The sequence below is a fragment of the Lactuca virosa genome, chromosome 2 (genome assembly GCF_052849685.1).
Source record: "Lactuca virosa cultivar CGN04683 chromosome 2, Lactuca_virosa_CGN04683_v6, whole genome shotgun sequence".
Classification (NCBI taxonomy): domain Eukaryota; kingdom Viridiplantae; phylum Streptophyta; class Magnoliopsida; order Asterales; family Asteraceae; genus Lactuca; species Lactuca virosa.
The window spans coordinates 18,159,932-18,232,020 of NC_136427.1; the positions used below are offsets into that span (position 1 = coordinate 18,159,932).

Genomic DNA, 72,089 nt, shown 5'->3' on the forward strand with positions numbered 1-72,089 from the left:
TCACCAAGATAGGAGTTTATTCCTTAGTGCTAAATAGTGGGTTTACATTAGATTTGAATAAATGTTATTATTCGCCAGAAATGGCAAGAAATGTTATTTCCTTTCATGCATTGTATAAACAAGGTTTTACCTTTTATTTTGATAATAATAATGGTAGTATTGATGCTTTCTTTAATAATGTTCTTTATTTTAAAGCATTACCTTGTGATGGTGTGTATGAAACTGTATCTGTTGTAGATGACCGAGGAAATAATGTATTGTGTATTGACTTTTCCACTAGCTTAGATAAAGCATCTTTATGGCGTTGTCGTCTTGGACATGTAAGCAAGAAACGCATAGGCCAACTCCAAAAGGATGGAGTCTTGGAGTCATTTGACCTAAAGTCGGATGATAGTTGTGAATCTTGTTTGCTTGGTAAAATGACAAAGTCACCTTTTACTGGCACTTGTGCTAGGGGTGATGGTTTGTTGGACCTCATACACACAGATGTGTGTGGACCCTTCATAACCGCCACAAGAGATGCTAATCGCTTCTATGTGACTTTTACTGATGATTTTAGTAGATATGGATATGTCTACTTAATCAAGCATAAGTCAGAAACCTTTGAAAAATTCAAAGAGTTTAAGCAAGAAGTGAGAATCAGTTGGGCAGGAACATTAAGATGCTTCGATCCGATCGAGGTGGTGAGTATCTTAGTTCAGAGTTCCTCGACTATCTAAAGGAATGTGGGATTATCTCACAATTGACACCTCCTAGGACACCTCAGTTGAATGGTGTAGCTGAGAGGCCCAATCGGACCTTGTTGGACATGGTTCGTTCCATGATGAGTCGAGCTTCGCTACCAATCTCATTTTGGGGGTATGCCTTAGAGACTGCCGCCCATATCCTTAATCTAGTCCCTACAAAGAAGGTTGCCAAAACACCTCACGAGGTGTGGACTGGAAAAGTTCCCAATCTAGACCACATCAAGATTTGGGGTTGCGAGGCTTTCGTGAGACGCGAGACTCACGATAAGCTCGAACCCCGAAGCGAAAGGCGTATTTTCATCGGCTACCCACAAAAATCCTTTGGTTACATCTTCTACAGACCCAGTGATAATGTGGTCTTTGTAGCAAGAAGAGGATTCTTTCGAGAGAGAGAATTCATGAGCCAAGGAGACAGTAGGAGGAAAATTGACCTTGAGTAAATTCAAGAGTCAAGTGGTGAAGGAACCTCAACCCCTAGCCCTCAACTTGAGGAGAAAACTCCTGTTGAGCCGACTGAAGAATCTATACCTCTGAGGCGTTCCACCAGAGTTAGGAATGCACCTGAGCATTATTATGGTTTCCATATTACTGCTGAAGGTGAGACACTTATCAGTGATAACAAACTGGTAAATCTGGATGGGCCTAACAGCTACACGGAAGCCATGGCAGGCCCTGAGGCTGCCAAATGGAAAGATGCTATGGACAACGAGATACAGTCCATGTATGACAATCAAGTTTGGAACTTGGTTGACAATGTACCTGGTCGTAAGATAGTTGGGTGCAAATGGATCTTCAAGAAGAAGACCGACATGGACGGAAATGTACACACTTACAAGGCACGACTGGTTGCAAAGGGTTATTCTCAAACTCCGGGAGTTGATTATGATGAGACCTTTTCACCAGTGGCCAAGATTAAGTCTATTAGGGTTCTGTTAGCCATTGATGCATTTCATGACTATGAAATATGGCAAATGGATGTCAAAACCGCTTTCCTTAATGGAAAGTTGGCTGAAGATGTTTACATGGTTCAGCCAGAGGGTTTTGTCAGTACAGAGTACCCCAATAGAGTGTGTAAGCTCGAGAAATCCATTTATGGATTGAAACAGGCACCTCGCAGATGGAATCTTTGCTTCGATGAGAAAGTCAAAGAATTTGGCTTTTCAAGGAGTGAAGATGAATCTTGTGTCTATGTCAAGGCTAGTGGGAGTATAGTCAACTTTTTGGTACTGTATGTGGATGACATACTACTCATAGGAAATGACATCCCAACCCTGCAGGAAGTAAAGTCCTGGCTTGGGAAGTGTTTCGCTATGAAGGACCTTGGAGAAGCTGCCTATATCCTAAGGATAAGGATTTTGAGAAACAGGAGTAAAAGACTAATTGGACTTAGTCAAAGCACCTATGTGGACAAAGTGTTGAAAAGGTTCAACATGCAGAACTCCAAGAAAGGTGAGTTACCTATCCAGTGTAATGCCAGACTGAGTAAAACTCAGAGTCCGAGTACAGAGGCTGAGATAGTTGAGATGAGTCGAGTACCATATGCTTCCGTTGTAGGCTCGATCATGTATGCTATGACTTGTACTCGTCCTGATGTTGCCTTTGCTTTGAGCATGGTCAGAAGATATCAGGGGAATCCTGGCAAGGCTCACTGGACAGCGGTAAAGAATATTCTCAAGTACCTGCGAAGGACTAAGGACTGGGTCCTTACCCTTGGTGGGAGTGATGACTTGAGAGTTGTAGGGTATAGTGATGCTAGCTTTCAGACTGACAGGGATAATTTCCGCTCTCAGTCGGGCTGAGTCTTTACCCTAAATGGAGGGGCAATTACTTGGAAAAGTTCCAAGCAAGATACAGTGGCGGATTCCACTTGTGAATCAGAGTATATAGCAGCAAGCGAGGCAGCAAAGGAGGCTATATGGCTGAAGAACTTCATCGCAGACCTTGGAGTTGTACCAGCTATAAAGGAGCCAATGGAGATTTTCTGTGACAGCAATAGTGCGGTTGCCTTAGCCAAGGAACCAAGAGATCATGGGAGATCCAGACACATTGATATAAAATATCACTTCATCAGACATCGAATAGAAGAAGGAATCCTCGTGGCAAAGAGGGTATCATCGGATGAGAACCCAACAGATCCCCTCACGAAGGGACTGACTCGGGTTAAGCATCTCCAGCATGCTCGGAGCATAGGGCTGAAGGATGATATTAGTTTTAGTAGTTAGATAATCTTGAAATTTGTAAATTGTAATTGACATTTGATGATAAATAAAAGCTGTTATTTATAAGTAAAGTGATGCTATCTCTTGTCAATCGTTTACTATTATTTCTTTTTGCATGTTTTGACTTCCAGAATAATTATGTTATGGTATATATCATATTATTCAAACTCTCCACAGTCGGTCATATGTTGGAAGTAGATATGAATCAAGACTGTCATGGGTTGGCTTGTAGAGGTCTAAGATGTTAGACAACGCGGGGCTACATCACTCATGAGTGCTCATAAGTTCTGAGTATTGGATTCAACCCACGCTCACTTGTATCACTTCATGGAATTTATCTCGAGTGATCGTGAGACGGTAATATCATATAAGTCTTCAAACCTAGAGATATGATTTGTTGCCTATGAGTTGGTTATGCATTGATTGCACGAAAACGCATTAGTAACTCGATGTTATAAACCGTGCTTTTGTGTGTAATTCAACAAGTAGTAGAGCAAACATATAAGTCGAAGTTTATCTGTTCTTCTAGGATTAGAAGCAATATCTGGGCCCCTCGATGATTTTGTTTTGACCTATGTACCGGGCCCGGTCAGAACTAAATTGATGTGTTCAGTTAAGTTCTATGTCAAACAAATCAGAAATCGGGAAACAAATGTTGGACAATAAGCAAGACCATGTTCCATGTATTTGTCCGGCTGATATCTAGAACAGAGGATTATATGATCACTTATCTAAAATGGCGCTTCATAGTTCAACAGAGTTTAAAGAGCTACGATTGATGATCGGTTCCTGAAGTCATACTTGCAACTATAGTTATTAGACTTATCCAAGTGGGAGACTGTTGGATATAGTGTCTAAGTCCATAACTATATTTGGTATGTACTTGACCCGACCCGGCATGGTCCATTTGGGTTGCACTTCACCCGAACAATTTATGGATAATCTTTTGAGAATAGTATGAGTTATGATTTATTAATATATTATAAGTTCTAATATATTAATATAAAATCATATTATTTAATTAGTGTTGATCTATAATTAATTTAGGATTAATTTAGAGATCAAAAGTATGACTAATTAAATATGGGCTCTTGTATTTATATAGTGTGGGCTAATGCTTATTTGGAATGGGCTAGGCTTGCATGGAAAGTCCATGGATACTCCATGGAGCTTTAACTCATGGATCTCATGGAAATGAAAAGACATGGGTATTAGGGTTTACATGGATGTAACCCTAATCCACCACACTATATAAAGGAGGCTTTAGTTCTTGAAATCACACTAGTTGTGGTGAGTAAACTAAGAGGGCCGATTTCAAGAAGGTTGTGACTATTCTCTCAAGGTTCCAAAGTTTGTGGTGATTTGTGACTTCCATTTGAGGCATCCACACTATTGGTGCTAGGCTCTCAAACTCCAAGCAATCAACTACTACTACAAGGTAAGTAATTCTACTAGCTTTATTTGATTCAAGTTCCCCATGCCATGCTAGATAGGATAAGAACCTTGGAAAAATAATTATTTGCATGTATCTTAGTCAAACATAAATCCAAGGTTTCTAGGGTTGCATGTACACCTTAGGAGTGTTAGAATGCTCAAAACCCATCATAAACTTGTATGGGTAATTTGGAAGTACTTACTTGAGCTCAGCTGATTGCATGCACCACACCCTTTTTCTCTTTTCAAAGTTATTTTTTTCTAAAAATTCTTTTCGCTTTTCTAAAACTCTTTTCTTTAAAAAAAAACTTTATACCACTTCCTTAGTTTGAGTTCAGACACACCCAAAAGTGTGCCCGAATCCCTCAAACCAAGGCTCTAATACCAACTTGAAACATCCCAAAAATACAGTCCAAAAATTTCGTTTGAAACATATTATCAAAACTATAATCATACATAATCAAAAGAAAACCAAGTGTCATGTATCTCAAAATCTCATATCAAATACTATATCAAAACCAAATGAGAAAATATCAGAGTCTCAATCAATCCCAGGCTGAACAAATGGTGTGTGCACTGCAATCTTCCCGAGCTCCTCTTTTGAAAACTGAGTACCTGAAACCAAAACTGAAAACTGTAAGCACGAAGCTTAGTGAGTCTCCCCAAACTACCACATACCATAAAATAACACATACTGGGCCTTGCACACCGCATCCGGCCCCGCCCGACATCGGACCGAAATCCGGACTAACTTGGGCCCCGCCCACTGCATCGGGCCCCGCCCGGCATCGGACCGAAGTCCGGAATAACTTGGGCCCCGTCCACTGCATCGGGCCCCGCCCGGCATCGGACCGAAGTCCGGAATAACTTGGGCCCCGCCCACTGCATCGGACCGAAGTCCAGAACACATAACATATAACATGTAAGCTAAATCACTACATCGGGCCACGCCCGGCATCGGACCGAAGTCTGGTACTACTAACATCTAACATGTAAGCTAAATCACTGCATCGGGCCCCGCCCGGCATCGGACCGAAGTCCGATACTACTAACATCTAAACGGGTCGGCATTGTGGCCTTAGACCCGTTCCTACTGGAAGAGGACTCACCTCACACTGTTGAAGTCCTGCTGACAAAACCCTAGCTGCTGGATGACAGAGTCCCGAATCTGTAAACATCAAAATAACACCCAATTAATAATTGGGTTCTAACGCATATCCATAAATCCATGCTTGGGGTAAATGACTACTTTACCCCTAACTTAGCTTCACTCAAGCCCAAGGCCCAATCTAATGGCCCAAAAGTCCAACTATGGCTCAAAGCCCAACATATGGCCCAACCTCCACATGGTCTTGCCTTAAGGCCCAATCATTCATTCTTGGTCCAACATCTCATAATCATCAAGGCCCAAACTATAAGCCTTTCTATGGCCCAATTTTCCAAATTGGGCCCAAACCCTCACATGGGTCTTACCCTAGGCCCATTAAATTATTCTAGCACAATTGCTTGTTCTTGGATGGCCCATTATCATCCCAATTACCAAAGCCCAATAGGAAAGCCCAACTCAAGGTCCAAGTGAAATTAGGGTTTCACATAAAATGACAATTAAGGTTAAGTGTTTCTCACTTAACCCATTAAGGATTTAATCCATTAAGTCCTTTACTCTACTAGATAATGATATGGAGTAGTTTGGGCTTAATACACAATCCAGTCCCAATGGCCCAAAAGTGGGTCCCAATAAGTCTAAGGCCCACGTATCTAAAATTAGGGTTTTCTAAACCCTAATTAGGGTTTCCACCCAAACATGGCCCAATAGGCCCAAAACTAATCTTTAAGCCCATTAGGGTTTGTTAGGTCCATTAGGGTTTTGCTAGTGGGGCACCACCCACTACCACCTCGGGTAGTGGTGGTCAACGGCGACTCGCGGCGGCGGCCACCACCTCACGGTGGTGGTTATGGTTCTTTTCATTACATCTTTTGCTAATTACAATTACAAGCTCTTAATCCACAATTAAACACACACACACTAACTACTCTAATACACACACAGCCACCCTAGTGGTGGTCGGTGGTGGCATGTGGTGGCGGTGGCTTTCTTGGTTTTCCGGCTAGACAAAACACACACATCCCACACACTAACTATGGAAATACAGCCCCACACACGTTTCTTATTTGCACTAAGCATCCAGCCACCCACCTGGTGGCTCACGGCGGTCCGACAGCAGCAGCAACAAGGCATCCAACAGCAACAACAACTGCACGGCGGCGGTCATGGCGTTTGGCAGCCGCCCATGTCGGTTCGTGAATCCTCACCAGCAAATGCACACGCCATCAAGTCTTTGCTTGGAAAACGAACCCAAACTCACCTGAAACAAACATAACACGTTCATTATCGTGGTGACAGTCGGGTGGTCGGAAACTACAGCGAGAGGGAATAGCCGCATGGCGGCGGATGCAATACATGGGACGATAGAAGAACGAGAGAGAGAAGAAGAACTCGTCATTACCGGAGAATGGTAGAGGCAACAGCCTCCCCAACGTCGGCTGGTGGCGTTTCGGTGTCATTGGAGCAACGAACACGGCTACAGCCACCGGATTCGGTGGCTCTTCCTGCGACCCACGATGTCCGATAGCATGATAGCAATGGTGATGTTGCGATGACGACTCAGTAAGTGAAAAGGTGGCAGTTAGCTCGGTCTCATAATCCTTGACATCGCCGGCAAGGAGAACGGCGGCGGCTAAAGGGGGGGTGGCGGCTGGAGAGTATCATTTAGGGTTAGGGTTTGGCTTGGGTTTGCATCGCTTAAATATGGTCACTGCTCAAGAGGGTGACGAGAGGGAAGGATGGTACCGGGTCTAAACCCGTGTCCATCCAAAAATCCAACTTCCTCCCCTCCTCACCAAATTCATTTCCAATTAAATCCGAAACTTACCTATTATCCCCCATTACTTCAAAATCTTTACAATTTAAATCCAAATAATTACCAAGCAGTCCTTGCCTCCAAAAATCTTTACAATTTGAGTCCAGAATTTACCATTTAGCCCTTCCTTTAATAATACTTACAAATTAAGTCCGAATTCACACTTTTAATTTATTAATTTATTTATTTGAATAAATGGGGCGTTACAATTAGGCCTCCTAATTAGGGAAAATATCGGGTATAGACATTATTTGGGGTTGAATTCCAAAATATAGACATAAAAAATTGAATTTTTCGGGTATAGACATGGATTCCGCGAAGGTAGCTCCGCGGAATCCACTGTAGCTCCACGGAATGGCAAAATCGTAAATAAATGAGGGAATTAAAAAAAAAAACTCAAGATCCATTCCGTGGAGCTACCTCTGAGGAATGGATATTCAGAAAAAAAATTCACCTCCAATGATTCTTTTATGTAAAGATTTTTCAATTAAAAGACCAATTTTTTTCCACCCCACATTCATTCCAAACATTGTCAAGAAAAATTCATACTATCATAATCTTTTCTTGAAAATAATTAGTCGGAGAATGAATATAAACCCCGAAGAATCAATCTGAAAAAAAAATTCTGAAGATCCATTCCTCGGAGCTACCTCCGCGGAATGAGTTCATTCCTCGGAGGTAGCTCCGCTGAATAGATCTTGAGTTTTTTTTAATTCCCTCATTTATTTACGATTTTGCCATTTCACGGAACTACAGTGGATTCCGCGGAGCTACCTCCATGGAATCCATGTCTATACCCGGAAATTCAATTTTGTAACACACCGTTTTGATAAGTACTTCGGTTGTGGTTTCGGAGGCCCAGGGTATAAGCGATTTGGTCTTTTATGGGGTCTCGGGTTTTATCCGAAAGGTTTTAGGCTTGGGGGTGTGGCTAGGAGCGTAGGGCTTCCCGCCACCTTTTCATGGATATCAAGTTCGTCGGAAACGGACTTCAAATGAAGGAGTTATGGAATTTTGAAGTTATTGTCAATTTTAGCCCCTAATGGAGTTTTGTGACAAGTCAGCCCATGCATGCAAGGAATGCATGCGTGTGTTTAGCTGGGTACACCCAGCGTAAGCTGGGTTACGCCCAGCGTATAAGGATTTATGGTCGCGGGTGCGGAGAGTCGTACACCCAACGTACGAGGAGTACGCCCAGATTAGGCTCAGAGTCCCCAAACCCTAATTTTTAGGGTATGTCACTATATAAAGAACATTATATCCTTAAGGACCAGCCTCCTTCTCATCTTTAGTCAGCCACCACGAAACCCTAATCCTCCCTTGAGTGTTCTTGGAGCTTTGGAGGCCATTAGAGAGCATTTTGTTGTTGTGAAGCCATTTTTCAAGCAAGTGAAGAATATAGCAAGGTGGTGGATCAAAGAGGAAGCAGTAGATCCAAGATTGTGGTTCCATTTCTAACCATTTCAAGGTATAAAGATATAAACTTGGTGATTATCTCATTAGATCTCTTAGATGAGTTTTTGGACCATTTTGATCCAAAGGTTGAAGCTTTGTGGTCCACTCCGATTTCTAGGACTTGGAGTTGCTACTCTCAGTTCTAAATGAGTCCCTAAGGCAGAAAGTTGCCATCTTGGATGTCCTAATGGGTTCATGCATGAGTTAAGACCATTTCCATGGAAGTTAGTTATCACATTTCAAGTTTGGGCTCTATTGGTGGGTTGCAAGCCACCAAGTGAGGGACTTTATGGTTTAAGACGTTGAAAAGGACTTGGATCTGCGTTTGTAGCTTCTGGAGTAGAGTATTAAGCACTTAATGGGAAGGTGACTTAATAGGGGAGTACGCTGAGCGTACATGCAGGTACGCCCAACGTACGCACCATTTAGCTTGTACGCTTAGCGTACATAGGAGTACGCCCAACGTACTAATCGGATATAGGTTTGGCTGTTTTGGGCCTCGGTTTGGGCCATGCAAGGGATTTTGGTTCTTTGGGCCTTAGTAGACCTTCAGAAGTCAGATAATGTGGGCCAAGAAGATGTTTGGGCTTAGGTAAGGCCCATTAGAGGGATTGTGCCCAATTTAGCAAATTAGGCCATTAGTGGGCCACTAGTGGGCTTCGGAAGCCTATCTAGTGTTAGGCCTTTGTAGATCATGGTTTGGGCCTTAGATATGGACCAAGTTGGACTAGGGGTAAAATGGTCATTTTACCCTAAGAAGGATTATTGATTTGGACTAAGTGATATTTTGGGTATTGGTAGCTCGGGGAGCCGACGGAACAGCAGTTCGGGGATTGTCAGATAGCAGCCAGAAGGGTATCAGCAGGTCTTCAGCAGTGCAAGGTGAGTCTCCTCACTGTGTGCATGGGTCTAAGGCCATAATGCCAACCCATTATGTTTGTATAGTAGGAAGACCCGGGGGTTAGCCCTAGGCACTATATGTTATATGTTCCGGATTACGATCCGATGTCGGGCAAGGCCCGAGGAATGTTAGTATGCTAGAGGTCTTTGTGATTCTTGCATGTGTCGGTACGGTAGGTTCCAAACCAAGGTCCGATGCCGGGGCAAGCCCGAAGTGTGTTTATATGGTAGTATGTTCCGGACTAGGGTCCGATGTCGGGGCAAGCCCGAGGAAGATTTATATGTGCATGTTAGATTATACCTGTTGTCTTTGTGATACTTGTATGTGCCTGGTAGTGAGGTGAGTGTAGGCGAGGTCCCGTATCTCATCACTAGCTGAGTATGGATGGGTATCCATATCTCAATATTAGCAGAGTATGGGCGAGGCCCGAGAGTAGTGAGTGTGGGCGGGGGCCCGTATCTCACTGACAGCAGGAGTGTGGACGAGGTTCCATAGCTCATCAGTAGTAGACCAGGGGTGGGGCCCAAGTTAGGCGAGGCCTTCGAACAGAAGTACAGTAGAGTATGTTTCATTGTTTCTGTATGTGCTAGTATGTTATATGTTTGTATGTGTATAGCGGGCGAGGCCCAGAGACAGGCGGGGCCTAAGAGAGACATATCTGTATACCGAGCGGGGCTCGATGCCATGCGGGGCCTGATGTCGGGCGGGGCCCGATGCCGGAGCAAGTCTGATGCCGGGCAAGTCCCGATGCAGCGGGCGGGGGCCCAATATGTGGTTATGTGTATGGTATGTGGTAGGTTGGGGAACTCACTAAGCTTCGTGCTTACGGTTTTCAGCTTTGGTTTCAGGTACTTCCGGTAGCGGAGGGAAAAGCTCGGGTTGACTGCATCGCACACACCAAGAAGTTTTAGCCTGGGATGTTTACTCTGATAAAATGAACATGTTTTGAAATGATACTCTGATTTGATATAACTACTTATGTTTATGATTGATAATTATGGCTTGATGAATGATTTGAAAATGAAATTTTTGGTGTTGATTTTTGGGATGTTACAAATTTTTTATGTATATATTTTGGAATTTAACCCGAAAAATGTCTATAGCCGGTATTTTCCCTCCTAATTAATGTCATGCCACTTGTCAAACTATTGATTTTCCATTTCAAATTTCTCACTTTAATTACATTAAATTAATAACATTATAATAAAAACTAAAATAAAATTAATACAGATTATAAGGTTATAAGGTCATGTATTTATTTAAATCAACGATTATAATTTAATATAACTTAGAAAATATCTTTTAGTTAATAATTTATCTAAAAAGTTTATTTAAAATAATTGATTAATAATTTTGAGTTTTTACTATAAAAGTTTAATTAATTTTATAAACATAGTTCCCAAAGGTTATAAACTAATCCTCCCTACTAAATAAAGTTTTTTTTTGCCACATGTCACATTCTCATTTATTTTGGCACATGTAATTTTGTGGTTTTCTTTAATTATTTTTTTATTTCACATGTCATTTTATAGTTTTTTTCATTTTATTAAATTTCAAATAGTATTTAAATGCAATAATAAATGCATATCAATTTCATTAATAAACTTTCCTTCTAATTTCAAAATTACTAAATTAAAGATTCATTAATTTTCTTTATTTATTTATCTAAATTATTTGTTTAAATTTAAATGAGAAAAAAAACACTTTCGTTTTTATAATTCAATATTTTCTCACTTTTCTTATAAATTCAAACTTCTCAAATATTTAGAATTTTGTATTTATATTTTCTTTTAAATAAACTCATATAATACATGAGTCTCACACCTAGTTACATAATATATGAGAGAATGACACGTGACAAAATTATTTTTATTTATTAGGAAAGATGTTTTTTTGATTTATTTGAGAAAATCAAGAGTATATACAAGAGCAATTTTGCAAAAACACTCAGAATAAGTTATGTCAACTAAAAAACAAACAACTAACTAACAATACACTGTGTTCACAACCGTTTAGTTTAATAAAACAACTTGGAAAAAACGATTGGGGTACGTTGTATGCATTTACGCATACATACTACAACAATCAAGCAATGAAACCCTAACTTTAATTAAATGTATGCATCAAAATCCTACAAATAAGAACAAAAAAAACACAATTTTGGTTGTATGCAATGCCTCCTACAATGGTCGAACAACAAACCCCCTATCCACCATCTTCTCCACCAACTCTTCATGTTTCTTGATCTGCCCGGCTTTCCTAAGCTGCCCCAACACCATTTCATAATCACCATTACTTGGCTTCAAACACTTTTCTTCAATCATCTCTCTAAAAAACTTATAAGCATTATTCCAATGCCCCATCACACAATACAACCCAATCAAAATCCTATAACTATTCACATTAAGCTCAACACCATTCTCATCCATCTCCTCCTTCATCTTCAACACCATATCAGCCGATTTCGAATCCGCAAACATCCTCATCAACAAATTATAAGTCACAGTATTCGGTCTACATTTCAACCCTTTCATCCTCCCAAACAATCTATGAGCACCATTCACATCACGGGCTTTCATGATTTCCCTAAAAATTGGGTTGAAACTGCTCGCATTTGGTTCACACCCGTTCTTGATCATCAAGTTCAAAATCTTGATTGCTTCATCACGGTTTTCGTCTTTACAATGGGTTTCGATCAAGAAATTGTAAGTGATTAAATCGGGTGTGCAAGAAAGGCGCTTCATTTGGTTGTAAACTTGTAGAACCTTTTCTGTTCTACCGGATTTTACATGTACACGCATTAGGTTATTGTATGTGACAGCATTGGGTTTGATTTCTTGGTCAAGCATTTCAGCGAACACATCATGTGCACGAGTTATCTGACCAGTTCTACACAGAGCATCGATTACAATGGTGTAAGTGTAAACATTCGGATTGATTCCGGAGGTTTTCATCTCACGGAATACCCTTTCTGCGTCTGAAATCTTACCTGCTCTGCACCACCCATGGACTAAACTGGTGTACACGACAACATCTGGTTCGAATTTGTGTTTTAGACTATCGAAAAAGGATTGAGCTTCTTCAGCTCTTCGTTTCTTGCAGAGAATACTGATTACAACAGAGAACGCAATCCGATCAGGCTTACAGTTATAATCCTCCATTCGATTAAATGCGTGAACCGCTTCAGCAGCTAACCCAGCTCTAACATACCTACGAATCAAAATCGAGAAGGTATCAATCGAAATTTCCACGTTTCTTTGTTTCATCATCTCGATTACCTGCCACGCTACGTCGAAATGTCGGACTTTTCCGGCGAGGTCGATCATTTCGTTGTATGTATCCGAGGAACCGGTTGTTGTGCTGGTAGCCCAGTTGAAGAAAGCTAGGGTTGGTGTAAAAGGAATACCATGGCGGACGGCGGCGCATTTTTCGATTACGGAGCGGATTACGGCGGGTGAGATGGGCTGTTGGCGGGAGAGATTCGAGAAGTCGGAGGAGAGCGAAGGGATGGTGAAGTTGGGAGGAAAATCGGTGGGGATGGGGATAGGGTTGGGGTTTTGACGGTGGTGGTTTTTGATTATAGAGTGGAGTTTTTCTGATATTAGGGTTTCCGAGTGAGATAGTTTCTGAGTGGTTTTGGTCGTGGTGGTGACGACTATATTGGTGTCAGTGTCTGTGTCGGAATGGGAGGCGGAGGCGATGGCTGAGGTGGAGGAACAATAGCGGTTGATCGAGGCCAGGCCGGAGAGACGGCGGAGGTTTGGTTTGACGACGGCCATTAGCTGCTTCTTTTGTTCCCGTACGAAAGCAAAATAAAACAGAGGGCTGTTTGGATGTGAGTTTGTAGGTATTGGGGTTCTTTTAACTGAAAATATGATATTGTAATTTTTACATTATAAATGGAATAATCAGTTTAACTGAAAATCGATTTCCAATTCAGTTCTAAATCAATTGATTCAGTTTATTACTTTATTATGGATCCGTCCGATTGCAGTAGGCACTATATGGAGACGTCTGGTTTTCAAGGTTGCCATGAAAGGTGTGGGTAAAGAAATGGTCAAATACCTTAATGATTTTCAGTTCGGGGTTGGTGTATCCGGCGGTGCCGAGGCTGTGTTACATAGTGTCAATAAGGTGTTGAGTGAACACCATGCTGATGGGTCTCTTGTAATGCTGACTATGGATTTCTCGAATGCCTTTAACCTGGTAGATCGATCAGCATTGCTCCACGAGGTTAAGAAGATGTGTCCTTCCATTTCTTTGTGGGTGAATTTCTTGTACGGGCAAGCAGCGAGACTTTATATCGGAGACCAACATATATGGTCTGCCACTGGGGTGCAGCAAGGTGACCCCTTGGGCCCTCTTCTTTTTGCCCTCGTTTTGCACCCGCTTGTGCACAAGATTATAGACAATTGTAAACTCCTTCTCCATGCTTGGTATCTAGATGATGGGACTGCCATTGGGGATTCAGAGGAGGTGGCTAGAGTGTTGAACATTATTCGGTTGCATGGTCCAGGTTTGGGTCTTGAGTTGAACATCAAGAAAACGGAGATTTTTTGGCCCTCCTGTGATGGTAGGAAGCTTCGTGCCGATTTATTCCCAACGGATATAGGGAGACCTTCTTTGGGGGTGAAGCTCCTTGGGGGGGCTGTTAGCAAAGACGCAGGGTTTATTAGCGGGCTGGCCATGAAGAGAGCGGTCAATGCTGTTGATTTGATGGGCCTTCTTCCACAACTATGTGACCCGCAAAGTGAGCTCCTTTTGCTTCGATCATGTATGGGCATTGCAAAACTTTTCTTTGGTTTAAGGACATGCCAGCCGGTACACATAGAAGAGGCAGCTTTGTTCTTTGACAAAGGATTGCGCAGGTCTATCGAGGATATGGTGGTATGTGGAGGCCCCTTCTTTGGAGACATTCAGTGGCGCCTGGCTTCCTTACCTATTCGTTTTGGTGGTTTGGGTTTGTACTCGGCATACGAGGTTTCCTCCTACGCATTTGTAGCCTCGAGGGCCCAATCTTGGGCATTACAAGACCACATCTTACGTGACAGTGGCGTATGTGGTATGGACTCGGATTACCTATGTGCTATGACTCGTCTTCGCGATACGATTCCGAAATTTGACTGTAGCGGTCTCACTAATAAGGACACCGCCCCCCCTAAATCCCAAAAAGTTTTGGTGTGTGCCCTTTTTAGCAATATCGTCCAAGATATGGAAGTCGACTTCGACATGACTGTCAGACAGAAAGTAGTCTTTGAGTGTCTGCGGGCACCTCATGCTCAGGATTTTCTGCTAACTATCCATATTGATGGTCTTGGCCAGCATATGTCTCCTGTGGAGTACCGAACTATCCTTCGTTACCGCCTCATGATTCCCATATTCCCAATTGACGAGATATGCCCAGTTTGCCGCAAGGCATGTTTAGATACCTTTGGGGAACACACGGTTCATTGTAGAGAGCTCCCTGGTTTCAAGTACAGACATGATGTGGTTCGGGATGTTCTCTTTGATGCTTGTCGGCGTGCTGGTATTTCTGTGAAGAAAGAAGCGCCGGTGAACTTTTTGACGGACCCGCATGATGGAAGGTCCACACTTAGACCAGCTGACATTTTGGTCTTTGGATGGATAGGAGGGAAGCATGCGTGCGTGGATCTTACTGGGGTCTCTCCTCTCGTTGGTAAGGGGAGCGGGGGTTTCACAGCTGGACATGCCGCTTTGAAAGCCGCTGCGTGCAAAGTGGTAAAGCACGAGAATGCATGTATAGAAAATCAACATGTGTTTGTACCTTTTGCATTCGATACATTTGGTTTTCTAGCACCAGAGGCGGTGGAGCTCCTCAATAGAGTCCAACGGGTCATGCATTCTAATGTCATATCTCCTAGATCCACAAATGTAGTTTTCAAAAGAATTGGTTTTGCCATCCAAAAAGGGCTAGCGGCGCAGCTTGTTGCCCGTTTGCCTTCAATCGATATGTATTGAACCATTTGTAACTTTTCTTTATAAATTTTGTTTTATTCTAAAACTATGATATTAGTTCTATTATTGAAATATGACATTATATTCTAAAACTATGATATTAGTTCTATTATTGAAGTATGACATTAATAAAGATGTAAATATGAATACGAATAACTAATTATATAAAGAATCGTTATTACTCATTCAAATCATATATATTATATTTAGTTTTCAATTGAAATCAAACTAAAAAGTTGATATCAAATTCTTTGTGATACAAATTATTTAAAAGTTTTTGGTAAATGAATAACAAACTGCATTCTTTTAACTGTTGTTAGAAACCGTAAAACAATGTTATATAGTCTTTTACTAAAACAAATTCTATTACTAAAACTTCTTGTATGCTTATGAACTGGTCCAATAAATAAAAAAGTTTGAATCATAATTTTACTTTCAAAAAAAATTGATTAGTACGGATAATTTATAATTTTCTTTTGTTATGAAAGACTTCTCTTTCAATTTCTATAAATCTACTCATTTTGCTTAATTAAGAGGAATCTTATAGACACATAGTTCATAGTTGTGGTGGGTTCTAGAGTAATGATATTTTATTAGATAAATACATTCGGTAGCAAGTTTTTAAAACTTGAATCAAAGAAAAGTTTCGTTTAAAAGTACGAGCTTTTAAATATCTATTTTAAATAAAAAAAACTTATAAATATGTTTGACAAAACTAATTGGTAACTGTAATCTGTTAGTTGAAAGTTGTTAGTTGAAACCGATGTAGTTTTTATTTATATAAAATTATTTAATAAAAATAATTATAAGTTTTTAAAATATATAAAATAATATAAAAATAAAAACTTAAAGATTTTAGATTTAAAGTTTTTGTTTAAAAGTTTAAACTAAAACTTTAAATAGGTATACCAAACAAAGTTTTTTTTCCTTTTTAATTCAGATTTTTTTTTCTAACTTTAAAAAAATCATTTATCATTGCCGAACTTAAATCCAAAAATTATTCCAAATAATTTTTAAGAAATTTAGCCTAATTTTTCACTACACTTTCCTGAAAAAAAATGATCTTGTTAAAGGTAAAAAATTCTTTTACAAAGCCTTCCAACTTGTGTCTCCTAACTCAACCGCCATCGGCTTCTTCCTGGAGACAATCGGATCGATTCCATAGGTGAGTTCTTTTCTCTTCGCCTTCTTTAATTTTGTGAATCTTGTTAGTGTTCGTTGATTTCTTCCGTTTTGGGAATTTGCTAGAGTTAGGGTTCCCTGCTTTGCCTGATACGATATGTTTGTCTCTCCTCTAAATTTTGGGAATCCCGTTTGCATATTAACTTAGGGTTTTATGAGAGCGATCCATGAGGTGCTTGAACAGATTCACCTTACCTTGATTGTTTAATCTTCTGTTTGATCGTGATTTAGCATCTTAATTCGATTTTGTCCATCAGCACAATGCATTAATGTTCAATTTTCACATCGTTATGCATAGATTCAAAATCAACATCCTTTTTTGAATAAACAGCTTACGGAGGAGATGGCAGCTACCACCAGAAAATGCCGGAATCTTGCAATCTCCATCCATTCCGACCTCCATTTCCACCACCTCCACCGCCGGTTCTTCTTGAACAACGGCCCAGACACAGTGGAGGAGCTACTGGATCGACATGTAGTCAAGAAACAAAAAAATCTCAACGATGATGAAGAAGATGAGAGATTGATCAGGCAAAGACTTACCACCACCAGACGTGAAGTACTTGGTCTTTATAGGGACATAATTCGAGCAACTCGGTTCTTTATGTGGTCAGATTCACATGGAGTTATGTGGCGTGATGTTCTTAGAGCAAATGCACGAAAGGAATTTGAAGAAGCTCGATTCGAGAAGGATCCAGAAGTTATTACTCGGTTGCTTATTGGTGGACATGATGCTGTTCAAGCTGCTCTTGATAAACTTGTTGAAAAGCAAAAGGCACAGATTGCTAAGGAAAAAGCGGATCATGAACGCAGATAAAATAGGTAAAGATTTTAAATTCTAAATTCTTGTATGAATAGTGTATTAGATGTTTAGCTTTCTTAGTTTTGGTGAGTTTTGTTTTGTGGAATGGATTCAGAACAAGCAAATATGAAATAAAGAAATTGCAAGAATTATCATGCTTGCATTTCCTTACTGATAACCTGAAACTTGTAACATGTACTTTGTTTTTTTACATATAATAGCAAAACGTATTTATACATTTTTTTACCTATAATAATAATGTTCTTACATTTCTTTTACCAATAAATGCAATAAAATTGTACTTTATTTTTGTAAGTATAATAGCAGTGTGTTGTGTTTACGTTTCTTTACCCATAAATATAATAGAAGCATACTTACATTTCTTTACCCATAAATATAATAGAAGCATACTTACATTTCTTTACCCGTAATAGTAACATGCTTACATTTATTCACTGGTAATAGCAAAATATGTAATGTGAAACTTGTAATCAGTAAAAAAAAAGTTGTTATTATGGGTAAATGAATAAAATGGTTAGTCTATATTGGTTAAGAGATTAGAGTATGTGTATGAGTTTCAACTTGTAATTAATTTCTTATACTTTTAGTATATTTATCGTGAGGGTCTTTAGTTGAAAGAAATAAACAATGTAATTGAATTCCTTTCCAGCTCCCTTAGGAATTAATAAATTCATCAAATATGGAATATGATTATATGAATGAATCTAACAAGTTGACTTACGTTCATTTGACAAACAAACATGTCATGCTATGAAAACTTAGTCCAGTTCCATTGGATTTCGTTGAAACCATTAACCCAAATACTTTTTAAACCAAACACTTTTTAGTGGGTGTTTGTTTCTTAGAACATGATATATGATATACATGTTAAATATCAAGTAATAGTAGAAAGCTTCTAAAAATAGAGTCCTACATCATTTTACAAAGCAAAACTGAAACATTAATTTAGTTATAGAAAAAAGGTTATGTGAATAATCTACAAAATGAAATCATTTTTAATTGATCTAAAAATATGAGGTTTCAATGTAAAAATGTTGTATTGGGGACATAACGTTAAGCTACACTGCTTGAAATTAGGGAAGGAACTTGGTCATAAACTTTATGATAAAAAAAAAAAAAACTATTAATCTGCGATAAAATAACTAAATTAAAAAAATAAAGGAAAAATAAACACAAATTAAAAGAAAATAAAAAAAAAACTTATATACAAAAGTCAATATTCGAATACGTCAATACGGTGGCTAACGCTGCAAAACAGCAAAACCCACGGCAACTCTGACAAAAACAAGCCCATAGGAACCAATTTTTTGTTTACCAATATATATTCAAAACGGGGTTTTAGAGGATAACAACGTACTTGTAAATATATGTTAATTTTGTTTCACCGATAATTTTTTTATTATAAAATTGCATAAAACAATTATTAGAATTTTTTTAGTTTACCCATGGGATTTTTTTTTCTGGGTTAACCATTGAATTTTTTTTTTCTTTTCAAAAAATGACCTAAGGATTTTTCAGTAATAAATTGTAAAAACCTATTGGAAGAATATTTTTTTTGAGTAAAATTGTTTTTTTCTCTAAATTGAAAATATTAATGGTTAAATCACAGTGGTTCAACCGAAACAAATTTCAATCTATAGTGGAATTTATAGAAAAAATTTATATAGTCGTTTAAAAAAACAAAAACAAAGTATTAATAGTTAAATAAAAAAAATCTTTCAATATTTTTTTTCAAACTACATTAATTTTGATAGAATGTGACCTTTGATTATTGTATTATATCACGGTTTAGTGGTGAACTTACTTATATTAACTATTTTGCCTTAACAAGTTTCAAAGTATTTTAATCATAAAATAAATAAAAATTTAAATATATTGCTATTTAAAATATTTGAGCCTATATTAAATCCCTAATTTTTTAAATGGTATTGATATCATTTACTTTTGAGAAAATACCGACAATAGTCAAAAAATGGAGGGTATTTTCAAAATTTAGACATGAAAATGGACATTTCCGGGTATAGACATGTATTCCGCAGAGGTAGCTCCGTGGAATGACAAAATCGTAAATAAATTATTGTATTTAAAAAAAAAACTCAAGATCCATTCCGCGGAGCTCCGCGGAGGTAGCTCCGATGAATGGATCTTTAGTTTTTTTTTTTTTTTTTTTCAAATCGATTCTTCGGGGTTTATATTCATTCCGCAACTAATTATTTTAATGAAAGTGAGGTGGAAAAAAATTGGTCTTTTAATTAGAGATCATTACATAAAAGAATCATTGGAGAATTCTTTTTTTTAACTGAAGATCCATTCTTCGGAGCTATCTCCGCGGAGCTCCGCGGAATCCATTGTAGCTCCGCGGAATGGATTTTGAGTTTTTTTTTTAATACACTAATTTATTTACGATTTTGCCATTCCGCGGAGCTACAGTAGATTCCGCGGAGCTACAGTAGATTCCGCGGAGCTCCGCGGAGCTACCTCCGCGGAATGCATGTCTATATCCGGAAATGTCTATTTTCATGTCTAAATTTTGAAAATATCTCATATTATTTTATTTTATTTTTTTGACTATTATCGGTATTTTCTCTTTACTTTTAAATGAACTGAAATGTTTATCGGACATTGAGGTTTGCTTCAAATGTTTTAAATGTGAAGATTAAAGATTATCTCAAGAGTCTTATATATTCACTAGTAAGGAGGATAAGGACAAATCTGTCATTTCACAAACGATGTCCGTGGACCGTGCCGCCTTCCGTTAGTTCCTTCTTCCTCAACACATGTATATAAAGTATACAAACCCAAACAAGTCATCAAGACTTCCATTTTTCGATTCCAGAAAACCAACGAACGAAAATTCAGCTGAAAACCCTTCGAATTAGGGTTTCTTTCCATCCCGAAATCTTTGCAACAATGCGGAAGGGAAGAAACTATTTGGGTCGACATCACCACGGGAAGAGATCGTCGACGGTGGCGTTAGTTCTATCAATGCTTTTAATGCTGACAATAGTTTTACTGGTACTTCTTGCTCTAGGGATCTTTTCACTCCCGATCGGTTCCGACGACGGTTCTTCTTCTTACCTTCGAGATCACATCATCTTCAAACGGAAACGATTTCTTATGTATGTAGTTTTCTTCTCATTTTCTCCTGAATTTACGTTTAATTGGTTACTTTTCTGAGATGTGATCGTGGTTCGATTTTTGGGTGATTTTGTCCCTAAATTCAACTTAGATAGTTTTCAGGGACGATCTGTGCGGCCATAGGGGTTGAATCAGGCGAACATTATAAACTTGTTAATCTGTTTCAATCTATGGCATAAAATTTAGGTCTTTTAACGGAAATCCGTTATTAAATCTATAGGAAAGTCCTTCTACTTTGAACTTTGAAATGTACTGGGTCTGACATCTAGATTCAAGGTGCATATCTTCTGTAGAACAACGGTTGTATACAGTAGCCATTATAAGACACAAATTTTGTGGCTTTTTAAGATTGCAATGAGAAAAGGTCAGACATTGATCAGAAGCGTGGTAGGTAGCCCAAAACAGAGGAACTGTATATTTAGCATTTTAATTGCATCTCATTTTGTTATGTTTATGTGAATATAATATAATTATAAACAACCTTGCTTATCACTATTAGTTTCTCAGTTATGAAATACACTTGAACTTGATTGATGTGCAATGCAGTGGTGATGGTGATGAGATGGGAAAGAGAGGAGATCAGTGGACTGAGATTCTCTCTTGGGAGCCTAGAGCCTTTGTTTATCACAATTTCTTGGTGAGTAGCCTTTCTTCTTTCCTAGATATTTATATGGTTTTTAGCTTCTATATCATACCTAATTATCCATTACTTTCTCTATTATGTTGCACTTAATGCATCATGTCAAAAAGGAACATAACATATAATCAATGCTGAAGTATTGACTATTGAGTATTGACTCTGATGTTGTGTTATGAAATAGTCAAAGGAAGAGTGTGAGTATTTGATAAATCTTGCCAAGCCTCACATGGCAAAGTCAACAGTTGTTGATAGTAAGACTGGTCAAAGCAAAGATAGCAGGTTTGTTCTGTGTTCTGACACTTTTTAATCTTTTTACTTATATTTCAGTTGAATCATATCATATGAAATGAATGCAATCAGATTTTTCTTGAACTTCCATTTTTTAGGGTACGTACAAGCTCAGGAACATTTTTGAGAAGGGGAAGAGATAAAATTATAAGAAACATTGAACAAAGAATAGCAGACTTCACATTTATCCCTGTAGGTATGATTTATGAATCTTTTTTATGTACTTTTTATGCTTGGTTACACTCTAAACTCTAATGCCTTCTGTTTTCTGTGGATCATACATTACAGACAAATATTGTTCTCAAGAGTAAATTACAAAAATGGTCCCTGTGTTTTCTGATTATTACCATGTTTACTCCACACTTGCATTCATGTTGATTTTTGTTCTTGGAGCAAAATCGATATGAAACCTTGAAATAAGGATTAAATTCAGAAAGTCCCAGGGACCAAAATTGATATGAAAACATGTAATAAGGACCAAATTTGAAAAAAAAAACAAAGTTTCAGTATTGGACTAAAAAGCACAAGTACCATTTTTTTTTTAATTTGGTATTTTTTTAATTAACAGAGCATGGAGAAGGGCTACAAGTTCTTCATTATGAAGAAGGACAAAAGTATGAGCCTCACTTTGACTACTTTCTTGATGAATTCAACACTAAAAACGGTGGCCAAAGAATAGCTACAGTTCTTATGTATCTGTGAGTATCCTCCATTTTTATTGAAATCTGTCTGTATTTTACCCTAAAACCCTAAACCCTAATATAAGTAAATACTTATACTCATTTATCTGATGATATGATATGATATGATATGATTTTAGGTCAGATGTGGAGGAAGGGGGAGAAACGGTTTTCCCAGTTGCACAGGGAAATTTCAGCTCACACCCTGAGTGGAATAATTTATCTGAATGTGCTAAAAAGGGTGTGCATGTGAAACCAAAAATGGGTGATGCATTGCTTTTTTGGAGCATGAGGCCTGATGCCACGTTGGATCCCACTAGTTTGCATGGTATGTAAATATGTATGTTTTCTATTTACATACATATTCATTTTTGATACGATTGAGGTCATGTATTCTGTATTTTCAGGTGGTTGTCCTGTGATAAAAGGACATAAATGGTCATCAACAAAATGGATGCATGTTGAAGAATACAAAATTTAAGTTTCTCAAAAGGTACCATTTTTGATTTTAGATTATTTATTTATTTTTTTGTGAAAACCTCCAACTTTGGATAAACAAACACCTTGCTTAGATTTTTTTACGTAAACCATATTTACAACTTACTTACACAATTCCTTAGCCATAAAGCAACACACTTGCATTTCTTAGTCAATAATAGCAAAATGTAAGTAGAGACTATTTTCAGTAAAAAATAAAGTAATGTTGCGACAATGGGATTAAAAAGTATACTAATTTTTATTTTTATTTTTTAATATTTGGCAGTAAGTAAATGGAAGATGTGGTGGTGGTGGTGTATAGAGATGGGTTGGTGGTGGTAAGTTATAGTTGCGGAAAATTAAACCGACCTTTGTGTTGCAAAGAAGATGAGTATAATAGTTACGGGAAACTGATAGATAATAGATAACAGATAACCATGATCATTTATGAGAGTAGCAAAATCCTAGCTATTTGTTATTTATTATTATTTTTTATGTTTCATGGCGAGTACTTAATTTTTTGACACGATGTTATGTTGAGATGAATTACTCTTGTAAAATGTTGTCGAATTGTACTTGGTGTTTTGTGTTTTGTTTTCTTAAAATTTTATTTTTTTATGACCTTCGGCTTGAAACACAGCATCCAGAGTCCAGACCATCTAATGTTAGGGTTTGATTCAATATTTTTTAATGGTAAATGTACGAAATAAGTAAGATATTTTTACTAAATCTTCAAAATTCAAGTAACATACAATTTTTCATATATAAATTATTTGATGTAGCAAGCTTATATTTTTACAAATTTACATAAAACTTGCATAAAATTGTAAGAAGGTGAAAGTTGGTAAGTTATTGAAAAAAAAAAATGACATTGTAGCACATTAAAGGTTTGTCATTTTTTCGATTTGGTCACTAAAGTAATTTTCTTGCGCATTAGACCACTAAACTCGTATTTTACCTGTCGATTAAATCATTTTTGTCAAAATTAACAGGTTACCAGGTCACAAAGCTGACGTGACATTTAATAATTAATTTATGTTTATTATTTGGTAGCCACATCATTTACTGGAAGCGAATTACTTCTTGAATTGGACAACTTCAGTCCCTTGAAATCTTGAATTTAGCAAACTACACCCTCTCAGGCTACATTCCTGATTTATCTAACCTTTCCACCTTGAAATACTTGAACTTTCATGGAAACCGGTTGACCGACGAAATCCCACCGGAGCTACTCCGGCTTCTGGAGCTCCAGAATCTTGATCTTTCAAGTAACAATCTTTTAGGAAACATTACCCATTTCAATTTTGAAAATGGTAACCTTGAAGCTTTAGTTTTGTCTAGCAATTCTTTCACCGGTGGGTTCCCGGAGAAACTTTGCTCGAGGGACTCAAATTTAGGCCATTTGTTTATCTCCAGCAACCGTCTTTCCGGCGATTTCCATTTTCTGGTGCTAATCTGTTCTTCAATCGAAGTGGTGGGCATTTCTGGTAATAACTTTGGAAGCGAAATACTATTTGGGATTCACTATCTAAAGAACCTCATTGATCTTTTACTCAACAATAATAGTTTTTTCGGTAGTTTACCTTCTGAAATTGGAAACTTGAGTAATTTGGTGAATCTTTATCTATTTGAGAACATGATTACAGGTGAAATTCCGATTGAAATAGGGAAATTAGAGAAGCTAAGTGTATTTTATCTTTACGATAATCAGATTTCGGGAAACATTCCAATCGAGTTAACGAATTGCTCGATGTTAAATGAATTGATTTTTTCAGGAATCATTTCACGGGTCAGATTTCGGTTATAATTGGGAAGCTCAAGAATATGTTTTTTCTTCAGTTGAGGCAAAAAGATTTATCGGGTCGGGTTCCATTGAGTTTGGGTTACTGCAGAAAGCTTCAAACTTTATCGTTGTGTGATAACAAGCTTTCAGGATCACTTTCAAATACATTTAGGTATCTTTCTAAGCTTTCGCTTCTTAGTCTTTATAATAATTTTTTCGAAGGTCCTTTTCCCGAAGCAATCTCTCTCTTGAAGAATCTCACCATTGTTAATATTTCTCACAATCGATTCTCGGGTTCGATTTCGCCTCTTGTGGTGTCCGATTTGTTGTTGTTCGAATTGAATAATAACAGTTTCTCCAGGTTTATTCCTTCGAAATTAGCGAGGTTGACCAGGTTTTCCGGTGTGATGCCAGAAGAGATTGGAAATCTAATTGGCTTGAATGTTCTGAAGCTTCAAAGAAACAATCTCTCCGGGGAAATTCCTTGAACACTTGGCGAGTGTAAGAAACTGTTCGAGCTTAGGCTATCAAAGAACTTGTTCACAGAGCATACAGAGAAGAGATCATGGGAAATGAGATTTTGAAGTTAGGGAAAGCAAAAGAGAGATGGAGATAGGGTAAACGAGAAGGACCGATGGAGACCGGTGGATTAATGACGTGGCTACCAAATAATAAACATAAATTAATTATTAAATGCCACATCAGCTTTGTGACCTAGTAACCGGTTAATTTTGACAAAAATGGCTTAATTGACAGGTTAAATACGAGTTTTGTGGTCTAATGCGCAAGAAATTTACTTTAGTGACCAAATCGGACAAATGACGAAACATTAATATGCTAAAATGTCATTTTTCCTATTGAAAATGGTAGTTAATTTTGTAAAAAATAATATGTATAGGTGGTAAATGATGAAAGTGTATAGCTAACGATTGAACCTTAAAAGTTAAAACAATCATAATTGATTATAACTTGTATTTATTTAAGTCATTATTTACATTGTGCTGAGAATTTCTTTGCAATTAATAAAAGCAAAAACTATAAAAAAAATTATGCAAGAAACAAAAAACATAACTTAAAAATATTGTAAGGGGTCAAAATTTTAACTTATAAAATACTAATAATTTAACTTAAAAAATTATGAAGAAAACTATTCAATCCAAATTTCTTTAGAATAAAAGGTGTAAATATGAAAATCTGTTATGATTAGAGGCAAAAAAGTTATTTCCATGGACATGTTTATTTTGCTTCATCTTGTATTATATGGAGTAAAAGTTGTAATGTGACCAGAATTAAAGGTGTTTGAGATTTCATTTTGAATCTTAAAACGACTTTTAAGCAAAATGAGTTATGGTTATAACTTGTAAGAGAAAGGTCCTTTTTTTTTTTTTTTTTTTTTTTTCTTTTTTTTTTTTAATGTTTGGATTAATTTTTATGATAGGAAAAATCAATAAGTTGTTTTTTAAAAAATATTTGTCTTTAACTTATACATATTTTAGAAGTATTTTAACTTTTACAACCCAAAAAGTTATAAGAAATTTTGAAAATTTAAAAATCTTAACTTATTGAAATATTTTTTTAAAATGTTTTTTTGAAAGAGAATATATATATATATATATATATATATATATATATATATATATATATAATGTTGATGAAAAGTTATTTTAAAAGTCATTTCATATCACCAAACTTTTTTTTTACTTATTGACTTTTCAAACAGCCAATAAATCAATAAATTATTTTTAAATGAAATCCCAAACACCATCTTAACCATTTGTAGTCTGGAAACAATAAAACCAAATGAATAGTAATCTCTATGATCGACACCAACTTTGCAAATTAATATAGATATATATCAATATTTTATTTTTGTTCGATTTTAACTAGGTACATAATATAATTATAAACATCAATACCAATTAAGTTCTAGATTTTAATTTGAAATTGTTGTTAGAGCAACTCTAATGGTCCATTTATGTGGTGATTCAAAATTATTTATATTTCACTAATTCATTAACTTTAACTTTTAATTCAATAACATTTTCAATAGTTACTATTTTCTAATAATTTTTTTTCATATATTTTAACTAATTTATCATGATCTATCTAAAATATGATATGCTCCATTGTTTCCAAAAGAGTTTTTTTGTTTATTCTTTTAGAAGTATCCCTATCAACAAAAATAATACTTGCGTCTAAGGCAAATAAACAAAATTTTATTTGCTACATTATATTGCTAACCACTATAAACGCACTGAACGTTCAACGAACCTTTTGACGGAAAGTTCGTTTATTTAATAAATGACCGGACATAAGCACAAATTTTTGTTCGTTTAGTTAAACGAACGAACGTGAACAATGGTCTCGTTCATTCATCTATGTTCGTGAATGTTCATTTAAGTTTATTTATGTTCATATATGTTTAATTATTTTTTATTACATTACTATATTATATGTTCGTTTATGTTCATATATGTTCATTAGTGTTTGTTTATCTTTGTTCGTTTATGAACATAAATTAACAAGGTAATTCACTAATTTGTTAAACGAACGAACATGAACAAGAAAACTCGTTTGTTTATCCGTTCGTGTTCTTTTGTTTGTTTGGCTGACTAAAACAGATGAACATAAACTAGCCATTTTCGTCCGGTTCATTTACATCTATAAACAATAAAATATATTTATATGCTTAGTGATAACAAAAAATTATACTTTAATAAAGCAATTAAGGAATCCGTATTTATAGCCAAAATTATAAAAAATCATTCATGTGGTGAAGTGTGTATTACAAAATTGAATAACAAACAATAAAAATTAAAATGTCTATTTGATAATTATCCATGTGGCAAAAAATGAACTCGTCCATTTTAGTATTAATGTGAATTGAACACATATACCATCTTGGAAGGAGTGCACGTCCATTAAAAGAATTAACGATGGAAAGTGCAAATAATAAAATACTAAATCAATTACTTGATTAGCAATGACGTTCTAGGAAGGAATAAAGAAAAAGAAAATTGAGCAATATAATCATATAAATAAATAATTTAATAATAATAATCATTTTTTTATAAAATTTGTAAAATGACAACTTACTTTGGAATACGATATTACATAATATTATGTTTATTCCAGAGTTGGTGATGGCTGGTAGGTATCAGTTTCAGAATTTGACACCCGTATATTCTCGATTGAAAAAGTGTATTCCGGACTGTTCTCCGGAATGTAAGGGCATTCCAGAATGATGTCCTGAAAAGGTAAAATTAGGATATTTGTGTGTTGTTTATTCTTCCACAAGTAGTATATTTCTTTGTCTTTGTTCCTCCATTGCTGAAACCCATTTTGATAATTTTCATATACAAAACAAATGAGTATGTATAAGTAATCTTTTTTAAGTGCCAATTTCTAATGGATGCCAATAACAGTGTATCAAAAGATTTATACAGTATATTGTTCCAGGCTACATATGCTTGGGTGTAAATATAACAAGGGATATCAACTTTGCAATGAATTAATTAGGTTGGTTGCTTCCTAGTCTAAGTACATACTAATCAAATATATCTATGTTTTCAATAGGGATATTTTCTTAGTTTTGTTAGTTGTATCTCTCTTTCACACAATATAATTGTTTCTTGTTATAATATTATGGAAGTAATATTCATTGATTTTCCGAAAAAATTGTGATGGCAATAATCTTCCGATTCTAAAAATAACTAAATTTGTAATTTATTACGTTAACAGACAAATTTCATTCTCTCTTCTATAGAATATTTGTGTTGGGAATAAAAGATAAAGAAAAACCAAGTCAAAGCAGACGAGAGCTCATCGAAAGTCAGCATTCTACTGCTTTCTTCGTCCCTAACCTCCTTCCCTCTTTCCTCCACTTACGCATCAACTCCAAGTGCATAAACACAAATACTCCTACACGTACATCCAAAATTTTTAATTCTTTATTGTTCATATCGTTATCGTCTGAAATCAGCTTGAATTCACTGGCTTCAGCTTGATATTCGCACCGTTTGACGCAGATTGATGCATACGAATCATCGCTTGTATGTAAAAATCTACTTCATTCGGAGAAACTGAGGTTAAAATTTCAAGGATCAGACAAGTTTTTGTGTGTGTTTATTTTGCTTCACTTCTGGCCTATCTCTTTGTAAGCACCACTAAATCTCTCTATCCTATTATTAAGATTGAGTTTTCGATGATTAAATTAAACGGGAGTTTGACTTGTGGTTATCAAAACTTTGATTCTTTTTGGAATTTTGGTATAGGTATTAGCCTATTAGGTGTTGCTTAGGGTTTTTTACTGTAAGTAACAGTACTAGGATGCAGTTTGAAGCCTGAATAACACAACAGAACTTTAAGATGACATTGTGTTAGGAGCGTGAGTTCCTTCATGAATGGCCAATTGGCCATATTTATCATACACTTATACTGCTACACCTACATCAAAAATGTTGATTCTATATTACTTATATAATTACCTTCTGAAACTTCGCTGCTTTCAGCTTGTAATTCACACAGTTTGACCTAGTTTGCTGCAGACGAATTACTGTTTGATGGATTTTCTTACTTCATTTGGAGAAACTGAAGTTAAAATTTGAAGGATCCGATAGTTTTTGTTTCTATTTTGTTCCATTTCTGTCACCAATCTATGCCATTGTTAGATTGAGTTTTGGATGATTAAATTTAAGGGTTTGACTTGATGTTATGAAAACTTTTCTTCTTAAAATTGTGGCTTGTCATATCTGTTATTGTCTTATTCCCTGTTCATCAAAAGGGTGAAGACTGAAGATTATGTGCTTCTTGATGATGAAGTCTGTTTTTGATTGATATAGTTAATTGTAAACCCTAACAAATTACTTTCACATTCTGACTTAAATTTCTTAAATTTGGTCTTTAGGTAATTTTGCAATGCACCGTGTGGCCAGTGCAGGAAATACCTCAAATTCATCCCGTCCTCGTAAGGAGAAAAGATTGACTTATGTTTTAAATGATGCTGACAACACAAAGGTCAGACTTTGTTTTGTTTTTACACTATTTCTTCCATGTGTATATATATATATATCTTTTCCTTCATAGATTTGTAATGCTCCTAGTATGTGTTGGTGTACTTGTACATTAGAAAAGATTTACATATAATTACAAGTTGTGCCACTTATTACAAATGTATGTTTTCACATCCTTTGGTTGGCATATAGGCACAAAGCTGATTATTGCAAGATTTAAAAGGTGGTCATAAGCTTTGAAACCTCATTTGAAAAATATTCTTTGCATTCTTGTATCACTTTTTATACGATTCTAACTTCAGAAAGCATCCAAATGATCATTAACATAAGCACATACTTTAGTAAAAACATAAAAAAAATTAGTAGATTTTAAGATGTAAATTCAAGTTACCCTGGAATTCACTCAATTTTTTTTTTCTGAGCCTTTCTGTTTGCAGCATTGTGCAGGTGTGAACTGTTTGGCTGTCTTAAAGCATTCAGAAGCAAATAATCATAATTTCCTCTTCACTGGAAGCCGTGATGGCAAATTGAAAAGATGGGAATTAGGGGAAGAGGATGCCACTTGTTCATCTACTTTTGAGTCTCATGTTGATTGGGTATATTTCTAATCTAAATAACTGGTATTATTTACCATTAATCTTTATCTTTTTGAGAGATGATTCCAAGTCATTATTGTAACATGATGAATTATTTACTTTGGGTCTTGGAGATCAATGAGTTTTGCATCAGTTTTTTTTTGGTGCTTACATTTCAATAACATAATATTAAAGATATCAAAATCAGTTTTGCACTATTTTTAGCCTACATATTGTGTGAAAAGTGAAAACAGTGCTATAACTAAATAAATGTTAGTGAGTCTATTACTTCCTTAAAAAAAGAGTTGGTTTTTGTACAGGTCAATGATGCAGTCCTTGTAGGAGGGAATACCCTTGTCTCCTGCTCTTCAGATACTACAGTCAAGGTTTTTCTTCATATGTAACTAATTTTATAAAATTCCTTCATTAATATTCTTATGATTTGTAATAATAATACTATACTGTGTTATACCAGATTTGGGATAGCTTTTCTGATGGAACTTGCAAAAGAACTCTCCACCAACACACAGATTATGTTACTTGTCTTGCTTCCTCAGAAAAAAATGTAAATATGTCTTTCCATTCTTATTTCAAGTTCATTCAGACCTTGAAAATTTGTCACCTCTTTAGAATAACTCAATATATAAATACCTAATCATACTTTTACAAGATCAAACATACCTTTCTTATAGAGCAATATTGTTGCATCTGGTGGATTGGGTGGTGAGGTGTTCATTTGGGATCTTGAAGCTGCAGTTACTCCAGTCATTAAGAATACTGAGACGCCAGCTGTCACTGATTCTTCAAACGGAAATTCAAGTCTACGTGCTGTAAGCTCAAGCAATGGTATTACATCACTCACAAATACACCTCAAGGATATGTTCCCATTTCTGCTAAAGGACATAAAGAGTCTGTTTATGCATTAGCAATGAATGATACTGGAACTCTTCTGGTGTCTGGTGGCACTGAGAAGGTACATTTTTCTTTCCAAAACATTTGAAAATTCCACCTCATTATTTCAAAAATGTTACTCAATTTTATCAGTGAAAATGAAAATTGCTTTTGTATTTGGATGACATTGCTATAATTGAATAGACTTTGTTCTGATACATCATGAATGTTTTTACTAAGAGTAAATTACACGAATGGTCCCTATGGTTTGGGGTAATTTGCGCATTTGGTCCCTAACTTATTTTTTTAACTCGGAAGGTCCCTGCTGTTTGTTTTTGTTATGTATTTGGTCCCTACTGTTTGTTTTTGTTACGTGTTTGGTCCCTGTCTTAACTAAAAAGACTATTATTTAAATAGGGAAAATGGTAGGGTAGGTAAGGTATGGTGAGAGGGGGTGGTGTTGGGGATGTGTTTCTTTAAATAAATTAAAAAATCAAGGGCAAAATAGTCTTTTTAGGTAAGACAGGGACCAAACACGTAAAAAAACAAACTCTAGGGACCTTCCGAGTAAAAAAAATAAGTTAGCGACCAAACGTGCAAATTACCCTAAACCATAGGGACCATTCGTGTAATTTACTCTTTTACTAATTATCCTAACATAGTAAATGAAGTCCTCATGTTTCTTGATTTGTAATTTTTTTTTTAGGTTGTACGTGTTTGGGACTCAAGAAGTGGTTCAAAGATGATGAAACTTCGTGGGCATACAGATAATATTAGGGCTTTGCTTATTGATTCTACAGGAAGGTTTGTTACTTTGTTTTCTCTTTTTTTTTTTATCATTTTCCTAAAATGAAAAATTCTATCTCCAATTTACAACTCAATCTTATTTCCTAATTTCGTTTTATAAACAACTTTGAAACTTTTGTATATTTTAACAATTCTTTAAGAAGGTTTACTCTTCTATGTTGTTAAACTGAGTGTGTAATAGAACTTCAATTTCATGATTGCAGGTTTTGCTTATCAGGATCCTCTGATTCTATGATCAGGTAAGCTGTTTCATGAAAAAAATAAATTTTTTTTTTTTTTTTAAATGATGAAACTGATGGGTGTATATATATATTTGTGGTAGATTATGGGATCTTGGGCAACAGAGATGTGTGCATTCATATGCTGTTCATACAGACTCTGTATGGGCACTTGCTACTACTCCAACATTCAGTCATGTGTATAGTGGTGGAAGAGATCTTTCTGTGAGTCTATTTCTATTTCTTTATGAGTGCATATGTTATTAACTTATTATAATAATAATTATCAATCATTTAATAATAATAATATTATTTGTTTCTACTTGTAGTTATACTTGACAGATCTTTCTACAAGAGATAGCTTATTGCTATGCACAAAGGAACATCCTATTCAGCAATTAGCATTAGACGATGATGGAATTTGGGTTGCAACAACAGATTCCTCTGTTGACAGATGGCCTTCTGAACACTTGAATCCTGAAAAATTGTTTCAAAGAGGTGGTTCTTTTCTTGCTGGAAATTTGTCTTTTTCAAGGGCAAGAGCTTCTTTAGAAGGATCTACCCCTGTGAGTTATCTTTTTCATGTTTATGTTGAGTCATGCCTCTTTATATAATCTAACTCATGTAATTCATTTCTAGGTTCCTGTGTATAAATCTCCCACCTTAACTATTGATGGAATCCCAGGGATAATGCAACATGAAATATTGAACAATAGAAGACATGTCCTCACCAAGGTAAAATATTAATCTTTTTTACATTTAAAAAAAAAAAGAACACTTTTCGAATTTCGTCTCCTATTTTGTCTTTTTTTTTTCTTGAAGAACTTGAAACTGAAGGTGTGAAGTGTCAATTTGATAGGATAATGGTGGATCTGTGAAGCTTTGGGAAATCACTAAAGGTGTTGTGATTGAAGACTATGGACAGGTTTCATTTGAAGAGAAAAAGGAAGAACTATTTGAGATGGTATGTATGAATATAGATCTTTATAAAAAAAACAATGTATATAATTATATATATAATCTTCATCTGTTCCCATTTTGATTTTATATATTATTTTCCAGGTCAGCATTCCTCCATGGTTCACTGCAGATACTAGGCTTGGAAGCTTGTCTATTCATTTAGATACTCCCCAGTGTTTTTCTGCAGAAATGTATGCTGCTGACCTCAGCATCACTCAGAAAGCTGAAGATGACAAGGTGCATATATTGGATTTGAATTAAGTAATGAAAAACATCATTATTGATGACTTACAAAATACAAATTACAATCTCTTTGATCTTTGCAGATTAATTTAGGTCGAGAAACCCTGAAAGGACTATTGGCTCCTTATTTTTCTAAGAAAAAAGTTAGATTCGTGTCTCAACCTTCAGTCAATGGAGAAGCTCCAAGCAAAGATATATCTTCCAAAAATATTCCACTTTCAAGACCCGAAGCAGATGCTAATGTTCAAAGTGATTCCAGAGTTTACCCTCCATTTCAATTCTCAATTGCTTCTCCTCCTTCAATTATTACTGAAAGTTCTCAAAATGGAATATGGAGGAAGAAAATTACTGATCTTGATGGAATTGAAGATGATGATTTCCCTCGTTGGGTTTTAGATGCTGTTTTGCTTAATCGGATGCCCCCAAGAGAACATACCAAGTAAATTGTTGCTTTTTATCTGATACATTTTAAATATTATAGTATTTAAAAAGTTAAGATGCTCATTCAAGTTTCTTTGTGTTTTCAGATGTAGTTTTTATTTACATCCATTTGAAGGTTCAGCTGCTCAGATCTTGACACAAGGGAAGCTGAGTGCACCTCGGATTTTAAGAATGCATAAGGTGTGATATAATTATTACTACAATCACCTTAATATGAGTTTTTAATTTTTTTTTTTTTGAAGGTTGTTAATTATGTTGTGGAGAAGATGGTTCTAGACAAATCATCAGATACTTTGATTAGTGATGGAGCTTTTGCTCCTGGATTGAAGCCATGGAAGCTTAAGCCTTCTATAGAGATCTTGTGCAATAATCAGGTATGTTCATGAGTTTATTCATAATGATTATTTTATTTAGAGTAAATTACATGAATGGTCCCTATGGTTTGGGGTAATTTGCACGTTTGGTCCCTAACTTATTTTTTTCACTCGGAAGATCCCTACTGTTTGTTTTGCTGCGCGCTTGGTCCCTGTCTTACCTAAAAAGACTATTTTGCCCTTGATTTTTTTATTTATTTAAATAAGGTGAGATAGGTAAGGTAAGGTAAGGTAAGGTAAGGTAAGGTAAGGTGAGGTAGAAGTGGGGTTGGGAGTGTGTTTATTTAAGTAAATTAAAAAATCAAGGGCAAAATAGTATTTTTAGGTAAGTCAGGGACCAAGCGCGCAGCAAAACAAACAGTAGGGATCTTCCGAGTGAAAAAAATAAGTTAGGGACCAAACGTGAAAATTACCTCAAACCATAGGGACCATTCATGTAATTTACTCTTTTATTTAATTGGGTAGAATTTGAACTACAATGTCTTAATAAGAAAAAAAAAGTTAAAAACTGATTCTCTTGTATGCCAGGTGTTAGCACCTGAAATGAGCTTAGCCACTGTTCGAACTTACATATGGAAAAAGTCTGAGGATCTTGTTCTCAACTACAGGATTGTGTCAGGAAAATGATTCCATAGGTATGTTCTTCCTCATAATAGCAACATACTTTACTCTCACTATCAATAATATCTTTTAATCTTTTTTTTGTAGGTCCCACATAAGCAAAGTGTGAGTGGCTAAATGTGTGGTGGTTGTTACACAAAATTGAATTTGGGATTTTGTATTTTGACTTTTTGACCACGAGAGCTGTTGACTTCAGAGAAAAGAAGAGTGAATAATAGAAGAAACCAACTCTCTTGTAAAAATCCTTAGAGCTTTTGCTGGTTGCCGAGTTCATTTCATAAGGCTTTGTATAATTTTATTATTTGATGGGGATGGGGGTTAATTTTATGAAAAACAACAATGTTTAGTTGTTTTTCGGTTGTATTTTCCCCATTTTTTGTAATTTTTTTTTATTAATTCACTTTGTTATTATTTTTTGTCTTCAGCTGTACGTTATGTATGTGTTCATTGTTTGTTGTATTTATGGATGATATTGATTTTGGTACAGAAAGTCGTCTGGTTAATAAGCTATTAATATACTTTTGATATTCAGTTGTTACTTAAGACCAATGCAATTATATTATAGCAAGGAATGTTTAATAATGATTTAAGCCGATATTCATCGGTATGATAAGATAGTTTTATGTATGGAAACCTGTCTTTATTAGGTTGTTGTCAATCTTTAATGGATAACTCCACTTTGTTGGTAGGAGATGACTTTACGAGATGGAATAATCTTGTCCCAATCAAGATTGATGTTATAGTGTAGAGACTTCAGTTAAATTGCGTACATATGAGAGTTAATCTTTGGCAAAAGGAGGATTGGTATATGGTTCTCTTGGGGTTACACTCCAACGTATTCGAACACACGTTTTAATGAGATTAAACACGTTTTAATGAGATTAAATGTTATTACGTCAAGAATGAAATCATATTATTATTTGTAAAATTATTTTTATGATTAATGGGTTGGAAAAAAATTATCATTAGATTAAATTATTCGTAAATATGATTTTATGTAAAATGGTGATATTATATATATATATATATATATATATATATATATATATATATATAGAGAGAGAGAGAGAGAGAGAGAGAGAGAGAGAGAGGAAGGATCATTTGAGAACTTATAGTTTCCCGAGAACTAAAAGTGGAACGTTAGATCAAAATATTGAACATCTTATATTGATCATGGCGTAATTGTAATTATCATTAGTTTTAATGGTATCTTAGACATTTTATAAATAATCACAAGGGCATATTAGGAATTAAAAATATCATTCATAATAATCAATTTAAAAACATAAAAAATACCCACCCTCTCTCACAAACACACACACACGCGTCTTCTTTCTCCCTTTCTCTCTCATCTATCAGGTTTTTCACGACTGCCTTCCCACTCCATCGTCCGCCTCCTTCCGACGAATCTCTCCCCGCACGGTCTCTTCGCCCTCCGATTTCTGGCAAAATTCACCACCATTTTTTCTGCAGTTGGTGTCGTTTTTCCTTCATCAGATGATGCCGGCTCTGGCAGACGATGTCACCTTCGCCTGCGTCAGATGGTGTTGTTTCCGCCTCCACCTCCATCAGACGGCATCAGAGGTATCAACAGTTATCAGTATGTTTCTAATGTCTTGTAATCTTCCGCTATGAGTCTGCAAATTCGTAATTTGTTGTTTACTTGACATCACGATGGAGGTATTTTCTTAAAACTTGTTTAATTCATTGATTCTAACGATCTTAGGTTCTTAAATTTGTTTGGATTTGTTGAATTAGTATGACAGGGATATCACTAAAGTATTTAGGTGCATATTCATAAGATTTTTGCGATTAATCGGTGGATTCAAGTTCTATATCTTATTGATATTGTCATATTTATACATGTTTTAAGACAATATTTAAGTACATTTTAATTAATGTTTTGGTTACTTACATGGAATAATGATACTTATAAGGTTAAAATGTATTTTACAGCCAAATAGAAGACATTTTGAAGAAAATGGACTAAAAGCGTTAAAGAAAGGAACTTTGGAGGATAAAGACTTAAAAGATAAAAATCCAGCAAAATTACGCTCTCACGACGTGAGTTGGGACATTCCAGAAGATAAGCATCGCAGACCAGGAATCCTTGTCGAACACGGATATCTACTGAGCTCACGACGTGAGACTTACTTGCTCACGACGTGAGTGCGGATAATTCAGAAAATATAAATAGGATTTGATCCCTACGATTTGAAGAGGTTAGCTGACTTGGAGAAGTTCCAGAAGTCGAAAATCAGAGAGGAAGAAGGCCTGGAGATTGGGTTGCACACCAAGGAAGAAGAAGTTCATAATTTGATTCTTAGTTTGGTACTTTTAAACATGCTTTTGATTATGAATTGTGTTAGCTTCAATGTTAGAATGTCCAGCTAAATCTAGCTGCTTCTGTTAGCTAGATGAAGCTGGAACTCATGGTTTTATTATATTAGCTTAGACTTTACTTGTTGGTTATGACTTGTGTTTGATTGATTACACCTAGCATGCTTGATTTGATATTAGATTGCTTTAATGTCTTATTCTGTGTAGTTAATGACCATTAATCTGCATGAATTTGAATACATAGTAATCTAGCGAACATTAGATTATTAGAGCTAAGATCGAACCAATCTTAGATGAGTAATTGGACTATTGAATTTGGCTGTGCTAGAGAACTCATATTATGACCATAATTGTGTTTGTCAACTCAATCTTACATAGCTCCAATTCTATTTAATAATTGATTTTGTGTTAAAATTATGTGTGACCATACATAGATCTACATGAATTAATTGATATTAGTAAATTTGGAATTGAAATGTTAATAATATTCTAATTGGTAACCAACAGGAATTGTCATAATTAATTTATAAACCATTGAGGGAAAGTGGATTCGAACTAACAAAAGTGATTTGTTAATTGATTAAATTGTGTTAAGAACTAAGTTCATCTAAACTTGCAAAATTAGATAAAAACCAATACTTTGCTAGAAATTTAGGTTAACTTAGTAGTAGGTAAATTAATTAGTTAAAACCGTTCCCTGTGATCGACACCCGACTTACCTAAACTATTCTACAATTTGACTAGGTACACTGCCTAGGTGCAATTTAGTTAGGTTATAAATTTAAAAATAGGTGTAACTATTTGCTCGCATCAAGTTTTTGGCACCGTTGCCTGGGAACGACTATTTTAGTTGTTAATTTATTTGCTTTGGGTTAATTGATCCTTTTTGTGGGGTAAAACCTGCAAAAAGTTAATTTTTCAGCTTAGATTTTTGTTTCAGTACTAAACTCACGACGTGAGTTCAGTAGTTTTTTTTGTTTTCTTCGTTTTTCTTTTCTGTTAACTTTTCTGCGACAACACGAGGTGGTACTCTTTGCCATGTCGTGGTGACCAGTTAGTAGGTAATTTTTAGTTAATTTTGTTCAGTTTTACGTTTTTATTTTTTGTTTTATTGCAGTAGTTCATGACCAGAGGTTCCAACACACCTTTGGTGCCACCACTTGAAGATCCAGAGTCGGCCATTCACAAGAAGACGGATAAGAATGAAGGAGTAAGCCAAACACCAAAGAAGTCGCCTTTCAAAGATCTAAAGTCAGTTTTTGGGAAGAAGAAAGGGAAGAACATGGGAGAGTCAAGTACTTCATCAAAGGACAAAAGCAAGGTAGAGAGATTTGATCAGATAACTAACCCACAAGAATCTAAGTACGAATCCGAGCCTGAATTTGCATTAGAAAGGAGTGAACCCGAAGACGAGCCAAAAAACGAGATGGCAAACATTGCGGATATGTCCATGGGAGCATACAAAAAGCGGATAAAAGACGATGCTGGTCCTGGTTTGGTACAACCTGCAATTCCTGCAACTGCCACATTCGAGCTGAAGGGACACATCCTTACTGCACTTAAGGATGTACCATTTTATGGAAAGGATCATGAGGATGCTTACAAACATTTAGATGAAGTAAATGACATAACAGACTATTTCAATGTCCCCAATGTTCCTAGAGAGACAGTCTTGCTGAGGATGCTATCAATCACTTTTAAAGGAGCTGTAAAAGATTGGCTGAAGGCACTACCACCTGGTGCAATCACTACTTGGGCCCAAATGCGCGAGCAGTTTCTAGAACAATTCTACCCACCTTCCAAGATAGCGAAACTCAAGAAGGCAATAGCCAATTTTGAGCAAAATCCGGGTGAGTCACTTTATGAGGCATGGGAGCGCTACAAAGGATTATTAAGAAATTATCCTCAAAATGACCTCAATATACAACAAGAAGTGTCTATATTCTATGACGGGGTGAATGTCATGACGAGGCAACTCCTTGATTCTCAAGGACCACTTACAAAGAAAAATCCGGGTGAAGTCAAGGAGTTAATTGAAGAGTTCACAAAACATTCCGGTGAGTACCACAATCCAAGGAACGAAGGCGTTAAGGGCATTGGGGGAGGACATTCTGAAGAAATGGCAGCCGTCCTAGTTATGCTTGATACTATGGACAGAAGAATGACAAAGATGGACCAATCGATTCATGCAATTAGAGTTGAATGTGAAAGGTGCAATGGTCTACACTTGACCAAAGACTGCCACTTGGATGATAATGGGAACAGAAGAGCTCAAGTTTGCTATTCTAGTGGGGATAAATTTGATGAAGATTGGAGAAAACCAAAGAAGGATTGGCTGCCATATGATGAATACAAGAAGCAAAAAGAAGAAAAATATAGGCAGACTGGCCGAGGCTTCTATCAAAAGGAACAACCACAAGCCGAGAAGAAGGTTAACTTATAAAACATGCTAGTTCGTTTTATGGAAGCTTCTGAGAAAAGGCATGATGATACTGATGCCATACTGAAAGATCAAATGAAGATGATGAAAGATCAACAAGCTATGATGATTGACCAACAAGCCCTACTAAGAAATCATCAAGCATCAATCCACAGTCTCGAAGCCAACTTGGGCAACTAACAACTTTGGTAAACGAAAAATTATCTTCACAATTCCCCGATAAAAAAACTCAATCCCATGTCATGATGATCGAAATTGAAGAAGAGGTGATTTTTGAGTTCCTAGAAGCATTAGAAGTGGAGCCAAAGCAGTCCGAACCAAAGCCGAAGAAGATAAAGCTTGAAGACAAAAATATTGTTGAACAACCAAACTCACGACGTGAGCCTTTAAGGCTCAAGACGTGGGCCCAGTCTGAACAGAAAAATTCAGCAGCTGTTCCGACTTATCGTCCTCCTTTACCGTTTCCGTCCCGAGCTAATATTCATCCACTGGAACGGGAGCATTTGGAGTTTATAAAGCAAGTGAAGGGTATTCCAATAAATACTCCTTTTATTGAGTCGTTGTCTAAAATTCCCGAATATGCGAAGTTCCTACAAGACTTGATGGATACTCGTCAGCAATTGAAGAAAAATTCCAAGGTTATTTTTAGTGAGCAAAGTTCAAAAGTTGTATTGGGAGAGTTACCTAAGATGATGGGAGATCCTGGACGCCTCACCCTTCCGTGTGAATTTGGGAACAATTTGAAGACCTATGCTTTAGCCGATTCTGGGGCTAGCATAAATTTGATGCCTTTCTTATTTTATAAAAAGCTCAATATTCCGAAGTTGAAGGCTATAAGAATGACCATTCACATGGAAAACCGTTCAGTAACACAACCCAGGGGTATTGTAGAAGTCATCTTAGTAAAAATTGGGAATTTTGTTTTTCCAATTGACTTTGTGGTTATGGACATGAAAGAAGATGCCGATGTTCCAATCATTCTTGGTCGCCCATTATTAAATACTGCTTGAGCCTTGGTTGATATTCGCGAGTCCAAGCTCACTTTGAGGGTTGGAGATGAAGAGGAAACTTTTGGAGTAGAAGATGATTTTCAAGGGAGTGATGTTCAAGGTGAGGTTTTCAATATTGATGAAGAAGATGAACTTGGAGAATTAGAGAAGCTAATGGAAGAAGAACTAAAGACAATTCAACAAGTCAAACGCACGAAACCAAGAGCATCCGTTCCATTTTTAGTTGAAGTAATTGCCTACACAACTCCAACTTCTTGGGTACGTAAGGAAAGTGATGAATTATCGAGTGACGAGGACGAGGTTACTTCCGAGGAAAAGAGCGTGAATATGATTGAAAAGATGGTTTCCGTAGAGCTGAAGGAAGAGGAAAAAGTAGACAATAACTTGCAAGAAAATAAAGGGACCAAAAGAAAGCTCGATGCAAATGAGATAAAAGCTAAAAAGGAAAACTCGAAGAAAGCGTACATTAGATGAGTTCAAGCGTATAAAAGACGATGGATGGAGCAAAAGATTCAGTTGATGATGGACTCTTCGGAAAACTCAACGTGAGGAGGCACGGAGTCTAGCTCACGACTCCATCAAAAAGAAGCGCTTCTCGGGAGGAACCCGAGCCTGGTTTGAATTTTCTTTTCATTTTAGTTTTTAGGAAAATTGATCATCTCATCATCTAATAATATTATGAATGGTAAAAATTAAATGTGGGGTCCCTGAATTAAGTGGTAAATAAATTAAGGTTTTAGAAAAAATAAGAGTTGCAAATTAAGCTTATTGTTCGATCAGACAGAACTCACGACGTGAGAACGTATGGCTCACGACGTGAGTCCAGAAGGACATACGGACTAGGTTCTTTTAGCCCAATAAGTCTATTAGCCCACTTTTGATTAATTAGATGGCCCAATTGATTATACCATACATAAATCACGACGTGAGGTTGTTATTATCACGACGTGAGTAAGAGAAAAATCGGGACCACTGGATTAAACAAATCAGAACACATTTGACCTATCATTTTCTAATCCCACGAACGAAGACAGCCCCCCTGGTCCCCCACATACTTGATTTCGGCCGAATCCACTACAATTTACCTTTTGTGCTTACGTAAACATCAATCTAAGGTAAAACAATCTTACTTCTAGTTTTCAATTTTGACTAATTTGTTGATTTAGTCGTTAGGGTTTGTTTTATGTTTGAATGTCGAAATTGTGACCTAAAAATGCGACTCATCTATTGCATGTTAGTTAAAATGTGCTTAGAAACGATTTAGGAGTGAAACCCAATAAGATATTTGGTCCGATTCTTCACCTGTTATGACCGATTTTCACTGAAGGCAAAGAACTCACGACGTGAGCTTCACTGCTCACGACGTGAGACCTGGGAATAAGTAAACTGTTTTCTGCTAACCTGCTTAACATATGGAGTGTTTTTTTTGTTTTTATTCTTTATTTGTTCTTGCAGAGAAAATGGCTTCAAGGAGTTCAAATGAACAATTTCAAGGCCATGTGTCATCCCGTCACGTATTGTACCGCCTTCCCGTAGATATGCCTACTATGTGCTCACCAATTTTACAAACAAACTGGGATGGCTACATAACAGGGAATTTGCTATTTCCCCAAGGATTGATTGGGTCCGGTTTGAGCAGATTGGGTTGATGGAGAGAATGGCTCCATTCTTAACAAAACAATTTTCTGAGGATGATTTTTCTTTCACTTGTAACTGGTGGAGGAATTTATTCGCTATCAATGAGCCGGTTTATCAAGAACTATGTGTTGAGTTCTTTGCTTCTGTCTCATTTGAAGCAACTACTGTTGATCCTTTTTATCCGAGGGCTCTGGTTTTCCGCCTAGGTTGCGAGTTCAGGGAATGCAGCCTAGCAGAGTTTGCATGGAGGATGGGAGTATATGAAGAGCAGGAAACTCAGTTACCAGTATTTGAGCTCTTCATGAGGTCTGCAGCCCGTGAGTATTTACCGGGTGCATCTGGATATGCTTTTTGGTGTTCGATTGCAAATGGTGCTTTCCACTCTGGTGTTTCACAGGAAAGCCGTATTAGATCCCCGATCCACCGATTACTTCACCGGTTGATTACTTTTTCAATTAACCATAAGCTACATGGGGACAAAGTGACAAGTTTGAATCTCTTTTTCCTGTGGAGCATGGTTACACCCGGAGTTTTCTGCAACATTCCCTATCATCTGGCTAATTGTTTAGGTAGCAAGGCTGCCATCTCATGAGCCGTTAGCCCTATCAATGGGGGTCATTTCATTACCCGCCTTGCCAAATCATATGGCCTTCTTACACCTCGTTTGACCAGGACTTTGACACTCAAGCCTGGAGATGATCTTACTATGGGTTTTTTGGAGTCCATGCGAGTGGTAATAAACAATGGGTCGCATTGGAGTATACCTCTAGATGATGATGTTGAAAAACCCCGCGTGCAGTCCGAACAACAACCTAGGCCACGAGGAAGAAGGAATGTAAGAGGAAGAGGAGATAGAGAACAACCGGTGCAACAAAATACACCCATGGGAGGAGCCAACTTTGGAGGCGACATGTCGGGATATTTTGATCAATTGTATTTAAGTGTTAATTGGATCGTCGGGACGGTAGAAAATATGGTTAGACATTTGAATGTTGAGCAACCACCTCACTTGGGAAATCACTACCCAGTTTGCCCAATGTGGAGTGAGTATCAAAATCGTGAAAGAGATGGGGCTGGGACGAGCTGAGTGAACGACGATGAAGATGATTGATTTTTTTTAGTTTATTTTATTTATTTTGTCTGATTATTTTTGGTGTGTTTTGGATTGTAAAACTTTTAAGATATTATGTTCTTTTTACTTCCTTTGCGTATTATTTTCAGATTTGCTAGGAATCGCGGGAAAGGATGTCGAGATATGAGTGCGTCTATGTTTAGTCGCGAGTGTTAAAGTCAAGAGTCGAGACCCACAATTTAAAATAAGTGTGGGGTGAATCAAGAGAGAAGATAGAGTTAGAAGAAAGAGTCAAAAATAATGAATTCAGAAGAGTTTTAATGTATTAAGACATTGGGTTGAAATGCACACATTCAAAGAAGAATTGGCAAAATGGCTTTCTGTCCGCCCAGTTCTCATGACGTGAGACCTTACTACTCACGTCGTGATCTCGTTAGTACTGGTTTCCAGAATTCGCTACAGTGCGACCTCACGACGTGAGCTCTACTACCTCACATCGTGAGTCCATAATTTTACTATTATTGAAGACCATTCTTTCATAATCATCATACCGATCACCACCATTCTTTTTGGAATTATTATGAAGACAAGTATGGCTCATTTTTCTCAACCACGCAATGTGGCGTATGCTTTCCCACATTGTTATTCACGCTTTGTAGATTTTCCTACACCACATTTGTTGAAGATTGAAGGCTCGATTCCATATTTTGTCGGCATATTTGCATATCTTACGTGTTCAAGATCCAAGTTCCTTATTAGAAGAGTCTATATTCAAGATGCACAAGAATCCACGCTTTTGAAGTTCGATCACGCCACTACTATCCCAGGGGAGTCTGTTCCTTTTTCTCTTTTTTATTGCTTTATATTATTTTTTTTCATACAATGGGGGCATTGTATGTAATAAGTGTGGGGTAGCGGGTAGAAAGAGTAAATTGCTAGAAAATTTAGAAAATTTAAAATTTTCGAAATAAATTTAGTAATAGATTTGCAATAATAATCTTAAAATTGAATCTAGTAATAATAATTTGAACTTAAGTTGCTAGTGTTATATGGGATGATCCGATGCGAGCTCAAATGTTTAACTGAGTCAATATATGTTATAGTGTATTTGTGGCTTCCCATTCCTAGTGAAAAGCCATGAGATATGAAAGGTAATCTGGTAGTTTTTATGACATAATATGTTTTGCAGCCTAAACCTGAAAACTATCCAGGAAAGCTTATGTAGTCATTGCACATAGACTAATACCTTTAACCAATAAAGGTTGAAGTTAAGCACCTTTGCTTAAGCATGTAGGATTTGAGTGAAAAAAAGTGAGCTACATGTGAAAAAAAAAGAGAGAGAAATTACCAAAAAGTTGAAGAATTTTGGAGCTTTCAAAGTATGAAGATCAAAAGATCAAAATTCTGAAGAATCAAAAAGTGAAGATACCAAAAATCAAACAAAAAGGTGGTGAATTCAAAGAAATCAAAGATCAAATATCAAAGAAGTGAAGAATTCCAAGAGCTCCAATTTGGTATCTAAAGTTGTAATTTCTAGATTATGTATGCTTGGGTAGCTTTACAAAAATTATCTTGAGGTTAAGAAAGATTTTTGAGGATTGATTCGGAGGGTTGCAGAAATGAATGTCGTATAAGCTAAGGGGTGAAGGTTCATAAGGATTGTGAGTATTTAGGATTGGGAGGTTGTTAGGATTATAGACACAAATATGCGCATTGAGGTCTTGGTATAATGGATGAGCTTGAAATGAATTGTTCTATGTGATGTTAGTGATAAGGGTTTGAATTTAAAAATAATTAGATTTGCTTGAGGGAAAGCAAAGAACAAGTGTGGCGTATTTGATATTGTCATATTTATACATGTTTTAGGCAATATTTAAGTACATTTTAATTAATATTTTGGTTATTTACATGGAATAATGATACTTATAAGGTTAAAATGTATTTTACAGCCAAATAGAAGAAATTTTGAAGAAAAGGGACTAAAAGCGTTAAAGAATGGAACTTTGGAGGATAAATACTTAAAAGATAAAAATCCAGCAAAATTACGCTCTCACGACGTGAGTATTAAAGGCTCACGACGTGAGTTGGGACATTCCAGAAGATAAGCATCGTGGACCAGGAATCCTTGTCGAACACGGATATCTACTGAGCTCACGACGTGAGACTTACTTGCTCACGACGTTAGTGCGGATAATTCAGAAAATATAAATAGGACTTGATCCCTACGATTTGAAGAGGTTAGCTGACCTGGAGAAGTTCCAGAAGTCGAAAATCAGAGAGGAAGAAGGCCTGGAGATTGGGTTGCACACCAAGGAAGAAGAAGTTCATAATTTGATTCTTAGTTTGGTACTTTTAAACATGCTTTTGATTATGAATTGTGTTAGCTTCAATGTTAGAATGTCCAGCTAAATCTAGTTGCTTCTGTTAGCTAGATGAAGATGGAACTCATGGTTTTATTATATTAGCTTAGACTTTACTTGTTGGTTATGACTTGTGTTTGATTGATTACACCTAGCAGCTTGATTTGATATTAGATTGCTTTAATGTCTTATTCTGTGTAGTTAATGACCATTAATCTGCATGAATTTGAATACATAGTAATTTAGCGAACATTAGATTATTAGAGCTAAGATCGAACCAATCTTAGATGAGTAATTGGACTATTGAATTTGGCTGTGCTAGAGAACTCATATTATGACCATAATTGTGTTTGTCAACTCAATCTGACATAGCTCCAATTCTATTTAATAATTGATTCTGTGTTAAAATTGTAACACCCATAAAAATCTTGCCAAATTTGAACTTTTAAAAGTATTTCAAAACCATTAAATCAGTACAACTTGTTTTCAAAATGTATAATATCAGAGTTTTCCCAGAAACATAAACAAAACATGAGGAGCTGTACGATCACGCCTTCGCCTTGCCGCGATCCCCTGATGTACCTGAAACAATAAACTGAGACTGTAAGCCCGAGGCTTAGTGAGTTCCCCCAAAATACCGATACACTGCACATAACGCATATACAAAATAACAGCATGTACTGGGTCCACAACTTTACAGACTGGGTTAACCCTGGGCCCACAGTGTGAGTCTGGATTGCCTTTCGGGCCAACAACTCACATTTGGATTGCCACCGTGCCCACAGTACGAGTCTCCCTCAGCTCGTATCTGGAATGCTCCCGAGCCCACATTACGAGTTTGGCATGCCCCACCTGGCCCTCATCTCGTATCTGGAATGCTCCCGAGTTTGTTGGTTACCGCACGGAGCAGTATCACCTCAACCCACCCCACGTAATATGACGACATATAACACAGCTAATGCACATACAGATAATCACATAATACTACAGGTAGTCCTACAGATCTACCTAACTGCCATAACAACTAGCATGCAACACAAACTCAACATAAAACCACTGCTAGGATATCATATCCAATGGGCCGGCCTTGGTGCCTTAGACCGCTTAGTATAGTGACGATAACTCACCTCGCAAATAGTGATGAAGTACCGAAACCTCTGATCGTTGTCTCACCGAAAATCCGGAAGTATCACATAATAAATATCAAGTTAACACCCAAAATAACCCTCTTGACTAAGTGTCCACACAACTCATTAAATCCATTATCTTTATTGGGCCTAGGCCCAATACCAAGTCCTTAACTTGAAGGTCCACATATATAAAGCCCACTATTGGCCCAATTTACTAAATTGGGCCCAACCTCCTAATTGGGCCTAACCCCATGATCCACTATCACTACTTGGCCCAAAATATCATTATTTACAAAGTCCAGCAAAGGCCCAATTCCATTTAGTCCATACACAGCCCAAAACCCAAAGTCTATTTGTCAAAGGCCCAACAGAGGACGTACGTGGGGCGTACTCTTCTGGTACGCGGGGCGTACTCATCCAGATGTTGACCACCATCGGGGTGGTTGACCCAGTATGCTGGGCGTACTAGATTTACGCTGGGAGTACTCGACGGTTTGCCAAAACCTTATTAAGTTCTTAATGGCTTAAGCACTTAAGCCCAAACTTCAGATCCAGAGACCTAATATGCCTAGGATCCAAAAAGTCATGAACTTTATCACTTTGGATGTCCATAAAGCTCTTAATGCTTGGTATTAATCCATTAAGACCTTATTTTTCCATGCATGGGACACATACAACTAATGGGACCTCATTTTTATCACTCAAGGTCCCTTCAAGAGTCTAGAAGGACAACCCTTTTTGTCCAATCACATCATGCACCACCTTATGGCTTTTTGGGACAAGAAATGCTTCTACTAAGGTAAAATGATGAGATCTATACATATATGCATAAAGTTTGGAACTTTATACCTTCTGGAGCTTCTTGGGCACAAGCTAACTTCAGATCTACAAGCTTGATCTCTTTCTCCAACTCTTTGATGCAATAGCTTCCTCTTAAAGCACTCAAGAACACACTCAATAAGCTTAAACACACAAAGGAAAGGCTAGGGTTTGGGGAAGACGAGTATAATCTGTGGAGGCTGAGGTAAGGGAAGGTTTGGTGCTCATAATGTTGCTTATATAGGCCCCAAACCCTAAATATTAGGGTTTAAACCAGACATTAGTACGCCCAGCATACACAAGTGTATGGCCAGCGTACTAAGGCGGACCTTAGTACGCTTAGCGTACTCATATGTACGCACAGCGTACTCCCTCTTGGCCCAAGTGTGGAAACTTGGCCCTTCACTTCCAACCCCAAGGACTATAAATGACAAGTTAATGATAAAAGAGGGTTCGAGAATACCTGCCAAATCTTGGGATGTTACAATTCTCCCCCACCTGATTTAGACTTCGACCTCGAAGTCTGCTGCGACAAATAGATCCAGGTAATGCTCCCGCATCTCGGACTCGGGCTCCCAAGTCCACTCGGATCCTCTCCGATGCTCCCACTGTACCTTTACCAAAGGTATCTCCTTTTTCCGCAGAACCTTCATCTTCCTCTCCAGAATGGCCACGAGCCTCTCTACATAATCCAGACGCTCATCGACCTGAATATCATCCAATGATACTACTACCTCCTGATCCATGATACATTTTCGCAAATGCGAAATGCGAAACGTGAAAAGTGCTGTGTATCTGACGGAGCTCCTCCGGAAGATCCAATCTGTATGCAACCTTGCCAACCCTGGCGATAACCCGAAATGGTCCGATGTATCGGGGACCCAACTTTCCCTTCTTCCTGAAGCGAATCACACCCTTCCATGTTGAAACCTTCAGTAACACCGTGTCAGCTACCTGGAACTCCAACTCAGATCGGCGTCTATCGGCGTAACTCTTCTGCCGACTCTGAGCAGTCTGCAGTCGCTGTCTAATCTGCTGAATCTTCTCGGTAGTTTGCAAAACTACCTCTGTCCATCCCATCACTCTATAACCAACCTCACCCCAACAAACCGGGGTGCGACATCTCCGCCCGTACAACAGCTCAAAAGGCGGGGCGCCAATGCTGGAATGGTAGCTGTTGTTGTAGGCGAACTCTGCAAGAGGTAGGTAGGAATCCCAGCTCCCACCGAAATCGATGACACAAGCCCTTAACATGTCCTCGAGGGTCTGTATGGTCCGCTCGCTCTGACCGTCAGTCTGCGGATGATATGCTGTGCTAAAGTGCAGTCGCGTGCCCAGTTCCTCGTGGAACTTCTGCCAGAAACGAGAGGTAAATCTAAGATCTCGATCGGAGACAATGGAGACTGGGACTCGGTGGCGAGCAACGATCTCACAGACATACACGTTGGACAACTTCTCAGCCGATGAACTCTCCCGTATGGCCAAGAAATGGGCACTCTTGGTCAATTGATCCACGATGACCCATATAACATCAAACCCCTTCGCTGTCCTTGGCAACTTGGTAATAAAATCCACCGTGATCTGTTCCTATTTCCACATGGGAATCTCCAGGGGCTGCAACTTGCCATGCGGCCTCTAATGCCTGGCCTTGACCATCCTACAAGTCAAGCACCTCTCGACGTACCAAGCGATTTCTCGCTTCATGCACAACCACCAGTAACTCAAACTCAAGTCCCGGTACATCTTGGTGGCCCCCGGGTGAATAGAAAAGTGAGACTTGTGAGCCTCCTCCATAACTGTCTGTCTGACCCCACCAGACATCGGAACCCATACCCGACCACATCGGGTCAACAATCCCTGACTATCCTACACAAACCAGGGGTTCTCGCCCCTGATCCTCTCCAGTTTCCAGTTCTCCGGTCGTATGCCGTCAACCTAAGCATCTCTGATCAAACTCACAAGCGGAGAATCCATCGCTATCCTCATGCATACCACTGGGGTGGAAGACCCAGCTAACTTGCGGCTCAGAGCGTCCGCCACCACATTCGCTTTACTGGGGTGGTAAATGATCTCGCAATCGTAGTCCTTGACTACATCCAGCCACTTGCGCTGCCTCATGTTCAGGTTCGACTGATCCATGATGTGTCTCAGACTCTTGTGATCCGTATATATGGTACATCAGACCCTATAGAGGTAAAGTCTCCAAATCTTAAGAGCGAATACCACCGCTCCCAACTCCAAATCATGTGTAGGGTATCTCGTCTCATGCGGCTTCAGCTGCCGCGACGCGTAGGCTATCACCCGCCCTATCTGCATGAGGACCCCCCTAAAACCTGTGATGGATGCATCACAGAACACCACAAAATCCTCAACTCCCTCCGAGAGTGTCAAAACTGGAGCCTCACACAAACACTGACGGAGGGTCTCAAATGCCAATAGCTAAAGGCCATGCATTCCAGATTACCACAGAAGAGGCAGGCGATGACCCAAATGTTGTGACGGGTACATTTCTTGTCAATATTTAGACCTGCCCACATCTTTTTTGATTATGGTGCCTCAAATTCTGTTGTGTCTCATGAATTTGCACATTCTTTTCAAATTGCTTGCTATGCACTCGTGCAACCATTTCACATAGATACCATAGGAAGTGTATCATTACTTGCTGGTAAAGTCCATAGAGATTTTGTCATGGAAACTGAAGGTTATAGTTTTCTTGTTAACCTGATTCCCATCTTCTTGCCTAACTTTGATAATATTCTCGGCATGGAATGGTTGTTAAAGAACACACTCAGGCGTGAAAAGTTTCTTTGTGAAAACTCATGAATGGTGACTTGGGAACTACGAGACAATACTTGGGACGAGTATGAGTAGGTGTGAATAGTAGTAGAGGCCTATACTACTGGAAGCACAAGACTCACACTTGGATCAGGGAAAATCACAAGGTTACCAAGAAACTAGTAATCGATTCCGTTTTTGTTCGAGTATGTCATTACCTTCGTTTCGGTGATGACTAAGAAGATGATTTTCGTTCAGACCTTAATGGTCGTAAAGAATCGAGTCCGACTAAAATAGATCTGTAAAGTGAGGTGATTGGTTCAGAGAACCGTGTCTCGTGTAGTGACGAAATTTTAGTCAGAGAATTGAAGAATGAGATGGTAAGACGGAGAGAACAATTCAAACGGTAGAAGATATGCTTTGTGCATATGTCTTGGAGTTGGTGCACGTCAAGTGGAAACACCATCGAGGCCCAAATTATAATTAGGAAAATAAGAATGAGATAAGAGAGAAATATTCCCAGTCATTTTTATCGTTATGATTTCGGGGACGAAATCCTCAAAAGGAGGAGGTATTTGTAGCATACACGTTCAGTTATCGTGTTATGTAATTTTAAAAGTGAATAATATTATGAAATATTATATAATTATGAGTATTGAGTTCTAACGGATAGTTTTTACTAGAAATGAAGTAAAACTATGTTTAGAATCATCCATAATGTTTTGGAAGTCTTATGAGATTCCAAACATTAGGCAAATATTGGAATTTAATGAAAATATAAAATTTGAAATAAGTAAAATTTTATTATTGAAAGTTGTAAAGAATCTCGTTAGAAACATTTATGCGAAAACCTCATCGAAATCCGAGTTATAACGAAGAAGTTATGACCAATAGAAGATCCGCGACAAAACCGACACGGCGCCGAATGACGTAAAAAGTGAGTTTTTGATAAACTAGTTTTTAGCCTTGGTGATCTAAACGAAAGTTGTAGTATTTGTTAAACCGGGAATTTTGATAAAAAGAACGCCCAAATCTGACTTCGTATGAGGAAGTTATGATTTTTCTAAGTTTCAGCTTAGTAGTAGACAGCTAAAAACTCGAACTTTAGATCGATTGATTTTTAGCCAACACAACCTAAACGATAATCGAAGGTCTCATCATTAGTAGTACAACGCTAAAAAGACTGACGAAAACGGACGTCGGATGAAGAAGTTATGAATTTTTAACGAATTTTCCTGTCCCGGTCTGTTAAAAATAATAATATTAAAAATAATGTCAAAATTAGCCGACAAAGTCTGAACTAAAGTTGTAGAGCATAGTTTTCCCTACGCGTGCATATAAAGAACGTCAAAAACGGAGCTCGTATGCGAAAGTTATGGATTTTAGAAGTTTTTGGCACAAAAATCGAGAATAATTGCAAAATACGAGAAAAATCGCATGGCCTGAGTTCGGCCACGTAACCCTCACTCCTCGTGCGACACGTATCCGATGCGAGCCACGTCAGGCGCGCCCCGTGTTCGACGTCGAGGACTCAACCGAAGACCATCCGACGCGTGTGCACCCCCGTGTCCGAAGCAGCTGCGTCATCCGAGACGCTGGACAAATCCGAAGCCGACACATGCCCATCTCGCATCCGAGCCTCGCCCCTTCTGCCGCGTGTACCGAGCCTCGCAGCCTCGCGCCACCTGCCCTCCTTTCCTCTTGCTTTGGATCCGAGGCTCGCACCTATATAAGGGTGCGAGACCTCTCGGGTAAATGTTGGAAAATTGTCACTTTTCACCCTTAAACTCATATTTTAACTACTTTCACTTCCCCCGAAGCCCTGATATCATTTTTAAAACCCGGAACACGCCCCGAAGTGTCCGAGAAACCCGAGAAATTTATGTTTTCGGTTTGAAGCCCAACCCTCGCAGGGCCCGATTTTCAAGAAAACTCCCGGTTTTCAACGAAGAAAGCTAATTATAGTAACGAAGTGTTGCCCAAATTACTATTTTAACCCCCGGTTATTTCACGGTGAGTTTAATATATAGGAACAATTGTATGTTATGTGTTATATGTGCTATATGCTTTCCTGAGTTATTTTGGTTTTATACTGTTGATCATGTAGAGCATGTCTCATATTAATGATCGTATATCTTTGTATCAAATCATTGATTGATATGGAAAGTTGGTCACATGATTCACATATGCCTTTGTTGTTTCTTGTTCCTCTTTGCTTCTGCCATATTGAAGTATGCATATGGCATGACGTTATATTGTATCTATTATTGAACTCAATAAGCGTCACTGCTTACCCCTCTCAATGTTTAACAATTGTAGGAGATAAGTAACCAGTATAGTCTTATACTGTTGGAAGGTTTAGAATAGTTATAATATTACCTTTGTATTTAGGGATCATGTATGTATAAAAGTATAGTATCCTGGGTAGTTATGTAATATACTAAAAACTTAGTCGGTTTGTATCCAGTCTTATGTAATCAAATTATCAATGTAAAATATTGTTTTTATGAATATGCATGTAGCATGTTTCGGAGTCACAATATTGTGAAGTATGAAAGTTTGGGTCTTTCAGAAATACGAAAGTTGAGAAAGGGGTTCTTTCAATCATGGTATCAGAGCGGTGGTTTAAGTGAACTAAATTCCACGGATTGGTATTTAGACTTAAACTGTCAGAAGTTCAATATATGAACGGATTCATTAGGAGTATATGGATACAAACCATAGGAAAGACTTAAGTAAGGTATTAGGTAATAATAAATCCTAATATTCTAAAATACTATATTGCTCCAAATTTTCAGAAGAATGGCTGAACAGGAAGGTAGCCATACGCCTGAGGTGGGTGGAGGTCCTCAACCTGGTGAAGTAAATACTCCAGTATCCCCTCGTGAGGAGCGACTCTTAGGTAAACTTACTGGTATAATTCGACAGACTCTTGAAGAGCACAAGAAGAATAATGATAAAGGCAAAGAGAAAGCCACTGAAGAATTTTCAAAAGGAGAGGTGAAGCGTCCCTCGTTCAAAGATTTCAAGAGTAGTGGCGCTACAGAGTTTTCAGGTGTTCTTAATCCCATTGTTGCTCTTACCTGGATCCAAAACACAGAGAAAGTGTTTCGTATTTCTCATGTGGATAATGAAGACAAGGCTAATTATGCTTCTGCTATGCTCATCGAAGAAGCCTTGGTTTGGTGGGAAGCAACATATGAAGCTCTCAATGAGTATGACCAGGAGAACTTATCCTGGGAGATGTTCAAAACTCGTTTGCTAGAGAAGTATTGTCCTCTAGAAATGAGGAGGAGATTGGAGAAAGAGTTTCTGGAGCTTAAGCAAGAAGGAATGACCGTGAATGAGTATGAAACTCAATTCAATCTAAGAGCAGGGTTTGCCGCAAAGTATATCCCAACTAAAGACGATAAAATTTAGTTATTCTTGGATAGACTGCGGTATGAGATCCGTGATTTCGTAGCTAATCGGGATGTTCTGTCCTTTGACAAAGCTGTTGAGTATGCTCGAAAGCGTGAGCATGACTTAGAGATACGTGGTGCCACTTTTTCTGTTCCAAAGTATCCACGTATCGATCAAACTGTTCCTGTTTCCTCTATTCCACCAGCTCGATCTGTTCAATTTGATTCTAATACAAGAGAGCAATCTCAGAGCGCCATTCGTGGTCGCGGTAGATCACAATCTTATTCTCTTCAGTCGCCATCGTGTATAAAATGTGGAAAGAATCACCAGGGCCAATGCAGAATAGAAAAAGCGGTGACCTGTTATGGATGTGGAGAATTGGGTAACATAAAGCCTGTTTGTCCAATGAAGAGTGTTACATGCTTTGCTTGTGGTGTTACCGGCCACAGGAAGCGTTTCTGTCCTACTCTTACTAGTCAAATGGCGGGAAGTCAAGCTTCCGTTCAACAACCAAGGAATATTCCAAAGGAGGAGGTGCCAATAGTAAAGGCCATGCATTCCAGATTACCACAGAAGAGGCACGCGAGGACCCGAATGTTGTGACGGGTACATTTCTTGTCAAATTTTAGACCTGCCCACATCTTATTTGATTATGGTGCCTCAAATTCTGTTGTGTCTCATGAATTTGCGCATTCTTTTCAAATTGCTTGCTATGCACTCGTGCAACCATTTCACGTAGATACCATAGGAAGTGTATCATTACTTGCTGGTAAAGTCCATAGAGATTTTGTCATGGAAACTGAAGGTTATAGTTTTCTTGTTAACCTGATTCCCATCTTCTTGCCTAACTTTGATAATATTCTCGGCATGGAATGGTTGTTAAAGAACACACTCAGGCGTGAAAAGTTTCTTTGTGAAAACTCATGAATGGTGACTTGGGAACTGCGAGACAATACTTGGGACGAGTATGAGTAGGTGTGAATAGTAGTAGAGGCCTATACTACTGGAAGCACAAGACTCACACTTGGATCAGGGAAAATCACAAGGTTACCAAGAAACTAGTAATCGATTCCGTTTTTGTTCGAGTATGTCATTACCTTCGTTTTGGTGATGACTAAGAAGATGATTTTCGTTCAGACCTTAATGGTCGTAAAGAATCGAGTCCGACTAAAATAGATCTGTAAAGTGAGGTGATTGGTTCAGAGAACCGTGTCTCGTGTAGTGACGAAATTTTAGTCAGAGAATTGAAGAATGAGATGGTAAGACGGAGAGAACAATTCAAACGGTAGAAGATATGCTTTGTGCATATGTCTTGGAGTTGGTGAACATCAAGTGGAAACACCATCGAGGCCCAAATTATAATTAGGAAAATAAGAATGAGATAAGAGAGAAATATTCCCAGTCATTTTTATCGTTATGATTTCGGGGACGAAATCCTCAAAAGGAGGAGGTATTTGTAGCATACACGTTCAGTTATCGTGTTATGTAATTTTAAAAGTGAATAATATTATGAAATATTATATAATTATGAGTATTGAGTTCTAACGGATAGTTTTTACTAGAAATGAAGTAAAACTATGTTTAGAATCATCCATAATGCTTTGGAAGTCTTATGAGATTCCGAACATTAGGCAAATATTAAAATTTAAAGAAAATATAAAATTTGAAATAAGTAAAATTTTATTATTTAAAGTTGTAAAGAATCTCGTTAGAAACATTTAGGCGAAAAACTCATCGAAATCCGAGTTATAACGAAGAAGTTATGACCAATAGAAGATCCGCGACAAAACCGACACGGCGCCGAATGACGTAAAAAGTGAGTTTTTGATAAACTACTTTTTAGCCTTGGTGATCTAAACGAAAGTTGTAGTATTTGTTAAACCGAGAATTTTGATAAAAAGAACACCCAAATCTGACTTCGAATGAGGAAGTTATGATTTTTCTAAGTTTCAGCTTAGTAGTAGACAACTAAAAACTCGAATTTTAGATCGATTGATTTTTAGCCAACACAACCTAAACGAGAATCGAAGGACTCGTCATTAGTAGTACAACGGTAAAAAGACTGACGAAAACGGACGTCGGATGAAGAAGTTATGAATTTTTAACGAATTTTCCTGTCCCGGTCTGTTAAAAATAATAATATTAAAAATAATGTCAAAATTAGCCGACGAAGTCTAACCGAAAGTTGTAGAGCATAATTTTCCCTACGCGTGCATACAAAGAACGTCAAAAACGGAGCTCGTATGCGAAAGTTATGGATTTTAAAAGTTTTTGGCACAAAAATCGAGAATAATTGCAAAATCCGAGAAAAATCGCATGGCCTGAGTTCGGCCATGTCACCCTCGCTCCTCGTGCGACACGTATCCGATGCGAGCCACGTCAGGCGCGCCCCGTGTCCGACGTCGATGACTCAGCCGAAGACCATCCGACGCGTGTGCACCCCCGTGTCCGAAGCAGCTGCGTCATCCGAGACGCTGGACCAATCCGAAGCCGACGCATGCCCATCTCGCATCCGATCCTCGCCCCTTCTGCAGCGTGTACCGAGCCTCGCAGCCTCGCGCCACCTGCCCTCCTTTCCTCTTGCTTCGGATCCGAGGCTCGCACCTATATAAGGGTGCGAGACCTCCCGGGTAAATGTTGGAAAATTGTCACTTTTCACCCTTAAACTCATATTTTAACTACTTTCACTTCCCCCGAAGCCCTGATATCATTTTTAAAACCCGGAACACGCCCCGAAGTGTCCGAGAAACCCGAGAAATTTATGTTTTCGGTTTGAAGCCCAACCCTCGCAGGGCCCGATTTTCAAGAAAACTCCCGGTTTTCAACGAAGAAAGCTAATTATAGTAACGAAGTGTTGCCCAAATTACTATTTTAACCCCCGGTTATTTCACGGTGAGTTTAATATATAGGAACAATTGTATGTTATGTGTTATATGTGCTATATGCTTTCCTGAGTTATTTTGGTTTTATACTGTTGATCATGTAGAGCATGTCTCGTATCACTTCTGGTATTGGCTTTGAGCCTCTGGCCATGTAGAGCATGTCTCATATTATTCTGGTATCAGATTTATGCCTTTGGCCATGTAGAGCATGTCTCGTATTACTTCTGGTATTGGCTTTGTGCCTTTGGCCATGTAGAGCATGACTCGTATAACTTCTGGTATTGGCATAGGGCTATGTAGGGCTGAAAGCCTGTATATTCTAGCAAAATGTTTAAATCAGAAAGTGTATGTCTTCTGTGCCATTTGGGCCGAAGCTTTATTGATCGTATATATTTGTATCAAATCATTGATTGATATGGAAAGTTGGTCACATGATTCATATACGCCTTTGTTGTTTCTTGTTCCTCTTTGCTTCTGCCATATTGAAGTATGTATATGGCATAACGTTATATTGTATCTATTATTGAACTCATTAAGCGTCACCTCTTACCCCTCTCAATGTTTAACAATTGCAGGAGATAAGTAACAAGTATAGTCTTATACTGTTGGAAGGTTTAGAATAGTTATAATATTACCTTTGTATTTAGGGATCATGTATGTATAAAAGTATAGTATCCTGGGTAGTTATGTAATATACTAAAAACTTAGTCGGTTTGTATCCAGTCTTATGTAATCAAATTATCAATGTAAAATATTGTTTTTATGAATATGCATGTAGCATGTTTCGGAGTCACAATATTGTGAAGTATGAAAGTTTGGGTCTTTCAGAAATACAAAAGTTTAGAAAGGGGTTATTTCATCTCGGGTCTTGGAATACACCAGGATATCATCTATAAATACGATGATTGATCGATCCAGCATCGGTTTGCAGACCCGATTCATCAGGTCCATAAATACTGCCGGCGTGTTGGTGAGCCCAAACGGCATCACCACGAACTCGTAATGACCGTAACGATTCCGAAACGCAGTCTTCTCCACGTCCTTCTCTCTGACCCGGACCTGATGATATCCTGACCTCAAATCTATCTTGGAGAACCAAGATGCACCCTGTAACTGATCAAAGAGATCATCTATCCTCGGGAGTGGATAACGGTTCTTCACCGTCAACTTGTTCAACTCCCTATAATCTATGCACATCCGGTGCGAACCATCCTTCTTCCTAACGAAGAGGATCGGTGCTCCCCATAGAGAACTGCTCGGTCGAATGAACTGTTTGCCCAGCAGTTCCTGTAGCTGTGATGACAGCTCCTACATCTCGGGTGGCGCCAGTCGGTACGACGCCTTGGCGATAGGGGCCGCACCCGGCACCAGGTCGATCCGAAACTCGACCTGCCTCTCCGGATGTATCCCTGGCAGCTCCTCCGGGAACACGTCAGCAAACTCTCTAACCACTGGAACCTCTGAAAATGGAGTCTGATCCCTGACCCGCATATCCACCACATACGCTAAATAACCTGCACACTTGTGCTGAATATACTGCCGAGCCCTGGCAGCTGAACAAAACCCTGATCCCACTCTGGTGCCCTCGCCATATACAATCAGTTCTCCCCCACTTGGGGTTCGAGCCACTACCCGCTAACCCTCGCAATCAATCATGGCACCAAATGGACTGAGCCAGTCCATCCCCACAATCACGCACACATCCCTCATGGGAATCAGAATCAAGTCTATCGGGAAAGATACCCCGAAGATCTCTATCTCACATCCTCGGTAGACCGAAGAAGCAGAAACCCCGTGTTCGTTGGCGATAGAGACTCACAACGGACACTCTAGCTCGCCCGCTGGCATAATGAACTCCCTACTAAATGTCTGTGATACAAATGACCGACTCACCCCCGAGTCAAATAAAACCAATGCAGGAAAGGAGTTCACTAAAAATGTACCTAAACACAGGTATAGATAGATAAGCATAAAACACATAAGATCAGTAAGATAAGGGATACAAACATACTAGCAACCACATCTGGTGCTGCCTTGGCCTCCTCTGCGGTGAGCTCAAAGGCGCGCCCCTGAGCCTTCGGGGGCTCTGCTCTACCTGACCTCCCGTCCATAATACTCAAAGTAGCTAGAGCGGGATCCCGTGCCGGCTTAGCGGCAAGCAACGGACAGTTGGCCTTCAAGTGGCCAACCTGATCACAGTGATAACATAACCTCATTCTCGGAATCGTGGTGGGCTGGCGACATTCCTTCGCATAATGCCCCTCCTTGCCACACCTGTGGCACCTACTACCAGCTCGACAAGCCCCAGAATGACCCTTGCCGCACTTTCCACAAGTGCGGCTCTGCTGACCCTCGATCCTAGAATCAGCGGTCTTAGACCGCTTCGGCGCCGACTGTGACTGCGCCGGGGCCTATCGCTGCTCCCTCAACTGCAGCTCAATCTCCAACTCACGCCGCCTAGCGGCCTCCTGTAAATCCAGTAGAGTATCACATCGTTGTGTGGCAACAAACTGACGAATGTCAGTCTTGAGCATGCTCAGATAACGTGTTATCTGGGCCTGCTCAGAAGCAAACTCCGGGCAGAACATTGCCCTCTAAGTAAACATGCGGGTGATCTCCGTCACCGACTCCCCATCCTGTCTCAAACTCAAAAACTCCTGAGCCAACCGTTCCCGCTCAACCTGCGGAATGTATCGAGCGCAGAACATATCCCAGAACTGCTCCCAAGTAACAAGAGCTCTCTGATCATCAGTATACGACCCTGTCATCAATCTCCACCAGTCCTTGGCCCCTTGCCTCAGCAGGTTCAGGGCATATCTGAGCCTCTGGTCAGTAGGACACGAGCAAGTAAATAAACACCCCTCCACATCAGAAATCCACCTCATGGCTTTGATGGGGTCCTGAGTCCCATCAACAGTATGGGGCTTCATGTTATCGAATTCTCTGTACTGAAAAGCCCGGCTGGCTCCTCCTCCTTTTGCCGCTGTTACAGCCGATGCAGCTGCAACGACAACCGTCTCTGCAAGGGCTGCGTAACGCTCGTCGAAGTACTCGACCATGGCGGTCTTAATAGATCCAAACATCTCCGGTAGCTATTCCCGGAACATAGCGGCAACCTCATCATGCAGGATCTCTCGAATCGTGGCATATAGCTCCTCGGTCCCCATCTGCACCATAGTCTCGGGTGCTGTTGGCCCCTCCTGGCCTCCGTCTCCTGATCCTGATCCTGACCCGGATCCAGTCACAAAGCGTCTCGTAACCACCATTCTGAAAACATACCAATAAGATATCAGATAAACCACATAATAACAGGGGTCCAACTTCCAACTAAACCCTAGGGGTTGTGACTTCCTTGCTACGCGTATGGGTCCTGTGCTTTCGGTAGTACGGGCCCATACTACCTTCCACACCTACCCATATTTGTCTCAAGTATCTTTACAGCACCCTAACCATATATATAAACATAGCGATCACTCAATCCTCACTCCTAGAGGAATGCTAAATATCTCATAACTGGCCTCCCAGCCTCGCACGACCCACCCATCTATGAAACTTCCACCAACCCTGCAACACTAGTGTATGCTAATCATACATAATGCTGGATCCTATAGAATTTTGAATACCTGATCCTACCCTAAGCCCTTCATCAAACAAGAACAGGAAATAAGGCCAAACCAAACATTCTCAGGCTATAAGATCTTAGTTATGTATGACCGTAATGCATACACTAAGCAACTACAGTAATGATGTCAATTCCGTATAGAGAAAACCCTAGGCTAGCAGGCATCATGTAGTCAGGCAATTCTATCAAGCAATTCCTGAAGATCCATAGCCTAGTACTAGCATGCTGTTCTAACATATCGCAATATCAAATAACTGTATGGTATTTTGGGATCCACTTACTGGCTCCGGCTGATCGTACCTGCATCCTCCTTTGATATTTTGAAAACCTTTTTGAAAATCATTTTGAAAACCTTTTCCTTGGTTTGAGAATGGATTCACACAAGTGTTCCTCCAATTCACTCAAACCAAGGCTCTAATACCAACTTGTAACACCCATAAAAATTATGCCAAATTTGAACTTTTAAAAGTATTTCAAAAACATTAAATCATTACAACTTGTTTTCAAAATGTTTAATATCAGAGTTTTCCTAGAAACATTAACAAAACATGAGGAGCTGTACGATCACGCCTTCTCCTTGCCGTGATCCCCTGATGTACCTGAAACAATAAACTGAAACTGTAAGCCCGAGGCTTAGTGAGTTCCCCCAAAATACCGATACACTGCACATAACGCATATACAAAATAACAACATTTACTGGGTCCACAGCTTTACAGACTGGGTTACCCCTGGGCCCAAAGTGTGAGTTTGGATTGCCTTCCGGGCCCACAGCTCACATTGGGATTGCCACCGAGCCCACAATACGAGTTTCCTTCCGCTCGTATCTGGAATGCTCCCGAGCCCACAGTACGAGTCTGGCATGCCCCACCTGTCCCTCATCTCGTATCTGGAATGCTCCCGGGTTTGTTGGTTACCGCACGGAGCAGTATCACCTCAACCCACCGCACGTAATATGTCGACATATAACACAACTAATGCACATACATATGATCACATAATACTACAGGTAGTCCTACAGATCTACCTAACTGCCATAGCAACTAGCATGAAACACTAACTCAACATACTACCACTGATAGGATATCATATCCAATGGGCCGACCTTGGTGCCTTAGACCCCTTAGTATAGTGAGGATAACACACCTGGCAAATAGTGTTGAAGTAACGAAACCTCTGATCGCTGTCTCACCGGAAATCCCGAACTATCACATAATAAATATCAAGTTAATACCCAAAATAACCCTCTTGACTAAGTGTCCACACAACTCATTAAATCCATTATCTTTATTGGGCCTAGGCCTAATACCAAGTCCTTAACTTGAAGGTCCACATATATATATAAAGCCCACTATTGGCCCAATTTACTAAATTGGGTCCAACCTCCTAATTGGGCCTAACCCCATGATCCACTATCACTACTTGGCCCAAAATATCATTATTTACAAAGTCCAGCAAAGGCCCAATTCCATTTAGTCCATAAACAGCCCAAGACCCGAAGTCCATTTGTCAAAGGCCCAACAGAGGACGTACGCGGGGCGTACTCATCCAGATGTTCACCACCATCGGGGTGGTTGACCCAGTACGCTGGGCGTACTAGATTTATGCTGGGCGTACTCGACGGTTTGCCAAAACCTTATTAAGTGCTTAATGGCTTAAGCACTTAAGCCCAAACTTCAGATCCAGAGACCTAATATGCCTAGGATCCAAAAAGTCATGAACTTTATCACTTTGGACGTCCATAAAGCTCTTAATGCTTGGTCTTAATCCATTAAGACCTTATTTTTCCATGCATGGGACACATACAGCTAATGGGACCTCATTTTTATCACTCAAGGTCCCTTCAAGAGTCTAGAAGGACAACCCGTTTTGTCCAATCACATCATGCACCACCTTATGCCTTTTTGGGACAAGAAATGCTTCTATTAAGGTAAAATGATGAGATCTATACATATATGCATAAAGTTTGGAACTTTATACCTTCTGGAGCTTCTTGGGCACAAGCTAACTTCAGATCTACAAGCTTGATCTCTTTCTCCAACGCTTTGATGTAATTGCTTCCTGTTAAAGCTCTCAAGAACACACTCAATAAGGTTAAACACACAAAGGAAAGGCTAGGGTTTGGGGAAGACGAGTATAATCGGTGGAGGCTGAGGTAAGGGAAGGTTTGGTGCTCATAATGTTTCTTATATAGGCCCCAAACCCTAAATATTAGGGTTTCAGCCAGATATTAGTACGCCCAGTGTACACAAGTGTACGCCAAACGTGTTGGATTAGTGTCTAAGTTCATAACTATAATTGGTATGTACTTGACCCGATTTGGCATGGTCCATTTGGGTTGTATGGCATCAGAACAATTTGGATAGACTTTTGTGAGAAAAGGATATTTATGATTTGTTAATATATTATAAGTTCTAACATATTAATATGAAATCATATTATTTAATTAGTATTGATCAAGAATTAATTTGGAATTAATTTTGTCATCAAAAGGAGACTAATTAAATATATGAGGATTGATTGTGTAAATCATTGATTCTTATATATGTGGGCTCATGATCCATAGTTCTTCATGTTGGGCTAAACCCATGGAGTAACCCATGGATACTCCATGGAGATTTTAACCCATGGAGCATGGAGAATATGGAAAGACATGAGTTACATGGTGTAACCCTAATAGCCACCATATATAAGGACCCCATGGCTCATGAAATTGGCACTAGTGTGTGTACATATGAGGGCTAGCCGATTTGAGCATAGGAACCTTTTCTCTCAAGTTATTCCAAGATGTTGGTGATGTTGTGTGAACCATTTGAGGTGTCACACTTGAGGCACTAGGCTCTTAAGCTCCATGGAATCAAGCTACAACAAAGAGGTTTGTATTCTATCTAGTTTTGTTATCCTAGTACATATGATTGTATGCTAGTTAGGGTAACACCTTGGATAATTGATATTTGCATGTATAATAGAGAAAACATAGATCCAAGGTATTTAGGGTTGCATGTACACCTTAGGAGTGTTAGAATGCTCAAAACCCAACAGTGGTATCAGAGCCTAGGCTTGTTTTCAATTATACTTGATGCAAATTGCTGAAAAAGCTGAAAAAAATCGATTTTCTGGCTGTCTGGGCACTGGACTCGCCGAGTCCACTGATGGACTCGCCGAGTCCATGAAGAAATTCATCCTACTCGTCGAGTAGGTTCATACACTCGACGAGTAGAAGCCCCTGACATCATATTTTCGACTTTTAAGGCTGGAATTGGACTAGGAACATTACCCTAAGCTGTTTTTGTACTTATAAACCTGTTTTTGATGTGGTAATGTTCATGCTAATCCAATTTCAAAGATAATTGTCATAATTTCAAGATTTGTATTAGTTTTATGTTCATGCTAATTTCTTGAAGATTGATGATTTGAATTATCTTGTTCTTATGAGGTAGCTTAGATTAATAGAAAAGTTATGAGATAATGTGTTTTCAATCCATATTGATCAAAAAGTCATTCATAAAATGTGTTTTTGTAACTTGTCCTCAAGTTACATGAAAAGTCACATTTATGATTATTAAAACTCATAAGATTTCCATGAGTTATGAAAAATGGAGAGTCTCATTTTTTTTAAATGTTTTAAAGTCTTCCATAACTTGTCCTCAAGTTATGGAACTTGAAGAGTTTTTCATTAAAACTACTTTAAACACATAAGTTATGGAATTGAAAAGTTTTGAATAGTTTCAATAATTTCCCTCAAGTTTTGGAATTTGTAAAGTTTACCCCTTATGAATGCTTTAATTCCAAATCAAACCCTATAATTTTAAAAGTTTAAAATTCAACCCTTATACTATTATTATAATTTTAATTATATATATATGTATAAGATAAAGTTAATCTTAGCGTTAATAGGCCTCATTCACGAAGCCGGTCTATAAGGGGGGTATAAGGTTACTGCCTATAAAATGACAGTTTAATGGGTGTCCAGTCTCACCCACCGCTTCCTTGACTAGTGGAGGGTCGTTAGCCGAACGGGTAGGATAACGACTATAATTCTCCCTTCATTAAAAATATAATGATAAATACTAAGTAACTAAACACTTATAAATTCCCAATCTTAGTTACTTAGGAAAATGTGAAATGGTGCTAACCCATGAAATTGCACTTTGCACATTTATTAAGTCGTTAGTGGAGCGTGTGTGGTTAACCGACACACTAACATGGGACTGACAATGTGTGGCGAAGGGTAACTTAAGTTTATCATAGATTGGTGGAGCGTGTGTGGTTAACCGACACATCAATTAGGTGATAAAGTTGAGGGTACCAAGTCAATTTACATGGTTATTCACACCTTGTTTGTGATCCTCGGCATCCCAGTCACAAACTTGAGAGGGCACAATCGAGATTCAAACATACCATTGAAAGTTCAATGTATCTCAAAAGATCTAGGAGTTTCAAATCCAATTAAAACTTAATTATATTTCGTTTTCATGGTGGATATTGGTAAATCGTCATTTACCTACCTTCAACTATTTTATAGCTTGGATTACGGCATCCATCTTCCAGTTATAAATAGGTTGTTGGCTCCTAGCCTTAATATTTCATATTGGGTGTTATGTTAAGGACTTTAAATCAACTAAACTAGAATTTCTCCCATTATAGATGTCTAGTTAAGACAACTATGGTCTTCCCAAATCTTTAGGAAAAAAGCTTTCCTGATGAAGATGATATCCCACATGGTAATCAAGGTGAAAGATTAATCCCTTTGTTGTGCATTAATGGGACTGGAAATCATGCTTCACTTCCTCCACCTCCTCCAATAATTCTCCCTATCCCATAAGTTTCAAGACTTGAAAAGTTCTAAGTCACTCAATCCCTATTGGCAAGAAAAGACTATATGTGCTTACATCTTGGAGGTTAAGTCACATATTGGCAAGCCGGGAGAGTCGGGTGTCGAAGTCTCGAGGTAGCTGGCTGTTGACTTGGTTCTTCAGTCACTCCCTGATGACAGATCACGACATGACCCTTAGTGATCTTACCTATTTGCTTGATGCTGCTAAATCAGCAATGATTTGGAGCATTGGTAAAGCAAATTAGATTGGAATATCTACTTCCCAAGCCTATTTGAACATTGACAATGGTGACATTGGAAGTCCAGAAAAGCTTTCTCCTCCCAATGGAAAGGGATTGGCCATGGTGAAGTCATTTGACTGATGGCAAATATAAAGGATAAGTCCGAGACAATCAAGTGTACCATTTCCAAAGAGTCCATATGTTTCTTTTGCCAAAAGAAGGGGCATTGGTTGCGAAGCTGCCGAATTTACCTGAAAGTTCATAAGGATGGTAAAAGTCAAAAAGGTTTGACTTTGCTTCAAGTTAAAGTCCATTATCTAACTCTATGAAGTCTCTTTTGGAGATTCTTAATACATGATGTAATGTAATTACATTTTGATGTTTTGGAAGAATCAAAGGAAGCTTAAAGAAAGAGTGTGCTGATTCTGATCGCGAAGATGGATTTCGATCGCATGGTTCGATGATCAGAATTTTGAGCTGCTGCTTAAGAGTTATGATATGTTGCTTAGGAATAGATAACAACAAGTCTTTCATATGTATTTGCATTGTAAGGATAAGATTTTTCCGCAAAGTTTAAAAATAAAAGAAAATTTTGATTTATTTATTTTAAGTATCCTTACAATGAAATTTGTGAAAAATTGCTGTTTATATGTTTCCATTGATAAGCAATATTGGAAAAATGGATTTGAGTCTTTCATTTTTGGTAGTGTCATAATTTACCAAATAAGGAAAGATTCTCATCACCCAAGTTTCAGTTGGATAGAAACTTGGAATCTTGCAAGTTGTATTGTGTGATGAATGAGAATTTTCATCTTTGGGAAATTAAGACTAAGTCCTTGCTCACATGTATATGTGAGTAAAGTGAAGGACTAAAGGATTGGGTACACTTGGTTGTGCGCTAGTCAAGTCGACCACAAGGAATGATAAGATTATTCGTCATGATTTACTAAAATTTAGTAAATATGGTTATACTTACAAGTATAAATGTAGTTCTAAAACATTGGAAAAGTTTCAATGTATATCAGGACGGATAAGAAGAATCAAATTAGGCAGAAAGATAAAAGTTTCTCCAATCTGAAGAGATGGGAGAGTACTTGAGTATCTTGTTTTATGATTATCTTAGTGATTATAAAACCATATCACAATTGATCCTCTAAAGACACCTTAGTGCATTTGTTTGGCTAAGGAGAGGAATCATGAATTGTTGAAATGGTTAAATCAAAAGATAAATCACACTTCGTTCCAAAAATCAAGTCTTAGAGTCATACTCCAAGATTGTAACTTGAGTGATATAATCTTTAGAAAGTTTATAACACTTGTCAAATGTAGAGTAAGATGTTTCCTATTCTTGTACATTTGAAGTTGGTTAGTTGTGATGTTTTGGATAAAACAAAGACCAACTAAGACCAATTGTATGAAGTTTTTAACTTGATAAGAACCCACACTAACTCTTGAATATTTGTTTTTTTCAAGGGATGATTCTTTACAAGAGAATCTTATATGTCAAGAGGACAGTGTGCAACGCCCGTAGATTCGGGCTAGTCAATTTAGAGATAATAGGGGTCGAAAACGACTTTTCGACAAAAGATTATTTAGAATAAATAATCTTAACCAAGTTGTAGAATATGTCTCAAGGTTTCCGTAAATATAAAGAACGCCGAAATCCGAGTTATAACGAAGAAGTTATGACCCGTCGAAGTTTTACGGCAAAACCGGCACGACACCGGGAAGCGTAAATAGTGAATTTACGATAGAGCGATTTTTAGCCTTAGCGATCTAAACGAAAGTCGTAGTATACGTTAAACCGAGAGCGTCCATAAAAAGAACGCCCAAATCTGACTTCGTATGAGGAAGTTATGATTTTTCGAAGTTTCGGCTTAGCAGTGTACAGCCCAAAGTTCGAATATTAGATCGAGCGGTTTTTAGCCGACACAACCTAAACGAGAATCTAAGATCTCGTTAATAGTAGCGTAACGATAAAAAGACAGACGAAAACGGACGTCGGGTGAAGAAGTTATGGATTTTTAACGGACCAATCCTGTCCCGGCCTGTTAAAAATATAAAATTTAAAATAAAGACAAAATTAGCCGATGGAGTCTAAATGAAAGTTGTAGAGTACGTTCCCGCCTACGCGTGGATATAAAGAACGTCAAAAACGGAGCTCGTATGCAAAAGTTATGATTTTTAGAAGTCGGAAAGTGAATTTGCGAAATCTAATGCGAGAATGATGACGTGGCTCGATCTTACCGTCGCTTGCTGATCACGGACTCGCCTCGGATGGGTGACAGCTGGCTCGCTACGCAGCGCGTACGAGAGGGGAACCCCCGCGTTCGGATTCTCTTGGTCTCAGAATGATCCACGTCGCCCCACCGAAGCCGCAACACGTGTTGTACGAACGAAGCACTACGCCCAGCGTAGGTCCGAGGTACGCCCAGCGTACCGAGGCCTCGCAGGCTATAAAAAAGCAGCGAAGGCAGCCGGCTTCTTCACTCATTTCTCACATCTTTCTCTCACTACTTTCTCTCTCTAACCCATTCTAACCCCCTAAAAGCCTAGGTAAACCCCCTAGCACCCGAAGGAAGCCCCGAGGCTCCCGGAGTCCCAAGAAAAAAGGGTCTTTCGGTTCGGAAACGCTGCTCCAAGCGAAGCCCGATTTTCTTTAAAATTCGCTGTAAGTGAGCTACGCCTACGCAATTTTTAATATAACTTTTAAATAATTATAGTAGCGTTATTAGGTCCTTAAAATAATTATTTGGACTATTATTATGAGTTATATTGAGTGTTATTTAACGCTTATATAATAATAATAATAGCTAGACTATTAATTGGTCGCGGTTAACGTTAGACTAAACCCTAGTGGTATTGATACTAGGCTTTGTCGAGGGAAATTGTTTTAAGAAATAACGAAGCGCTGTTCGAGTGCAGAGTCACCACCTTCCAGGTGAGTGCATAGTTACTTTCATCTTACACATAGATATGAAGTATTTTATATAAATTACGTGCTATGTGTGCATATTAACTGTATACTTGCTATCTATGCTGGATGAACGATTTTATACATGTTTTAAATGATTTAAACTGTATATATATATCTACGAGAATATGTTGGGTAAAACATGGGTAGATGTAATAGATGGAATATGAGTTGGATGATGAGTTGAGAGGTGTTATAGACCACGAGGTGAGTGTGAGAGGTGGACGATGTAAGAAGCTTTTCCCAAATGATGGCCCCGTCATCTAGCAAAGTATGGATGACAACCACGGACTATTCTAGACAGTCCAGTGGGACACTGGCAGGCTCGCAACCTGTAGGTGTTGTGAACGATGCGGTGTACTCTAAAAACCCATTGACATGTATTGCGAGTGGACTCTCGAAAACGATAATGTCAATAAACGAGATAACCCTAGCAGCTGTGCTCGAAGGACAATACTGGCAGCTGCGCCTCACATAGAATGTCACAATTCTGGCAGCTGCGCCTAAGTGATAGAACTAGCAGCTGTGCTTGACAGCTGTGTCATTGACAACGATGGACTTCGTGCCGATTCCTTAGGATGATCCTTAGGAATGAATGAATGAGGAATAATTGATTCTTAGGGTAGATCCTTAAGAGTAAAGAAGATAATGGGGATGGGTATTGTGGGTTGATTGTTTGATGTTTAAACATAATAATTATATTATTGTGGGTTGAAAACCCTATGTACTCACCAGGTTTCCGAACCTGACCCACTCAGTTTATTTGTATCACAGGTGTCGATATGAAGTTACATTACACTGAGAGATTTAAAAGAGATGTAGATCACTAGTGTAAATGAATGTAAGTTCTGTTTATGCTTATGTTTCTGTATTAACGATGACATCCCAAATGTTTTAAAATGAATAAAAATACATTTCTTCGGAAATGCTTTGATAACGTATTTATCATGTATTTCTGGGAACAAATTCCGCAAGAATTTTATTAAAATAAGTACTCCGATTTTTATAAAGCATAAACAAAAATCGGTCTTTTCTGGCGGAGAAAATGGGGATGTCACAGTTGGTATCAGAGCATTAGTTTAAGCGACCTAGGAATATGGATTTATTTCTAGACTTAAACTTAGAAGGCTAAGCGATGATTGTGAGATGTGAGCACTAGCTTATTTAGGAAAGTATGCCTAATATGCTTTATGTGCTAAATGATTTATGCCTCATATGTTGTTATTTGTTCGGGTCTATGGTCTGTTGCCGACCGGATCTGGAAACCTTATGTGTTTAGGATTCTAAACGTACGACTACGATATTAGAACTAACATGTAAATGTTTCGGAGTGATAAGGACGATTTAAACGACTATCCTAAATAAAGATCTAGATTCACCTTATTCGGTGTATAGATCAAAATGGCAAGAACCCGCAGTGGAGCCGGGAATGCTAATGGGAACAGAAACCAACCCCCAGTGATTGAACAAATACCGGTTGTGGTAGCCGCTGCTGAGCCAATAAACATGGCCGGAGTACAAGCGATGATCCAAATGATGTTGGATCGTCAAATGGAGGAAACAAGGCGTTTACTTCAACAAAATCTAGAGGAACTTACGGTGCCTATTGAACAGCCCGAGCTCAGTGATGGGTAGTCAGAAGGAGGGAACTACAGTGGGATGGTTGGTCGAGCCGACCCACCGATAGTTAGACGAAACAATCAGGATGGAGGAAATGATGGACGTGGATGCAAGTACAAGGATTTCATGGCATCAAAACCCCCAAGTCTTTCTAGAAGCCCAACACCGGTGGAAGTTATGGACTGGATCTCCGAGATGGAGACAATGTTTGAGAGTTGCGAGTGTAGCAACAAACAGAAGACCGCTCTCGCGATCCCTCTGTTAAAGTCTGGAGTACTGAGCTGGTGGAAGCTACTAGCTAACACGATGCCCAAGGGAGAAGCAAGCAAGATGTCTTGGGAAGATTTTGTGGTGCAACTGAAAATGCAGTACTGCTCTGAGCAGGATCTCCTAGAGATCAACAATGAGTTTCAAAATCTGAAGAAGGGAAGGATGAGTGTCACTGAGTATGCTGCAAGTTTTACGGAGAAGATGAAGCTTGTTCCTTACCTAGTTCCAACTGAGCTCTCCAAGGTCAACAAGTTTTCCCGTGGACTACTAGCGGACTTTGGTCCAATGGTCAAGCAAGCAACCACTTTGAAAGCCGCCATCTGGGCAGCCAGGAATGTTGAGACTCAGATTAGGGAAAAGGGTCTGGAGAAAGCTGAAGTTGGCGAGAAGAGGAAGTTTGAAGGACCTTCAAGGTCCAACATGGAGACCAAATTCCTGAAGTATGGAGGAGGAAGAGGAAGTGAAGCAAGATGGTGCGAGAAGTGCAAAAAGAAACACTCTGGAAAATACGGTGAGGAGGTGACTTGTTTCAAGTGTAGAAAGCATGGGCATTACGCCAACGAATGTACATTCAACAAAAGGGTATGTTACGAATGTAACGAGGAAGGTCACTTCAAGCAACACTACCCAAAGAGAGAAGGGGCTACAAAGACAAATGTTCCGCCAAAGCCAAAGGCGAGAGCATTTCAAATAATCCTTGACGAAGCAGATAAAAATGCAAGGATTCAGGGGTGAAGGCTTAATATCCAAAGATCGAGGTATGAAGTAACCAAGGGATAGTATCGTATAATGTAACCTGTTAGAGGCATAGTATAGGGTGAACTCGAACACCTATGTAATAGTTTCAAGAAATAATAAAGCCTTCGTTTTGTTATCTGGTGTGTTAAACTGTTATGTGATTTTCTTGTATGGTGACTTGGGGACTGCCAGACAATACTTGGGACGAGTATGAGTAGGTGTGAAAGGTAGTAGATGCATATACTACCAGAAGCACAGGACTCATGCTTGGATAAGGGAAAGTCACAAGGTTACCAAGAAGCTAGTAATTGATTCTGTTTTATTCAAGCATGTCGTTACCATCGATTCGGTAATGACTTAGAAGATTGCTATTATTGCAACCCTGGTGGTCATATCAAATCGCGTCCGACTAAGATGAGTATGTTACGAGGTTCAGAGAACCAAGTCCGATGTAGCATCTGACTTAAGCTAGAAGCTTGAAGTGAAAGACAATCAAAGCAATCAGTAGAGGTATCACGATAGTTGCTTGTAGCTAGGAATGCTACCTTTGAAGATGTGATTATATCCCATTAGAACATGAAGGAAGGTATAGTCTGTTCTGGAATTTGACTCTAAGACCTAAGTCTAAGCGTTGCAACATATGATGATAGGTCATTAGAATATGATACATCGTTCCATTGAAGTAATAAAAGAACTTATATTAAGTTCGTATCCAGTGAGGATCGAGATTGTGACTTGAAGGTCATAATTTGGAGTCTAACGTGAGATAGGAGCAAGTGCAAGATTGAGCACCGCCTGCAGTCAACGAGTCCAAGAGTTAGATACTTGTTCGAAACAACATAGAAGTTATGGTTATCGCTTTGGATGAAGAGATAACGTATGGATTCATCATGTGAGCCCTGTTTCGTTGATGATTCCGGGACGTAATCATCCTAAGGGGGAGATAATTGTAACGCCCGTAGATCTGGGCTAGTCAATTTAGAGATAATAGGGGTCGAAAATGACTTTTCGACAAAAGATTATTTAGAATAAATAATCTTAACCAAGTTGTATAATATGTCTCAAGGTTTCCGTAAATATAAAGAACGCCGAAATCCGAGTTATAACGAAGAAGTTATGACCCGTCGAAGTTTTA

At 38.2% G+C, this 72,089-nt stretch overlaps 5 protein-coding genes, 1 non-coding gene and 1 pseudogene across 7 annotated transcripts; 5 read left to right on the plus strand and 2 right to left on the minus strand.

The window, feature by feature from the left end:
- Nucleotides 1-11,675: 11,675 nt before the first annotated feature.
- LOC145158939 (Pentatricopeptide repeat (PPR) superfamily protein) lies at nt 11,676-13,518 on the minus strand. The gene has a single exon (XM_079077801.1). The coding sequence runs from the start codon at nt 13,453-13,455 to the stop codon at nt 11,857-11,859; it is 1,599 nt and encodes a 532-aa protein (XP_078933927.1). The 5' UTR covers nt 13,456-13,518; the 3' UTR covers nt 11,676-11,856.
- Nucleotides 13,519-13,729: 211 nt separating this feature from the next.
- Nucleotides 13,730-16,817, plus strand: LOC145157269 (uncharacterized). The gene is made up of 2 exons (XM_079076332.1): nt 13,730-14,636; nt 16,726-16,817. Exons 1-2 carry the CDS (start codon nt 13,730-13,732, stop codon nt 16,815-16,817), a joined length of 999 nt encoding a protein of 332 aa, XP_078932458.1.
- EMB1793 (LYR family of Fe/S cluster biogenesis protein) lies at nt 16,705-17,874 on the plus strand. Its single transcript, XM_079077802.1, has 2 exons — nt 16,705-16,817; nt 17,166-17,874. The coding sequence occupies exon 2, from the start codon at nt 17,178-17,180 to the stop codon at nt 17,649-17,651; it is 474 nt and encodes a 157-aa protein (XP_078933928.1). The 5' UTR covers nt 16,705-16,817; nt 17,166-17,177; the 3' UTR covers nt 17,652-17,874.
- Nucleotides 17,875-20,458: 2,584 nt separating this feature from the next.
- LOC145158941 (putative prolyl 4-hydroxylase 3) lies at nt 20,459-23,501 on the plus strand. Its single transcript, XM_079077803.1, has 8 exons — nt 20,459-20,776; nt 21,342-21,432; nt 21,617-21,714; nt 21,822-21,919; nt 22,292-22,421; nt 22,544-22,731; nt 22,811-22,896; nt 23,167-23,501. Exons 1-7 carry the CDS (start codon nt 20,568-20,570, stop codon nt 22,882-22,884), a joined length of 888 nt encoding a protein of 295 aa, XP_078933929.1. The 5' UTR covers nt 20,459-20,567; the 3' UTR covers nt 22,885-22,896; nt 23,167-23,501.
- Nucleotides 23,174-25,612, plus strand: LOC145157270 (uncharacterized; annotated as a pseudogene).
- A 2,841-nt stretch (nt 25,613-28,453) lies between these two features.
- LOC145158942 (uncharacterized) lies at nt 28,454-35,349 on the plus strand. 2 transcript variants are annotated; one of them, XM_079077805.1, is made up of 19 exons: nt 28,456-28,590; nt 28,692-28,819; nt 29,570-29,679; nt 30,113-30,271; nt 30,571-30,636; nt 30,726-30,815; nt 30,943-31,224; nt 31,849-31,946; nt 32,153-32,188; nt 32,272-32,392; nt 32,497-32,733; nt 32,807-32,902; nt 33,027-33,131; nt 33,230-33,364; nt 33,454-33,809; nt 33,898-33,991; nt 34,054-34,185; nt 34,714-34,820; nt 34,894-35,349. In XM_079077805.1, exons 3-18 carry the CDS (start codon nt 29,581-29,583, stop codon nt 34,810-34,812), a joined length of 2,205 nt encoding a protein of 734 aa, XP_078933931.1. In that variant the 5' UTR covers nt 28,456-28,590; nt 28,692-28,819; nt 29,570-29,580; the 3' UTR covers nt 34,813-34,820; nt 34,894-35,349. The 2 variants fall into 2 exon arrangements, with proteins under 2 accessions (XP_078933930.1, XP_078933931.1); XM_079077804.1 differs by having other exon boundaries at nt 28,454-28,819.
- Nucleotides 35,350-38,956: 3,607 nt separating this feature from the next.
- On the minus strand, nt 38,957-39,063 carry LOC145161947 (small nucleolar RNA R71). The gene has a single exon (XR_013738802.1). It is a non-coding gene; the product is annotated as a small nucleolar RNA R71 (small nucleolar RNA).
- Between the last annotated feature and the right edge of the window lie 33,026 nt (nt 39,064-72,089).

Coding starts and splice junctions, on each gene's coding strand:
- LOC145158939 (XM_079077801.1), bottom strand. CDS start 13,455: ATGGCCGTCGTCAAACCAAACCTCCGCCGTCTCTCCGGCCTGGCCTCG.
- LOC145157269 (XM_079076332.1), top strand. CDS start 13,730: ATGGTCAAATACCTTAATGATTTTCAGTTCGGGGTTGGTGTATCCGGC. Junction 14,637..16,725: donor TATTCGTTTTGGTGGTTTGG/GTTTGTACTCGG, acceptor ATCTTGTTAAAG/GTAAAAAATTCTTTTACAAA.
- EMB1793 (XM_079077802.1), top strand. CDS start 17,178: ATGGCAGCTACCACCAGAAAATGCCGGAATCTTGCAATCTCCATCCAT.
- LOC145158941 (XM_079077803.1), top strand. CDS start 20,568: ATGCGGAAGGGAAGAAACTATTTGGGTCGACATCACCACGGGAAGAGA. Junction 20,777..21,341: donor AAACGGAAACGATTTCTTAT/GTATGTAGTTTT, acceptor TGTGCAATGCAG/TGGTGATGGTGATGAGATGG. Junction 21,433..21,616: donor TTGTTTATCACAATTTCTTG/GTGAGTAGCCTT, acceptor GTTATGAAATAG/TCAAAGGAAGAGTGTGAGTA.
- LOC145158942 (XM_079077804.1), top strand. CDS start 29,581: ATGCACCGTGTGGCCAGTGCAGGAAATACCTCAAATTCATCCCGTCCT. Junction 32,393..32,496: donor GTGGTGGAAGAGATCTTTCT/GTGAGTCTATTT, acceptor TTCTACTTGTAG/TTATACTTGACAGATCTTTC. Junction 34,186..34,713: donor AGATCTTGTGCAATAATCAG/GTATGTTCATGA, acceptor CTTGTATGCCAG/GTGTTAGCACCTGAAATGAG.